General features: G+C 43.7%; 1 protein-coding gene across 3 annotated transcripts; it reads left to right on the top strand.

The window, feature by feature from the left end:
* Positions 1-30,170: 30,170 nt before the first annotated feature.
* LOC128901975 (AN1-type zinc finger protein 5-like) lies at positions 30,171-53,263 on the top strand. 3 transcript variants are annotated; one of them, XM_054184192.1, is made up of 6 exons: positions 30,171-30,603; positions 37,084-37,247; positions 37,644-37,755; positions 38,573-38,670; positions 48,814-48,939; positions 49,238-53,263. In XM_054184192.1, the coding sequence occupies exons 2-6, from the start codon at positions 37,091-37,093 to the stop codon at positions 49,384-49,386; spliced, it is 642 nt and encodes a 213-aa protein (XP_054040167.1). In that variant the 5' UTR covers positions 30,171-30,603; positions 37,084-37,090; the 3' UTR covers positions 49,387-53,263. The 3 variants fall into 3 exon arrangements, with proteins under 3 accessions (XP_054040167.1, XP_054040170.1, XP_054040168.1); XM_054184195.1 differs by having other exon boundaries at positions 30,175-30,603; positions 37,084-37,241; XM_054184193.1 differs by lacking the exon at positions 30,171-30,603 and adding an exon at positions 35,897-36,337.
* Positions 53,264-72,089: the final 18,826 nt, after the last annotated feature.

Below are 72,089 nucleotides of genomic sequence, written 5' to 3'. Positions count from 1 at the left end.
GAAAACAACAACAATAACACGGACAGAGGAACGTACAAACACGATTATGGAACCACTGCTCGCTGACTGGACCTGGGATGCCCCAGCCCGCTCCAAGCCTCGACTTCCCGCCCCCTCTCCACCCCCCCACAATTCAGACTGGGCATGGCTCACATGGGATGGAATACCTGTGTCCCTGCTGGACCCTGGGGAGAACTAACCCTATCCCCACCGGAAGCAGGACATTATCCACCCCTTATTCCATACCATCTATGTCATGCCCAGATCTTACAGGTTCCAATTAACTGCCACCACTTTCCCCTGTCTTTTATATATATATACACATATATACACACACACATATATATTCATACAGATATAATGCCCTTAGTCTATGGGCCATCCCTCTAAAATGTCCGTTGAGTTCATTTAATCCATGGCTTTGGGCTCCATCTGTTAGAACAGTCTCTCGGGGCAGGTGAGATGCTGTGTGGTGCTGGACTGTTGCATGCTGTATTTCCGGAGCTCGTGACTGGTGCACCCGGTGTGGCTCATGCACACAGTCCACGGGCTGAAGATGTAGATCTTGAGGAAGTTGCTGGGCACCAGCTATTGAGGTCAGATCTGATTCCATCACCGCTGCGCTTTACTCGGTTTTTCACCAACGTCCATCTGTCCTTAATTTGGGTGATACTTACTGTAGTAGAACTGATAGCAGTTATAGTAAATAGGACATACAGTGGCAGGGTTACTTAGCAATTGACATCATACAATTTGATTCATTGGCTATTCTCACACAAAATCAGATCCCCATGAGGTACACATTGGACCTCCCCATCCTTCCGCATCACCCACCAAGTGCACCCAGGTCCTTGGGCAAAAGCAATCCCACGGATGGGTTTGCCTTTGCCTGAGGCAGGACTAACCCAGACTGTCTTCCCTAACGTATTCTTCATGTGCACTATGGGGACTTTATCCCCTTCTACGGTACGTGGAAGTTTTGATTGGGCAGGGCCAGCCCGATTGTTAGATCCCCTGGTGTTAACTAGCCAGGTAGCCTTTGCTAAATGTGCATCCCAATGTTTGAAAGTCCCACCACCCATTGCTCTCAGTGTAGTTTTTAACAGTCCATTGTATCGTTCTATCTTCCCAGAGGCCGGTGCGTGACAGGGGATGTGATACACCCACTCGATGCCATGCTCTTTGGCCCAGGTGTCTATGAGGCTGTTTCAGAAATGAGTCCCGTTGTCCGACTCAATTCTCTCTGGGGTGCCATGTCGCCACAGGACTTGCTTTTCAAGGCCCAGGATAGTGTTCCGGGCAGTGGCATGGGGCACAGGGTATGTTTCCAGCCACCCGGTGGTTGCTTCCACCATTGTGAGCACACGGCGCTTGCCTTGACGGGTTTGTAGCAGTGTGACATAATCAATCTGCCAGGCCTCCCCATATTTATATTTCAGCCATCGCCCTCCATACCAAAGAGGCTTCAAATGCTTGGCTTGCTTGATTGCAGCGCATGTCTCACATTCATGGATGACCTGTGCAATAGTGTCCATGGTCAAGTCCACCCCTCGGTCACGAGCCCATCTATATGTCGCATCTCTTCCTTGATGGCCTGAGGTGTCCTGGGCCCACCGAGCTATGAAGAGTTCACCCTTATGTTGCCAGTCCAGATCCACCTGACCCACTTCAATCCTAGCAGCCTGGTCCACCTGCTGGTTGTTCTGATGTTCCTCCGTGGCCCGATTCTTCGGTACGTGGGCATCTACGTGACGTACTTTCACAACCAGATTCTCTATCTGGGCAGCAATATCTTGCCATAGTTCAGCAGCCCAGATGGGTTTGCCTCTGCGCTGCCAGTTGCCCTGCTTCCACTGCTGTAACCACCCCCACAGAGCATTGGCCACCACCCGTGAGTCAGTGTAGAGATAAAGCACTGGCCATTTTTCTCGCTCAGCAATGTCCAAAGCCAGCTGAATGGCTTTCACCTCTGCAAACTGGCTCGATTCACCCTGTCCTTCACTGGCTTCTGCAACTTGTCGTGTAGGACTCCACACAGCAGCCTTCCACTTTCGATGCTTTCCCACAATCCGGCAGGACCCATCAGTGAACAGGGCATATTTCCTCTCATTTTCTGGCAGTTCATTATACGGTGGGGCCTCTTCCACACGCGTCACCTCCTCCTCTGGTGACATTCCGAAATCCTTGCCTTCTGGCCAGTCCATGATCACTTCCAGAATTCCTGGGCGACTGGGGCTTCCCATTCGCGTTCGCTGTGTGATCAGTGCAATCCACTTACTCCATGTAGCATCAGTTGCATGATGTGTGGTGGGGACCCTTTCTTTGAACATCCAGCCCAGCACCGGCAGTCGAGGTGCTAAGAGGAGCTGTGCTTCTGTACCAACCACTTCCGAAGCAGCTCGAACCCCTTCATATGCTGCCGATATCTCTTTTTCTGTTGGAGTGTAGCGGGCTTCGGATCCTCTGTATCCCCGACTCCAAAACCCTAGGGGTCGACCTCGATTCTCTTGCCAGAGGCTCCAGGTAGGGCTGTTCTCCCTGGCTGTGGTGTAGAGCACGTTTTTAACATCTTGCCCTGCCCGACTGGCCCCAGGGCCACTGCATGGACTATTTCCTGTTTGATTTGTTCGAAAGCTTGTCGTTGCTCAGGACCCCGTTTAAAATCGTCCTTCTTCCGGGTTACTTGATACAGAGGGCTTACAATGAGACTGTAATCTGGGATATGCATCCTCCAAAAACCCACAATGCCTAAGAAAGTTTCCTTTTTACTGGTTGGTGGAGACATAGCTGCTGTTTTGTTGATCGCATCCATTGGGATCTGACGGCGTCCATCTTGCCATTTTATTCCTAAAACCTGGATCTCCTGCGCAGGTCCCTTGACCTTGCTTCGTATTATGGCAAAACCAGCGTTCAGAAGGATTTGGACTATTTTACTCCCTTTCTCAAAAGCTTCTTCTGCTGTGTTGCCCCATACGATGATGTCATCAATGTATTGCAGGTGTTCTGGAGCTTCACCCTGTTCCAGTGCAGTCTGGATCAGTCCATGGCAAATGGTGGGGCTGTGTTTCCACCCCTGGGGCAGTCGATTCCAGGTGTACTGGACGCCCCTCCAAGCAAAAGCAAACTGTGGCCTGCACTCTGCTGCCAAAGGGATTGAGAAGAATGCATTCGCTATATCAATCGTGGCATACCACTTGGCTGCCTTGGACTCCAGTTTGTACTGGAGTTCTAGCATGTCCGGCACGGCAGCACTCAGCGGTGGCGTGACTTCGTTCAGGCCACGATAGTCTACAGTTAGCCTCCACTCTCCATTAGACTTTCGCACCGGCCATATGGGACTGTTAAAGGGTGAGCGAGTCTTGCTGATCACTCCTTGAACCTCTAGTTGACGAATCAGCTTATGGATGGGAATCAGAGAGTCTCGGTTAGTGTGATATTGCCGCCGATGCACCGTTGTGGTAGCGATCGGCACCTGTTGTTCTTCGATCCTCAACAACCCCACAACAGAAGGGTTCTCCGAGAGACCTGGCAAGGTAAACAACTTGAGCTTCTCGACCACCAACACCCCAACACACCAACACCCAAGTCCTTCTTCTCAGGGCTGCTCTCAAGCCATTCTCCGCCCAGTCCGTATTTGTGCTTAGGTTTGCCATGACCCAGGTGCAGGACCTTGCACTTGGCCTGGTTGAACTTCATGAGGTTCGCACAGGCCCTCCTCTCAAGCCTGTCCAGGTCCCTCTGGACGGCATCCCTTCCCTCCGGTGAGTCAACCGCGCCACACAGCTTGGTGTCATCGGCAAACTTGCTGAGGGTGCAGTCAGTCCCGCTGTCCATGTCGCCGACAAAGATGTTAAACAGCACCAGTCCCAGTACCGACCCCTGAGGAACGCCACTCGTCACTGGTTGCCACTTGGACATCGAGCTGTTGACAACAACCCTTTGAGTGCGGCCATCCAGCCAGTTCCTTATCCACCGAGTGGTCAAATCCATGACTCTCCAATTTAGATACCAGGATGTCATGCGGGACAGTGTCAAACGCTTTGCACAAGTCCAGGTAGATGACGTCGGTTGCTCTCCCCTTATCCACCAATGCTGTAACCCCGTCATAGAAGGCCACCAAATTTGTCAGGCACGACTTGCCCTTGGTGAAGCCATGTTGGCTGTCACCAATCACCTCCTTATTTTCCATGTGCCTTAGCAGAGATTCCAGGAGGATCTGCTCCATGATCTTGCCGGGCACAGAGGTGAGACTGACCGGCCTGTAGTTCCCCGGGTCTTCCTTTTTCCCCCTTTTTGAAAATGGGGGTTATGTTTCCCCTTCTTCCAGTCAGCGGGAACTTCACCAGACTGCCACGACTTCTCAAATATAATGGAAAGCGGCTTAGCGACTTCATCCGCCAGCTCCCTCAGGACCCGTGGATGGATTTCATAAGGTCCCATGGGCTTGTGTACCTTCACGTTCCTTAGATGTTCTCGAACCTGATCTTCTCCTATAGATAGTGGGCGGTTCTTCATTCTCACAGCCCCTGTTTTTGCCTTCTGGAACTTGGGCGGTATGGCTAGAGCCCTTGCCGGTGAAGACCGAGGTGAAAAAGTCCTTGAGTACCTCAGCCTTCTCCATATTCTGGGTGACCAGGTCTCCTGTTTCCTTCCGGAGAGGGCCCACGTCTTCCCTAGTCTTCCCTTTATCTCTGACATACTTATAGAAGGTTTTCTTCTTGTCCTTGTTGTCCCTGGACAGATTTAATTCTATCTGGGCTTTAGCTTGCCTAATCTGGTTCCTGGCCACTCGGACAGTTTCTCTGTATTCCTCCCAGTCTACCTGTCCTTGCTTCCGCCCTCTGTAGGCTTTTATCGCTTTTATTTATCTTGCTTTTATTTCAATAGTGCCATCTTATCAGTTTTACACCTCTATTTTCATTTCATTTAAATTACAGGCTGCTGATGTTCTGCTCTTTTACATCCCACATGCCAACACTTGCTTCTTCCCCTGCATTAAATTCTTTATGAGAGTGAGAAATCTGGTCCTCAGTTTTGTTTCCTCGTGCTGATGTGCCCCTTTGATACATTTGCTCTCAACATAAAGCAGAAATGGTCTCAGTATTTTCTTCAATCAGACATAGGAAATAAACATAAAACCTGTTTCTTCTTTAGCTACCAGTAATGACTTTCCCAAATTTATGGCATATCATATCAGCACACAACACATAATTACACATCAAAAACTTAGTCCATTTGTAGTACTTTGTACCATCAAGCAACAAGAATGTAGACTTTGAAGCAAGGATCCTATAGTATTAATAAAGGCGATGTACTTTAAGAAGGTAGAATGTACTTTTAAAAAGGTGAAATGTATTTTAGAAGGTAGAATCTCTCACTAAGAATAAAGAGCTGTAAAAAGGTCACAAGGCCCTGTGAAATCAGACACTTGGTATAAACAATAAATGCCTTGCTAATGAACATACCCTTGAAGAAGAACAGAAGGCTGATAATAAGGAACATCCCACCACAGGAGGCGCCGAAACCGGCTGAAAACCAGACAGCTGCTGGATAAGGCATAAAGTCAACAAAAATTTGCAGTAACTGGGGGAAAGGTAAAGGTGGCAGCAGGAGATCACGACCACCAACTCAATTGGAGACTGAATTGGACTACCCCCCCCCCCCAGTGCTGGAGCACACGCACATCAATTAAAGGACCTTGTAACTTTAAATGAAAGCGAGAGACTGTACTAACCAATAGAAATTGTTAAGATAAGGTACTAACCAATAATTATAATCAAGGGCGTGTATTTCTGTGTTTTGAACCGTATAAATATTCCTAAGAGCTTTTAGGCTGGTGTGCTAGCTTTGTGGATTACCACCTTAGCACCCATCTCTGCAGAAATGAAATAAATAGATAATACCTCTACTCTGCGTGTATATTGGCGTCTGCACACCGGGTAAACGACCCCGCTTTGGGACAACAAAGGTATCTTAAAAGGGCAAATTTCAGCTCGAACAGGATCCAAAGATAAAGTTAAAGCCTGATCAAGTTTGGATCATTACATCGTACCGAGCTGCTAAGTCACGCTACAGGTACTTATTCTCAGAATTTGGAAATGCTCAGTCTGGATGGTCTGCTTTGGGTCAACTTTCCAAATAGAGAAATGAGTGTCCCTTGATCTTGGATTTTAAATTCTACAATATGATCACTTGCCCCAGTAAACAGTCATAAACATTAAGTCCAGCATGAGCAGTCGAACGTAAGACACATTGCGTTACCCACATTATGTGTCATTAAAAATGAAAATGTGTAGCTAAAAGGATGAAAATGTTGACACTGCACTGAAAGGTTGGCATATGGCCTCATACCAGACAAACCTACACAGCCCATTTCAGTAAAACCCCATCGGTATGTTTGGGAATCTTCCTGTAGAGATTAATTTGGATCACTGGTGACCTAATCACACCAGTAAACACTGGAAATGCTTCTGTTTTCTCATAGGAATTAAAATATCCTACTTCCTGGGAGAGGAGAAGAAAAACGGGCATTTCGGTTTTGACGTGGCAGTCAACTTGAAATGAGACCTAACTACTTTGACAACAAACTTATTTCAGCAGTCCCCTGCACAAATACCATAGAATTCAGTCAGACGAGCACTACTAAAAATTGGTTTTAAAGGGCTGTGGTAGGTTGACCTTGGCTAGCTGCCAGACACCCCCCCCACCCAGTCCCTCTCTCACTCTCCCTCCTCAACATGACAGGGGGAGAAAATAAAATGGACAAGCTCGTGAGTTGAGATAAAGGCAGTTTAATGAGAAAAGCAAAGGCTGTGCACGGAAGCAAGGCGAAAAAGGGATTTATTCTCTACTTCCCATCAGCCGGCAATGTCTGGCCACTTCCTGGGAAGCAGGGCCTCAGTAAGCGTAGCAGTTGCTTTGGAAGACAAATGCCTGACTATCAATTTGGCACCTGACATTGGGGTCTTGAAGAATTTGAGATAAGGACAGTAACTGGGAGAGGTAACAGGCAAAACTTGGACCAGATATTGCCAGAAAGCAGAAGAATTGTGGAGAATTTTTGTTGCTGTAATGTTGTAAAGTGACAAGGGGTGGAGTGTGTGTAAACTGTTGATCTCTGTCGGTGTTGTAATGATGGTACTTTGATTTTGGTGTGGTGATTTTTTTTCAGAATTGAATAGTTCAGTTGGAAGGGATCTACAACGATCATCCAGTCCAATTGCTGGACCCCTTCAGGGCTGACCAAAACTTAAAGCATGTTATTAAGGGTATTGTCCAAAAGCTTCTTAAACACTGACAGGCAGGGGGCATCGACCTCCCTCTAGGAAGCCTGTTCCAGCATTTGACTACCGTCTCGGTAAAGAAATGTTTCCTAATGTCAAGTCTGAACCTCCCCTGATACAGCTTTGAAACATGCCCACGTGTCCTGTCACTGGATACCAGGGAGAAGAGGTCAGCACCTCCCTCTCCACTTCCCCTCCTCAGGAAGCTGTAGAAAGTAATGAGGTCGCCCCTCAGCCTCCTTTTCTCCAAACTGCGTCCAGCAAGTTTTGTTGATGTCCATGAAGACTGTGTGATGAATGTATATTTTGATGATAATTCTTAAATATACGATTCACATAGGTGAAGGGTAGGATGTATTGAGTTTACATGGCAAGGTTCTGGTAGTGTGTGTGATTGGGGGGGGGGGGGGGGGGGTATGCAGGGATGGCTTCTGTGAGAAGATGCTAGAAGCTGCCCCATGTCAGAGTCAGTTCCAGCCAGATCCAAAACGGACCCACCACAGGCCAAAGCTGAGCCAATCAACAATGGTGGTAGCACCTCTGTGATACCATATTTAAGAAAGGGTAAAAAACATGATGCAGCAGCGGTGAGGGAGAAGAGGGAGAAAAATCTGAAAGAAGCAACTATGCGGACACCAAGGTCAGCGAAGAAGGAAGGGGAGCAGGTGCTCCACGTGTCAGAGTAGATTCCCCTGCAGCCTGTGGAGACCACCATGGACAACCATATGGATGGGAATCAGTCTGTCTCGGTTAGTGTGATATTGCCACCGATGCACTGTTGTGGTAGCAATCGGCACCTGTTGTTCTTCGACCCTCAACAACCCCACAGCAGAAGGGTTCTCCGAGAGACCAGGCAAGGTAGACAACTGTTTAGCTTCCTCCGTCTCCAAGGCAGCTATGCCAAAGGCCCACCGGTACCCTTTCGGGTCCTTAAAATACCCTCTCCTGAGGTAGTCTATACCAAGGAGACGGCCAGCCACCTCATCCACCATTGGTCCCTATTCGCCTTTCCGTGCCATTACTGCCAATGAATTGGCATATGACGATGGTGCGCTCCGTACAAACTTCCGCCATGTGGGCCTTGTGCATTAGACCTCATCGGGGTCTGTGGGTAACTGTGCATTGTCCAGGTCATAATAAATCATCTCCCGCACGGCTAATTCTCTCAGGTACTGGATACCTCTTTCCATGGTGGTCCGCTTGCTTGGGTGACATACAACATCTTCACTGAAGGGGTACCTCTCCCTCACGCCTGACAGGAGTCGCCTCCAGAGGCTGAGGGCTTGGGTCTTCTTCCCAATCGCCTTGTCAATGCCGCCTTCCCTAAACAGGGATCCCAGCTGCCTGGCTTTCCCACCCTCTAATTCCAGGCTACTGGCCCCGTTATCCCAGCACCGGAGCAGCCAGGTGACAATATGCTCGCCTGAAAGTCGGATGAAATCTTTTCGCATATCCCGCAGCTCACTCAGGGATAGGGATCGGGTGATTATCTCTGGTTCTGCCTCTTCCTCCTGTTCTCGTGATGGCCCTGGCTCATCGTCATCCCTTACTAAGCGAACTGATTTCTTCGTATACTACTTCTTTTGTATAGGGGCAACTGATACTGGCACGGGTTGGTTCCCTGGTTCAGCTGCAGTGGCTGCCACCAGGGCTGGAGAAGCCGCAGCGGCTGTCGCAGGGGTTGCAGAAGCCGCAGTGTCTGTCGGTCGGTCTGGTTTCCATCTCTTCCCCCTGAGGGTGCTGTGTAACACTGAGCAGTGCTTGGTAGATACTGGCCAGGGCCCAGCACAGCGCGGCGAGTTGTGCCTCTCTGGAATAGCCACAGCATTTTCCCTTCAGATATTCTACCACTTTATCAGGGTCCTGCAATTGTTCAGGGGTGAAGTCCCAGACCATTGGAGGTGAGAAGTTCTCTAGGTACCTGCCCACGTTCTCCCACATGCCATGCCACCCATGGCTATCCAGCCTCGGGGCAGATCTCTGGGTGGTAGTCTTAAATAGCTGTTTAACCTTAAACAAGACCTGGAATGCATTCAGGAGACATAAAACTAGGACGAGGCTGGTTTGAGCATCCCACGGATATTCAAAATTCTCAAAAGCTGTCATACCTGGCCCGAAGGAGAAAACGGAGGCAAAAGAGCTGGGAAAAGTGTGTGTGTGTCGTGTGTCCCCCCCCCCCCCCCCCTTCACGGAATCTTCAGAGTTAGAAGGGACCTCTAGAGATCATCTAGTCCAACTCCCCTGCTAGAGCAGGATTGCCTAAAGCACATCCCTCAGGGCTGCATCCAGGCGGGTCTTGAAAATCTCCAGAGACAGAGACTCCACAACCTCCCTGGGCAGCCTGTTCCAGTGCTCTGTCACCCTCACCGTAAAGAAGTTTTTCCGTGTATTTGAACGGAACTTCCTATGTTCTAGCTTGTGCCCATTGCCCCTTGTCCTGTCGCTGGGAACCATTGAAAAGAGCCTGGCTCCGTCCTCCTTCAACCCACCCTTTAGATACTTGTAAACATTAATCAGGTCCCCCCTCAACCTTCTCTTCTCCAGGCTAAAGAGTCCCAGCTCTTTCAGCCTTTCCTCATAAGGGAGGTGCTCCAGTCCCATAATCATCTTGGTTGCCCTTCGCTGGACTCGCTCCAGTAGTTCCCTGTCCCTCTTGAACTGGGGAGCCCAGAACTGGACACAGTACTCCAGTTGTGGCCTCACCAGTGCAGAGTAGAGGGGGAGAATGACCTCCCTCGACCTACTGGCCACAGTCTTCCCTATGCAGCCCAGGATGCCATTGGCCTTCTTGGCGACAAGGGCACACTGCTGGCTCATGGATAATTTGCTGTCTACTAGGACCCCCAGGTCCTTCTCCTCAGAGCTGCTTCCCAGCATGTCCGCCCCTAACCTATACTGGTGCTTAGCATTCTTCCTTCCCAGGTGCAGGACCTTACACTTGCTTTTGTTGAACCTCATTAGGTTCTTCTCTGCCCAGCTCTCCAGCCTGTCCAGGTCACGCTGGATGGCAGCACGGCCCTCTGGAGTGTCGGCCACCCCTCCCAGCTTGGTATCATCAGCAAACTTGCTGAGGATACACTCTGTCCCCTCATCTAGGTCATTAATGAATATATTGAACAAAATTGGACCAAGTATTGACCCCTGAGGGACACCACTGGTTACAGGCCTCCAACTGGACTCTGTGCCACTGATCACAACCCTCTGAGTTCTGTCACTCAGCCAGCTCTCGATCCACCTCACTGTCACCTCGTCTAGCCCATACTTCCTCAGCTTCCTAATGAGAATGTTATGGGAGACAGTGTCAAAAGCCTTGCTAAGGTCAAGGTAGATGACATCTACGGCTCTCCCCTCATCCAGCCAACCCGTTATAACATCATAGAAAGCTATCAGATTGGTCAGGCATGATTTGCCCTTGGTAAATCCATGCTGACCACTTCCAATAACTTCCTGTTCCTCTACGTGTTTGGAGACGACATCCAGAATGAGTCGCTCCATTACCTTCCCAGGGACAGAGGTGAGACTAACCGGTCTGTAGTTCCCTGGGTCCTCCTTCTTGCCTTTTTTGAAGATTGGAGTGATGTCAGCCTTCCTCCAGTCCTCGGGCACCTCTCCTGTTCCCCACCATAGACTGGGTGTGATTATTAATAAATTCCGAGAGACGGTGCCCAAGGTACGGGCAATACCACATAAACACCCCAAAATAACTGTCTGAACTCAAATATCCAGTTCCAAGGTGCATTCACAAAACAAAAAAAAACCCAAACCAAACCAAAAAACCCCAAACTGAACAAGCTTTTTTATGGTGCAGTTGAGTTGATTTTACTTTAATACAAAAAGGTGGACAAATGATAATTTTGATGCTTTAAAACAGTTCCACAATTAAAAAAATAAAATTCATCCTGGCACATGAAGGCCCAGAACATGCTCTCGTTCCCTTATCAGAAGTAGACATAGTGGCAGCAGTAATAACATATCCCTTGACTGTTAGTACTACTAGATGGGATGCTGTCGTGATTTGGGCCGGATTGGCCACTGAGACGAACGACAGATGCTCTCCCCCACCTCTCTCTCTCTCCACAGTTCTGATATAAACAATTTTTATGTATTACTCAGCACTGAAGATAGCTTCTTCCAAGTCATGTGCTGTGTGCTCTGTATTTTTGTTTCTCCTTGGGAAGGGTAAGTCTGGCATATGTGACATCCATATTCGGATACACATCCTGACAACTCTGCCCAGGCCTGCTGGCGAAGATTTGAACAAAACAATGTAGTCAGTATACCGGCTGTATTAAAACAGATCCACTGGAAATAACTTTTGTAGCCAAAAGGAAGAAAAAACCAACCAACACACACACCAAATAAAAAACCCACAACAAATGACAAGCATTTAAAGTTCACTGCTAATATTTCCTTCATTCCCCTTAAGGACATTGTTGTTTGCGGACATCTTTGTCTGGTCATCAAGGAGTTACCCGTATTCCAGCTGTTCATGCTTCTCAGACCTCAACAAGCTATCTTAAACAAGTCAGTATGTCAAAGTAAGAAATAAGGAGGTTAGACAGACAGGTTTAAGCAAAAAAACCCAACCAACCAACCAAACAAAAAAAACCCTATACAAATCTAGTACTAGCTTTGTATCCCAACCTCCACAGGGCCACTTTCAAGTTACAGCAATAATTAAAACCAATGAACTATTACAAAAAGTATTCCCTTCTGTACATGATTTTTATTACTTACATAACACAACAGAGCATAGATCCTGGATAGTGTGATTATGTGCAATACCTAAGTATTGAACTATCTGTACACGTTTGCACATCTGATAACTAAACTGAAAGAACAGAAAGTTAAAGCAAAAGCCTGATGCTTTTAATAGTGAACTAAAAAACTGACTGAACACTGCAATAAAAATCAGAAGTAGTATCTTGTGTACATACACAACTATTTACAGATGAGAAGAGGCATTACTACAATACTAGTCTACACTATACTTGATTATATAAAAAATCCACGTTTCATCCATCACAGAAACCCCTTCCATTATAACACAGAAGTGATATTACCAGACAAGCATCAATGAACTATCCTGCCCTTTCTAGTTATTATACAAAGCTGTAGATAATGGAGCCCATGCAATACACCCAAGAACACTACAGTCCTACACCCAAGTACAATTAAAAATGATGAAGCAGCCCTCCAAGAGCAGTTCCAGCTCCCACTAAAGTCTACAGGAGTCATGTTGGGTATGGTTTTCCATACCCAACAATTGTTGCATGTACAATTGATACATTTAAAACTTTTTTTTTTTTAATTTAAAAAAGCTTCTAATATTCTTTTGAACCCAGAACACACTGAATTTAAGAAGTACATGAATAATAACCTGCTCAAATACTTCTGCAACTTACACAGATGCACATGTCACTTGATAGAGCTGCTGTGGTATGTCTAAAAAACCCACACATATGGCTTTTGTAAGCCAATCTTAGCAATCCAGGTGCAACCCATCACAACCCCCACTGACAGTTATGGCTTGAGTAGGAGCCAGGGGGGTGGTGTGAGGATGTGTGAGCACACCGCCACAAAACCACAACAGCCCTCCCTATTTGATTGGAAAGACAGAATGGTGACATGGAAGCTCATAGATGTGGGGGCAGGGGGGCAATATTTTAGAGAATTGGCTATTCAACAAGGTACTTGCAACCCTGCCTTCACAAGCCCTGACTCAAAGGTTATTTACCTCAGGAACGCAATCCAGACTGTTAGTCAGGGCACCTTTTTGTCTTAAAGGGAACATCATATCGGTCCTAGGAGGTGCCCAGGGGACAGCAGTTGGTGATGCAATTCTAGCACTGGGGCAGTTAAGAGAATAGCAAGCCGAAATGGAAGAGAGGAGATTACCCTTTGCGGATAAACCACAAAAGAAAGAAGTTACCCGAAAGGAGATGTTATTATTATTAGGTTACTTTAGTTACACATTATTATTAGGATACTTCATCCACAAATGTTGTAATATATTGATAGATTTCCTCTTACTGATTAGGCTATTAAAAAAAAAAAAAAAAAAAAGAGTTTTCACTGTGAAATTGCCTCCATTTTTGTGAAAATAAATAAGTCCACATTATTATATGTGCAATCCAGCAAATTTGGGCGCCCACTATGGAAACTTCAATTAAGCCAGTGGAGATATACTCAAGATGTCTCAGGCATGTCAGATGAGTTAAAATGGTTGCAATTATATTAGTTTTGATTAACCCATTATGGCCCAGTGTCTTTCTGTTATCCATGAAGGTCTTATATGAGCTTCATTCTATTAAACTAAATTATTATCTGAGAGATGTTATTTGTAGGTTTTGACCTAAGACCTAGACTATGTCAGTTTTCTCGTTTCCACTCCATGCTTTGATATTTTTTCTATCAGAATGATATAATAAATTCAAAGGATGAAGAGTTACATCCTGTGGATGTTATCCAAAGGATAACAGTTACAGTTACATTACAGCAACTACTTGCATCAACCGATATTTTCTCCAAAATGGGAATCATCCACTGCCTGGTGTACCACAGTGGTTCCCACTCGATTAAAACTTCTGTTGAGATTATTACTACTCTACTAGTCTATAGGATATTCACGGCAGCTCTGCTGTATCTATTTAATGAAGATTTTCGCTCTTAATATTTCAGTTCATACTATCAGATACACAGCAAAGTGGATCTATTAATTGTCTCAACTCTGTGGCTTATAGCCTAACCCTCCAAGGTGCCGATTTCAGTAGGAAGTAGTTGCAGCTAATATGACTTTCCATTCTGGAACGCTCTCCTGTCAGATGTCTGAGCCAACCTGTCTCTCAATTTTTTTTATCTTTTAATGTCTTCGAGACATCGAGAAACGCATAACAGCAAATCTCTCATAAGAGCAAACTGACTTATGCATGGATGAACAATTTGCTTTCCTTAATCTAAGGACTAGGGGAGGATGGAAGCGGGCTAAGAGAGTAGTATAGCATTGATCAGGCAACATGGAAATGTGACTGTAAACCAACTTTACTGAATTTAAGAAAGCATGGCCATTATTCTATCTGCAGCAACAGATCAAAATCCAAAAGAATTTTTATGGTAACTATTTTCTTCATGTTTACAGACACATGGCATCAGACTAGTAAAAAATAAGGTTCTTCATTAAGGTACCGTGAAAAGACTTTAGCTATATAGCTATGTAAGCTCAATAAGGTATAGCACCTATTTTACAACTGGCTATTTTTTTAGTTCCTTTAACATAAAGATTAAAACAATTAAGAATAATTTGGTGGTGCATATCATAGCATTATGGGTAACAAGATAAATGAACGCATGTAGGAGTCTGAAACAAGAAAATTATATTCTAGAATATCTGAAATCAAAACCTGAAGTCCCTTCCTGTTCACGGGAGTTTTTTTTTCTATTTCTATTACACATAAAAAAGATTAAGCAATTAATGAATTTTAGTTATTTAGGCCATTGTATGAGAGGATTTAACTATGATATTTTAGCATAAGTAGGAATCTTGGGGTGGAAAATCCATACCCGCCAGCTTCTTATTTTTCCTTCAGTGATCCTGAATGGTCCTGGCTGACAGTGGGATAGTGTAAGTTGTGAATGTTTAACATCTCCAGTGGGAAAAAAAAAACCTTGATTTAATTTATTTTATTCCTAACTTTTAAACACTATTTCCACAACAAATTTCCTTTTCGCATTGTCTCTATCTAAGCCAGCATCATTGTCATTTCTCATAGTCAAACAAATGACCAATAACTGAAAAATTAAATCTTTATATATGAAACAAACTCACATTGTCATAAGAAACAGTATCAAACATTTCCTTAATCTGCCCTTGAAGATATTGGATGGGGTGAGTTCATAGAGCTTCTCCCCATTGCTGCAAAGCAGGTATCTAACAAATAATCACTCTGGGGAAAATTTAAAAGCAATATTTATAGACTTAGTTCAAGAAAAGCATCTTGATTTTAAAAATTCAAGAGATTAAAAAAATCTGTCATACCAACCGCTTGCAACTGAGGATAAGCATCATCAACAAATAAGAATTTCATGCATCTTGCAAACCGCTCGTTCAGCCAGATAGTGCATATCATGATGGACAGTAATCAGAGTTCTTTGTCCATTTTCTTGTGCCTCTTTCAACAGTCGCTTCAATTCATCGTGTTGTAGCAACTTCTTCACCAGTGAGAGATTCATTCCGATAGGGGTAGGCAGCAAATCTCGAATCAATGTGTAATTAGATTGTAGCAATTGAAAAGACGTAACAGGAGCGGAATAACTGAAGTCACATCCAATGATGTTAGTAAAGTTACAAACACAAAGATTTGAGTTATTACTTATATCTACTGCTATGTCATCTACGAATACAAGACTACAGGGAGACCTCATGCAAACACACCCTTTCCCAATATATACAAGCACAGTTTCTGGGGTTTCATCAGGTTGTATCTCAAAATGACAAACATTCTGGTTGGTGTCAAGACAAATGTCTTGTGCCTTGAGAGTATTACTCTCACAAATGAATCCTTGTTGATCTCGTGAAATGCATGCGTCAACATCAACAGTTTGCCATTTATTCTCATTTTGTTGTGCCCACACTCTGTGCTCTACCGGATGGAGTATAGCTCCATGGTGATTCAACCCCAGTGCGATGATTGGGTATATGGTGTATACTGAGGCATTGCGTATCGTTAAGACAAAAGCTGTGGCTTTGCTCTCAGTGGGATCATAGGTGAAATTAACCAGATACCACCAGGACTGAAATTTTCTCTCAAACTCAATTGCATTATCCCATATTACTTTTCGAATTTCGGTGGGCAAGGTGCCTTCTTCACCTTCCCTTATGATTGCGGCTGTCATAGATTGCATCCGCAGTTGGGCTTGGATACAACTAAGGGCCAAGGAAACATTGTTTTGGGTTGTACCAAGCGCATTTGTGATCAGCTGATGGTCTTTTTCACCTGTTTCTTCCCACTGAGGCAATATATTCGATAAAAGCCATTGGTGATTTCCCAATGCTGATAGAGAGGACTGTAGGGGATGTCTTAATTTGTCCAGATCAGTAGTGGTTGTGACTAGTTTGTTGGCAAGTATCTCAGCATCTATACTATTTAAGACTCCCAGGCCTGTTCCTAAGATACCAGTCACATCCCTCTTCAGTCATTGTGAAGTGGCAAGAGTTTGTCGGCCTAACCATGCTGACCATCCTGCATAAGATGTACTCAGGAATGGTGAGCAGGTGGGTTTGATCGCAGAGATTTTAATCTGCATTGACAATTCTACTCGTTTGAGGGAATATGTTGGGTTAAACAGTATCTGTTGTTGACCTGTGTGTTTAATGGCATAAGGGCCAATGTTAAAGGTGTAAGGAGTTAGACTAATGGAGGGCTGAGTAGCTACACCCTTGAGAGTTTGTGGGGGTGTAGGTTCTGGATTCATTTCATCAGGTTCAGATGTATTTGAGTCAATCATAAATTCAAATAACAATTCTGTGCCTTTGTAGCCCCAAATACAATACACTACGATAGGTTTGATAAAGGTGAAATTGTGCCAGCAATCTGAGTTTGGCTCTATAATTTTGTAACAATCAGTGTTGTATTTGTCCGGTTTAGTAGAGTCTACATGGATGGTTTCAATTACAGTTGGTCTCTGGTGAGCAGACCCATTGATTACTCGGCAACCAATTTGTATTTTCTTTCCTGGGGCAGCTTCAAGCTTAGCCATTTGGAGTGAGTCTTTCCAACTCCATTTATCTCTGGAATATACTTCACTTCCTTGTATAACCAGAGTGGAGAGATTTAAATCCCTTATGTTTTCTAGTGTCTCAGTGCTTGCAGTGTATCGTGACAGTGCGTTATCCCAAAGCTCATCATCAAGGGGCAGATTCTTAAGTCCGCTCAATAAGGTGTCATTGTCGGGGGTTTCAGATAGTGGCAGTGGAACCAGACTAGTCTGTGGAGTTGGGTCAGGTTCGACTATATCTATGTTTTGATCTATCTCATGTTTTAAAAACACCTCATCTTCATGTAGGACTAGAGTGGCCAGGCTCAATTTTCCTTTTCCTGTTCCTGCCATCGCATTGTGTTTAACATAAGCTTGAGACCATGGCCATTCTGGGTCTCTTTGACTACAAACAACAGGGAGTAAAAAGGTAAAACTGAATAGCATCAATTCCATCTGCCAATTCGTCATTTTAAAATTTAGGCCTCCAGATGGCCATACATAACAAAAATAATATTATTGCCAGGATCAATGTCAGGATTCCCTGGAGATGCTCGAGTTAGCATAGGCCAATGCGTCTGTCCACGTACAGTTCATCCAAGGTTCCTGTAAGACACAAAGGAAAAGAAAATCTGCTCGGTCTTATTCGACCGACGGGGTTAAAAAGAGGGCGAGATCCACCGGGTGCTGATCCGGTGTATCTTCCCTGAACAGTCTTTGGCTTCCCATGCATGGGGGTTTTTGGGAGTAGCTAGCACCATTGGTACTGTGCCAATTTGAGGCATTTTCACTAACACAGGTTGCCCAGGGTGAAATTGTCCTAGGTATTTTTGTGGTTCATTGGGAACTTTTGGAGTGATGATATCGGCAGATACACAGAAAGCTTTCATTTTAGGACAGCCATCTCCACTCCATCTGTTATTTAATTGATAGATGGCATCATCCAATCGCAAGTGCCAACCAGGTTCATGAGTTTTTGCAAAACGCTTAACCAATCCATTGGTGCGTTCAACAATGCCATTAGCCTGAGGATAATAGGGAGTATGAAATACCCATCGAATCCCTTCTTCTTTGGCCCAATCTTGTACCACCGAAGCGGTAAAGTGTGAACCGTTATCACTTTGGATTTCTTCAGGAAGGGGAAGTGTGCTGAACCACCCTTTTAGGCCTTTCACTGTGTTGTCCCCAGTAGCTGATTTGAAACTGCTGGCCATAGTGAGGCCAGAGATAATCTCCACTCCGACTAGGACGTATCTTTTCTCACCTAATGATCTCAAGGGCCCAATATAATCAATCTGCCATGAATGCCACAATGTTTTCTTGTCCCGAATGTGTAAAGGAGGCGCCTTACTCGGATGATCTTTATTGAGTCGTAGGCGACATTGTGAACAGGCAGTTACTACTTGTTCGCACAGCTTAACCGACACAGGCCACCCCCGGGCTAGACCTTCCTGATACAGGTCAGCATGGCCTGTGTGGCCACGCTTAATATGTAACCATTCGAGTAAGCATTCCCATTCCCGACCATCATCTACAATGTCAATTTGCTGCAGCCGCGTGAGGCTATCTACCTGTTGGTTGAACTGAGCAGTGATCGAGTTCGAACGATCATGGCCTTTTACCCAACCAATGTGCAATGCTCTCTGTCCTCCTGTTTCCAGCAGTTGCTTCCAACTATCTGTCTCCCAGATTGGGACTCTATTCACCTGCCAATTGTTGGCTGCCCAGTGTCCTATCCATTCAGTGGCTCCTTTAAAAACAGCATATGAGTCAGTGTAAATGGAGGTGGCCCCATGTTGTGCAGCTAGTAGGACAGCTCTGAGTTCCCCTACTTGTGCGCTACCTTCTCCTGTTTCAATTGCTCTTTCCCCCGTTGCTACTTCCAGTGCTACGGCCTTGTATTTCCACTTATTGTTCTCACGGTGAGATGACGCATCAGTAAACCACACTCCTGTAAGATCACTGCCTTCTTTCAGAGGAGGTGCTTCTTGGATCGGAGATGGTCTGTTTGGTGGGGATTGGAACAATAGGGCACCATCTATATCCTTCTGGAGCTTGGATACTTTGATACTACCTTCAGAGATTGGCATGATTTCATTAATGCCTTCTAAATAAGCATACCACTTTCGAACTGTGGGTTTCTGGGCAATGCCGGCTGGTGGTGCTGTCCCTTTACGGACCACATCTAGGAGGCGAAATGGGCCCCGAATGATCACACTCTGTTCTCTTCTTATCTGCTATGTTCGTTGCAATGCTCGCACCAGGGACAGTAAACCCTTCTCAAGGTCTGAATATCTGCTCTCAGTATCATTGAAGGAGTGAGAGCTAAATTCTAATGGTCTCTCCGGTCCTGCTGGTCCCTTTTGCCATAAGTTACAATGAGAACCATGTTCGCTGAACCCCCATTCTACATAGACAGGGTCAGCTGGATGTATGGGGCCAAGTTGTTGGAATAACCTTAGCTCCTTTATTAGCAATTCTAGTGCATTAGTGTGTTGTTCAGTCCACTCCCAGGATTTACCTTTTTTGAGCAAACAATAAAGGGGGCGAGCAATGATGGAAAAGCCAGGGATGTGTTTACGCCAATAACTTAAAGTTCCCAGAACTTGCTGTAACTCCTTCGTGCTGGAAGGATTCTGTCCATGTTCTATTTTTTTCAGGGTATCCTGAGGGACAGAAGCAGCTCCCTTAATCCACCAGACCCCCAGGAATTTAACTTCCTGTGTGGGTCCCTGACACTTTGAGTCTGGAATTTCCAATCCCAAATCCGATAATGTTTTTCGGATGTTTTGCATCATGTCTTGTACACTTTCTTGGTTCTCTCCCCCTATTAAGATGTCGTCAATATATTGGTATACTGTACATCCCTGTGAAACAGGAATCTCTGATAGCACTTTAGCTAAAGCATTATGAGCAATGGTGGGGGAATGTTTGTATCCTTGTGGAAGTCGGTTAAAGGTATATTGGACTCCTTTCCACGTGAATGCAAACTGCGCTTTGTCTTGCTCAAGGAGGGGAATCATAAAAAACATGTCTTTTACATCTAAGGCAGCCATCCAAGGATGGGCAGCTCCTTGTATCATTGTCACAATTTCCGTGATATTCGGAACCGCAGCTGTCAGGTGTGCAGTGTTGGCGTTTAACTTTCGGTAATCTACTGTGAAACACCATTGCCCGTTTGGTTTCTTTACTGGCCACACCGGTGAATTATAAGCTGAGTGAGTCCTCTTAATGATGTTTCTTTTTTCTAAATCTGATACCACCCCGTCTGCTCCTGCAAGTGCAGTTGCAGGCAGTGGATACTGCCGGACGTTGGTAATTTTAGAGGGAGGCAAAGGTATAGATGTTTGTAATAGGCCCAATTTAACTGTGTCTAATCCTTTTTTGCGTCCTGCAAAACTCCATACAGTTCCATCTGGGAATTTCCACATTCGCCCACGCAGCACGTCAAATCCTAGGAGGTTAGTACGTGAGGCACCCACTAACACTTCTGCCCTAGTCATTCGCTGCTCTTCCGGCAACCAGAGGTTAATTTTTGCAACGGGGCATGTTTTTACCACACCATCAATTCCTGTGAAGTTGACTCTGCGTCGGGTGGGATTTATACCTAGAAGTTGTGCTGTTTCGTTAGTGATTGCAGACATTTGGGCTCCGGTATCAATAATAAAATTTATCAATATCTTCCGGGGTCCAACAGGAATGACAATAACAGGTTCGGAGTCTTTATGAGAGAGCCATTGGATTGCTAGTACCTGCCGGACAGGGTGGCTCACTGCCCTCCCCGGGGATAGGAGTTTTTTGGCTGGGACTCTATCAAATCAATCAAGTTACGTTCCGGTGCAGAAGGCACAATTTTCTCACAGCTTGGGGATTCTCTGGTTAGACTTTTCTCCCCAGCCGAATTATTCTTTCTAGTTAGAGATTGGACCAGTGTACAGAGATCTCCCGTAGGGACACCATGCAAGAATTGTCGGGGCACCCCTAATTGTAGGGCTTTACGCCACAACTCATTCCGGTCCTTATCAGGCTTAAACCTTTCCTCCGATTTAGGGTTTTGAGTGTGAGTTCGGACTTGGCGAACCTTTCGGGGGTGTTCGGAGGATTTTTCACTAGTTAGGCTGGCCCAGCCCATTCGGCGCCCATATTGGTCTATTTCCTGTACATATTCATTCCAGGTGGGCATGTAGTGACGACGGCCCCGCCCATGAGCACCCCGAGCATCCCGTATACGATCTTGAGTGAGAACAAGGAATGGTTTCAGGCAATCGGGAAGACCACGGATGAGAGGGGCTAATCGATCGGGGTCAATAGGGGCTGACATTGGGGATTTCCGAAATTCCTCTCTGTCATACATGGCTTGCAGACAAGCTGCTTTCCGTACAGCCGCAAACAGATCAGAGTAGCCTGTAGCTCTAATCTCTAATGGCTCCCCCCTCTCTCGCGGATCCATACCCCCTGCCCAATAGGCTGCTCGAGCAGTTAGGGAATAATTATGATCCCCAGGCATAGTGGTTAAAAACACTCCTGGTCCCCAAGAGTCTCCTGCTTCTTCCTCACTCAGCATAATTCTGTCCCCCCCTTCAAAAGAAACTCGCCACACGTACTCAACAGATGACTCTTCTGGTCGCCTTGAATATTTCTCCCTTATTTTTGTTAACTCGGTTGGTGTCCATGGAACGGTACGCACAGTGGTGTGAATTTCATCATCGTCATCAACCGCAGTTTCAGTTTTAACCAGAGGACGTAAAGGAAAAACTTGGGATTTCAAAGTAAAAGTCCTTTCCTCCTCATCTTCTTCGTCATCCTCACTATTAGACAAAAAATCTCCGGTCTGGGTTCCGGAATTTGGATAACACATTAACTTACGAATCTGTTGGACCTGGGTCGAGGGCTGCATTTTATCTAAGAGCCCAGTCACCCTTTCCAATAACATTTTAAGTTGAGCATTCTGGTTTCCTAAACATTCATTCTCACTCACAAGCTTATCAACTTGAGTTCTTAATTTTTCTCCTGTCTCCTTTTGCAAGGCTAATGATGACTTCAGCACCTCATTCTCCAATTTCAGGGTTGCATATTCTACAGCTGAAATCAGATTAGGAGCAGGGGTTTCTCTAGCTTCTTGTTGTGCACAAGATAAACAGGCGCCTAACACAGCACAAATCACACCCTTGCTTTTCCCCGCTCTGAGCTTCTGTGAAGCCCGACACTCTTCAATACGTTCCACCACTTTCTCTTCATTCTTCCAAAATTTTTTGGGCCCACTCCTTCCCGGCCTGGGAAGGGGCACAATCATATTTTTGCAGCAGTTTATCCATGGCAATCCTGCCGACTATGCCAAAATTCTGTTGCGTGAAATGGGGCCAAGCGGTTTTGGCAGAAAATAAACCCCCTTGTGTTCTAACACTCCTCACCGAGGTGGGAGGCTAGGTGCAGCTGGGTTTAAATTCTGAGTGATGCCCAATTCACCACTATCAGTCCAATCGCGTTTAATATGTATTAAACTGTTACGATTTGGATACACTAATAGTGGGCTGCACCTTCAGTCTAGTCGTGCTCCTGAACTAGCACGGCCACTCTCAAGTTTTGGTCGCGTTCAGTGAGAAAGCGAAACGACTAGCTACTGAAACAGTGCAGTGTATTTAAACAACAGATATACAGGTTCTTTAGGATTGCCGGTGATAAATACACTGTCTGCAAAGCACGTGCAAACAAAGATATTGTTAAGTATACAAATGCGCGACAAAATTATAAACGATACAGCCTGGTTATAAATGTAGGGTTGAGATTCTCTAGAGAAATTTCTAAGTCCCCGAGAAAGCACTCGGTGTAATCGAAGTCTTACCCACAGGCGTCCCTATGGCGGGGGGGAAGAAAGGCTCAGCCCGTCGACTGATCCCAGAAATCAGCGGTGGAATTCTTCGTGATGGTGTCTTCCCTGACATCCCCTCTCTCTTGGGCTATTTTTATATTATTTTTTATCTTCAAAGTGGAGTTTGAGTGACTTTAGTCATACGTACTTTTATTATGATTAATGTATTCAAGGAGGAGTGTTCACACCTCGGGGGCGGATAGCCTCCGGGATGGAGGTGTGTTTTGGTACATTGTGGTGAGCAAAGTTCGCACAAAAGGACAGCATTTCATCAACATTTGACGAAATGTTGGCTCGGGTAGCGTGTAGGCCGCTTATCAGTTCCGTAGTACCATCTCGTCCCCATATCTGCTATTCGTCACAAGGGAAGGCCACGGAACAAGCGTGTTCCGTTCCATCCCTCGTGTAGTTTCGCAAACAACCTTGTACAGGGAATTGCAGATGTTGCATTCTTCGTGTGCTAGCTGCGGCTGTATTCTACCTCAGAAGCCTCTTGATTTTATGACTTTCCTTAATGTGTGAACAATGCTGTATTTTTGTATTCTTGGCCAATTTAGTAATTATTCCACAGCTGCGCCACTAGGGATTTATGAATCTGAGTCACTTACTCCCCCTCCTTACTGAGTGGGACGTGATACATAGCTGGCTAGAAAGTAAATATTTTCACAAATTCAGACACTAGAGTCTTCTAAAAGTGCAGTTTTCCCAAGCATTAGAAGAGAAATTAGTCCTGTGTTGCTCAAACCAGGACAGAGGTGGTGAGAGGTCCCACTTGTACTTTCAAGTTATCCAGGCATGGTACAGTATGCACAGATCCTTCTATTCCTACTGTCCTTTCATCACCAATTATTTTTGCTTGTTTAGGCTTTACATTTAAAGTAGAAAAGGTTGCCCCTGTATCTATCAGACAGGGATAATTATGTCTATCAACTGAAAGGTTTAAGACCAGATCCTCATAAGAAGAGGGGGAAAATATTTCATATTCAGAAGCTTCTGTAGTATCTGCACAATAGGTCCCCACTAACCATCAATCCTGTGCAAAATCAAATTTACCCATGTCGCTCAGCAGGGAAAGATTGCACCTTAGGACTGAGTGGTCTTTTTGGGAAGCCCTTTGGAAGTACTAGGCATTCCTGTGTTAGAATCATAGAATCATAGAATGTGTTGGGTTGGAAGGGACCTTTAAAGGTCATCTAGTCCAACCCCCCTGCAGTAAGCAGGGACATCTTCAACTACATCAGGTTGCTCAGAGCCTCATCAAGCCTGGCCTTGAATGTCTCCAGGGATGGGGCCTCCACCACCTCTCTGGACAACCTGTTCCAGTGCCTCACCACCCTCATTGTAAAGAACTTCTTCCTAATGTCTCATCTAAACCTACCCTGCTCTAGTTTAAAACCATTGCCCCTCGTCCTATCGCTACATGCCCTTGCAAACAGCCCCTCCCCAGCTTTCTTGTAGGCCCCCTTCAGGTACTGGAAGGCCGCTATAAGGTCTCCCCGGAGCCTTCTCTTCTCCGGGCTGAACAACCTCAGCTCTCTCAGCCTGTCTTCATAGCATAGGTGCTCCAGCCCTGTTTTCAATGACCCTGTTGTCCACAATAATTACAATAGTTTCCTGTTCCTCAAGGCCCATTGTTCCTAAAATGTCTCCCTCTGCTTCTGCCTTGGAGACCTCTGTATCCCTGCCCCCTTATAGTCTAGGATTGCTATTCAATGCTGCTGCAAATAGACTAGCTTTTTGTTCCTGTTCTTTCTTTTTTTGTTTTAGCTGTCTTTCATCTCTTCCATTAAGTACAAATGTAGTGATGCTGACTATTTCATCCAATCCTTTGCCCTGCCATCCTGGCATGTGTTTAGAAAAATATTTCCTAATATCTGGGGCTGACTGATCTACAAAGAAAGATACCGTTAGAGTCCATTTTCAGGGTTGATCCCTCCAAACATTCTCACTTGTTTAACCAATCAGGCATAATATTCAGATGGGTGTTCAGTATTACCTAGCTGGCATTCTTGGACCTTATCCCAATTTACAGTCTGTCTTTCTGACAGTTCTAAGGATTCTAACAGTCCCCCTCTCGCTCTTTGCAGCATATCTCTATTGGCTGGTAAACTGGGGTCCCATGCTGGGTCATTAGCTGGCCATGGGGTTCCTCCTGATGCTTCCCTAGCCCATCTACGATTTGTTTCCCAAATTTTAATTTTCTCATCCAGAGTAAAGACTGCCTCAAATAGTTGCTGCACATCAGCCCATGTAGGGTCATAAATGCGGAAAATGGTGCATATAGTTTGTACCACCTTCTCCGGATCATCCCGCAATCTGGGCATCTGCTGTTGCCACAACACCAAATCACTGGGTGGGTGCAAATGGCACATGGATTTTACCTGCAGCAAGCTGACCAGGTTCCCAGCCCTATAATTTTTTGTCAGAGAGGCGCTTGAAGGCTGTGAGCAGTAGCAATATCTGGTGCAGAAGCCAAACCTGAGGCATGAGAAGGGGTAGTAGGATAAGCAGGTGGAGCTGCTAGCTGAGGGTAAATTCTGGAATGCAGAGAGTTCTTTTTTTCCCCCGTTTGTTTGGAGATTTTTATTTATCTTCCGCTCCGGAGGGGAAAATTTTCTTTGATACCTGTAATTATCACAGACATACCAATAATCCATTTATGATGGGAACTGCTCTTCTAATTGCTGGTGTAAATAGCTCAGCTTAATATTATCAAAACAATCAGACCATGACCATGTTTGGTCCGCATCACCAAAGGTAGTCACTTCTGGCCAATTTTCCTGACATAGTTCTATAGCTTGGGCTTTTGGCAACCCAGGTGTCCCATCAATAGATTTCCAGTGTTGCAACAATTCATCTTCTGGTGACTTCTTCACTATGCTTTGTCCTCCTTCCATTATTACAAAAAAAACACTTCCTTACCACCAAATAAGATCCATGCTCCACTACCCCTGTGCCTGAGTATCTCAAGGTGAACTCACCCACAGGCCAGCAGGGCAGATCGTCAGGGTTCGGGCAGTAGTGAGACATTGGATCAGGCCAGTTGGCTAAGTCCCACCTGGGTTGCCAAACTGTCATGAAAATTTCACAACTGTCCCATGCTGACTGAGGAGAGAGGCTAGGACACAAAGTATAGAATTGCAAGAGTAATTCTTTATTCATGCACACGAGGTGTCCCATTCAAATTGGGAAACCCAAATGCAGTTTTACACATGGCTAGGATACTGGCATTATCTCAGTAGTCCAGGAGTATCCTTTCTTCTTCATGGATGGCTTTAAGATTACAAGAAACAAAAGGTCCTTATCTTCAAAGTGGGGGCTGTCCTTCTCCTTGCAGTGAGATGGGGCCCTTTAGTTACGCTGACTTAACCATGTTTCTGCAGTATACAATGTAAAATATATATCACTTAAAAAGGTAATATAAGTTCGTACTATTAGGAAAGTTCATACAATTTCATACTATAAAGACTAATTGGTACAATCGTTAGGGAATGCAATTTTCCTAACAAAGCTCCTCCTTTTGCTCTTGACATTCCTTGCAAGTCTCAACTCCCACTGAGCTTTAACTTTCCTGATACCATCCCTATATGCCTAGGCAACGTTTCTCAATTCCTCCTCTGCAGCCTGTCTCTGCTTTCATCCTCTACATGCTGCCTTTATGTGTCAGTGTCCTGGTTTGGGGTGGAGCAGAGCCAACTTTCTGTTCAGTGAAGGAGGCTCTTGCTTACACTTGTTGCTGTGGCAACCAGGGTCAGCTGACTTGGTTGTTTACCCCATGGAGGGGTTGCACCTGTGGGGAGGAGTGGACAGGTCAGGTGACCCCAAACTGACCAATAGAATATTCCATCCCATCTGCCCATGCTCAGTATAAAAGCTGAGGGATCAAAAAGAGTCAGGTTGGCTTTTTGTCTTTGGTTCTTTTGTGTTGGCTTGTTTTCTTTGGCTGTTCTCTAAGGGACCGCTTCTCTGATGGCTCTCTTTCTTCAATGACTGGTGTTTGAGGAGGACCCTGTCAGCTCATTTGCCTTTTGTTCCTGGTCAGTGTGTTCCAGTTCTTATTTGTCACTGAGTCCAGTCTGGAACTTTCACAGTGCCTGCCAGTGATATCTCCCTGGGAGCTTGATATGGTTTTGTGTGTATTTGTATATATGGCATCTATTTCATTATTTCCTTTTTGATTTTAATATTAATTTTTCATTAAAGTGGTTTAGTTTTTTCTAAACTCATTCCTCTTCTTTCTCTCCTTGGAACGAGAGGTGGGGGAGAGCATCTGTTGTCTTGTCACTGGCCAAGCTGGCCCAAACCATGACAGTTGGAGCTCCATTATTAGTGTCCTGTACTGCAGAGCTTGCTGTCCTTCAGCATGGTATAATTCCATTTACCTGACAGTTTTATCTATCTCTGATAGAAGCTTTTGGGTCTCAGGAGACATCCCTCTGACAAACAAGGAAAGAGATCAGCTCTAGAAGGTATGTCAGGCAAAAAGTGTCTTTTCTAATGATTTCAGTGGTGTACTTCCCATAAAGCTATACCTTCTAATTCTAGTTATTTTCTTCAGATTAAATGGTTTAAAGAGGCCCATAAATACATATATTCTCCAATATACTATAGCCTCAGAAAATCAATAGAATATGGTAAAACTGCATTTAAGCAAAGTTGAATTATCTAGATCACTTATCTAAAGCAGCTTTAAATTTTACAGATGATCTTCTATTCCTAAGATACATGTATTCATGTATGCATGGTATGTTTATCTTCCATTTCCTATAAATACTACCTTACAAATATTTTAATTGCCTTTAATTTACTATGACAAAGTAATCACTCTCCTATACCTACTAATAGTGTTTTGAAACTATAAGCTACTCTGTGTTGCTCCCACAGTGAGCAAGAAGTCTGAAATGACAAGCTTTATTCTTTCCTTTGGTTTCTTTTTCTTCTTCCAGTGCTCTCTAGGCTTGCATGCCCTTTTAACTTCCTCTCTCCACAGTGGTGTAACCTTTCTGTCTCATCTATCTAGGTCAGTGTTACATCCTCTGAACACATAGTTTTATCAACATCCAATAGATACAAAGTCTGATCTAAAGTTTGAACATGCAAAAATATAGAAATATTTCATCTAATATTTCAGTGACCTACAAATTTGCAAATCTGAATGCAAGTCAAAGTTTGGATATCAAGTTCACCCTATGTTTATAGGTGGTCACAACCAATGAAGTATGTGAGAAAGACAGCAAACCTTCAGGTAGACCATAGAACAAAGATTTTTATCCCATATACAACAACTCCCTTACTTTCTCAAATGTCTGGAAAACATGTTTCAATCTGATATCTTTATATACCGTAGAGATTCATTTGCTTTTAATAAATACAGTTTATAAACACTCAAAATTTAAGAATTTTTAATCAGTAAAACTCACAAGAAATAGAATTTCTTTATACTATAATCTCATAGAAAAAATCCACCATCAAGTGCAGAATTATCCCATTTCTTTTAAAACTGACTTATCACTGCAGCCAATTCATTAAGTCAGATAACCTACCTAAAAAAGTAGCCAACTAGTGCCTTAATAGTTGTTTAGGTATAAAAGTATAAGTAGACAATAGCCAATGAATCCAGAAGATAGCTAAAAAGGGAGTGTGAGGTTAAAAAAAACCAAACAGCTGCTTGTGACAGATGCACCCACTCTGAGTGAACAGTGTTCTGGTTCAGGCATCGCCAACAAGTAGGCCTGGCTGAAATCAGCCTTGATGTGCAAACCTTGAGAATTGTGCTAGGCCAGATCTTCTCAGGAACTAAGGAGTCTAGGCCATGCCTTATCAGGAGCTAACAGTACCAGCCTGAGTGATGCAGTAGCCTTGAACAGCTCAAAATGCTGGGGTGGAAGGCTCCTCAGGCCTTACTGATACCGAGTTAAAAAGAACATATGGTTCCCTCCTTACTGGAATAATATGGCTAAGTTTGAAATACTTTGTAAGCAGATGGGTTAAACATCTGCTAGGTTTAGCTTGATAAAAGGAAGCCTTGAGACATTATATCCTTGAGTAGAATAGATAGGGAGAGATGCTAGAATAAGCTAGTTTTGTGAAAACAAGAGTTGCAAACTAGGCCAAAAGACAAACTGAGTATGCACGAAGACCGAGTTCAATTATCAGACAGGGTGAGGAAGACTATCAATGGCCACCAGAGGACCCTGGAAGACCACCAATGGACATGGATATGCATGTGTCAAGGGCATTTACATATATTAATGAGTTCTAGGTGATAATATGAATATGTTAATCATTTCTGTGAAATGTAATGAATATGTATATTCTGATTGCTTATAACCTTTGTAGTTGAGCAACTTGGCGCGTGCACTATGCGGAGTGATCCCCTGTGTGCCCAGCACTGCAATAAATGCCTGCTTTCTAACACTCCAAAATTGAGTCTTAGAGAGTCCTTAATTGCTGCCTTAAGGTAACATGAGCTGGGACTAGACAAAACTAAAACTGCTACAGCTGCACTCCTGCACATACACCAAAGGGGTGTTTGACTACAAGTCAATCACTTTACACTATAAATATCTGTAGCCCCTCTGAGCCCATTGAGCTCTCCTGTGTGGCAGTGATCTCCCCCTTGAGCAGGGATGCCTCTTAAGGTTACTCCTTGAGGCTGAGACCCCTTACCCAGCATCTGATATCTATAACAAAGTAAGCAACGTTCTACATTAATCCTAAAAGTATATTGTATGCTAGCAACGTTTATATAGCCAGCTATAGCTTAATTATTGGAAGTGTAGTTAGTAGTAGAGTATTTGACCACTGTCTGAATCATTGTCTAACCTCTGTCGAAATTATTGTTTAAATCATTATTTAAATAATTGTCAAATCAGTTTAATTACCATTCAATTATTGCTTAATCACCGTTTGATTACCTTTTAATTCAATCATCGATTAACTATCATTTGATCATTAATAAAACCCTTTTAGTTAACCCCACAACGATGACTTCTCTTGATAATTCACCTGTGACACCGCTGCACGTGCAAGTTTAAACAGAATCGTTAATTAGGGGCGGAGGTATCTGTTATTAGAGCAAGTGAATGGGGGAAGGCTTTGTTTTCTCTATCTCCTTGTACATAGCCCCGTTTCATTCCCGTGGGCGGGGTGAAGTCGCGGGAGACAATTGTCTCTGTTCTGGACACGGTTCCTTCCGCTTCCCCACCTCCCTGGAGGGCAGACAACGTTCTCTGACTACGCGCGGAGTCTCTATCTATTCCTGTATGGTTCGAGGAGGGGGAGGTTGGTGACTCCGCAGGCGATGGCGGCGGTACCGTGAGCCACCTCGCGTGTGCCTCGTTCTCTCTTCCCCCTCCCTAGCCGCCTCCGCGTGGGAGCGCGCGGGCGTGCAGGCCTCAGCAGCAGCCAGGAGGAGGCGGAGCTGACGCGAGCGGACTGCCGGGTTCGGGTCTCTCCTTCTACCCTTCCTTAATTCTTTCTCTTTCTTGTGCCTTCCTTTCGTTCTTTACCTGCGCGTTGCGCGTCTCGTTCCGCGCTGCTGCCGCAGAAGGGAAGCGGTGGTGGCGCTGCCAGCTTCGTGCCCCACACCCTGTCGCCCTTCGCTCTCCCAGAAACAGTCCGGAGCCACCTGCAGCGCCTCCGACATCGGCCGTGGGATTTCTCGCTCCACCCCACCACCCCCCTTCCCAGGAGCAGGTACGCGGGCGCTGAGGGGGGGGGGGGGGGGGGGGGGGGGTGCGGTCTCAGTTTCTGAGAGCTGTTAGCGTGGTGGCGGTGTACGTAGAGGAGCGTCGCGGGGGGCTCTTGGGCCTCCCCGCGGTGTTTCTGTTGCCTTCTGCGAGGCGAGGGGTGGCGGGGCGTGTGTCACCTCCCCTGGTAGTCTCCTTCCTCTCACTCTCTGATGCGGCGGGTGCTGCGGAGGGAGGCCGCGAGCCAGGCTGGCGCACATCCTACTCCCCTTTAGTGGGGCAGACAAAGGGAGCTAGACGTTGAGGCTTCCTCGGCCCTCGCTGGGAGAGGAGGGGTGAGGGGAGCCGCGCAGCAGCCGGTGCCAAGCATGATTCAGGGGTTTGTGAGAGGCCCTGGCGCGGCATGCCCTGGACTCCCACATTTCCGGCTTGGCACCTCCTCCTTCTCCCCTTCTTCTCTCCCTTCTCTCCCCCCCCCCCTTAGCCCGGCAGCCTACGGGTCTTTTATGTTCCGGTGTCCGGGGAGGGGAGACGACTGAAACGAACCATGCTTTGAGCACTTGGCGTTGCCTTCCCTTTTGTCTGACTCATTGAGCTGGATTTAATTGTCATTGGGAAATTCATGGGTTTGATCTGTGTTCTTCGCATTTACTTCTTTTTGCTTCACCTAGAAAACTGTTAGAGAGGTGTATACCTGAAATATCATAGAATTGTCTAGGTTGGAAGGGACCTTTAAGATCAAGTCCAACCATCAACCTAACACTACCAAAACCACCACTAAACCATGTCCCTAAGCACCACATCTACCCATCTTTTAAATACCTCCAGGGATGGTGATTCTACCACTTCACTGAGCAGCCTGTTCCAATGTTTGACAACCCTTTCAGTGAAGAAATTTTTCCTAAGATCCATCTTAAACCTCCCCTGGCACATCTTGAGGCTGTTTCCTCTTGTCTTATCACTTGGTACTTGGGAGAAGAGACCACCCCCCACCTCTCTACAACCTCCTTTCAGGTAGTTGTAGAGAGTGATAAAGTCTCCCCTCAGGCTCTTTTTTTCTTCAGGCTAAACAACCCCAGTTCCCTCAGCTGCTCCTCATGAGACTTGTTCTCCAGACCCCTCACCAGCTTCGTTGCCCTTCTCTGGACATGCTCCACAATCTCAGTGTCTTTCTTGTAGTGAGGGGCCCAAAACTGGACACAGTATTCGAGGTGCGGCCTCACCAGTGCCGAGTACAGGGGGACAATTACTTCCCTAGTCACATTTACCACGCTATTCCTGATACAAGCCAGGATGCTGTTGGCCTTCTTGGGCACGCTGCTGGCTTGTATTCAGCCAGCTGTCGACCAGCAACCCCAGATCCTTTTCCACCAGGCAGCTCTCCAGCCACTCTTCCCCAAGCCTGTAGTGTTGCATGGGGTTGTTGTGACCCAAGTGCAGGACCCGGCACTTGGCCTTGTTTAATCTCATGCCTTTGGCCCATCGATCCAGCCTGTCCAGGTCCCTCTGTAGAGCCTTCCTACGCTCGAGCAGTTGACACTCCTGCCCAACTTGGTGTCATCTGCAAACTTACTGAGAGTGTGCTCAATCCCCTTGTCCAGATCATTGATAAGGATATAAACAGAACTGGCCCCAATACTGAGCCCTGGGGAACACCACTTGTGACCAACTGCAAACTGGATTTAACTCCATTCACCATCATTCTTTGGGCCTGGCCTTCCATCCAATTTTTTTACCCAGCAAAGAGTATGCCCGTCCAAGCCATGAGCAGACAGTTTCTCCAAGAGAATGCTGTGGGAAATGGTGTCAAAGGCTTTACTAAAGTCCAGGTAGACAATATCCACAGCCTTTCCCTCATCTACTAAGTGGGTTGCCTTGTCATAGAAGGATATCAGGTTAGTCAAGCAGGACCTGCCTTTCATAAACCTATGCTGACTTGGCCTGATCACCCGGTTGTCCTGTATGTGCCGCGTAATGGCACTCAAGATGATCTGCTCCATAACCTTCCCTGGCACTAAGGTCAGAGTGACAGGCCTGTAGTTACCCAAATCCCCCTTCCAGCCCTTTTTGTGGATGGGCATCACATTTTCTATCTTCCAGTCAACTGGGACCTCCCTGGTTACCAGGACTGCTGGTAAATGGTGGAAAGTGGCTTGGTGAGCACTTCCGCCAACTCCTTCAGTACCCTTGGGTGGATCCCATCTGTCCCCTTGTGGTTTGTTTGGGTTTTGGATTTTTGTGGTCCATTTTCTAGCTGAGAATATTCAGATAAATAAGTATTTATTTAACCAGCCAGTTTATCCCCATGTCTGACTCAATTCCAAGGTTTTAGTATTGATTTAAAGTTAGTTTGTATTTGTATTCCCTTTATTATATTAAATTAAGTGTTAGGATAACTTTAAGTGCATTTATTATGCGCTTCACACAGTGCATAAGTGTTAGGATTCAGCTGTAGTTTATTGGAAGCGCACTCGGTGTGCAAGAAAGCTTAGTTATATTGATCATTCAAATAATCTAAATATTTGCCCTTATTAAACTTTGCTATGCCTCAGCTTAGCTGTAATTTGGAACTAAAAAGACGTCTTAGTTATGAGACTGTTAACTTTAATAATAATAAAGTATTTACATTCACTTTTTAGTTTAGCTGGGTAAATTTGCAAGTAACTGTGAAGGTCAGTGACGTAAACTACTGTGAGTTAACACGCTGAATAAGATAGCTCATTTTTATGTTGGGAGGTTAGGGTTAACAGGGACATCTCTGAGGGTTGACTTTCTCCTTTTGGAGGCAGAAGAGATCTTTATATGTTTTTGCAAAGGTTTGGTTGTAACCACCCAACCAAAAGCTTGGCTAATGTATTTGTAAGGCTGTGAGAGAGTAATCATCTCTTAGGTCTCTGATCATAGCCAGTTGTTTTCTGCTCTTGCTGTGAAATAAGAGATGAAAATGTCTGTTTGAGATGCCTACCTCATGATGCTGCATTTTCTTGATTGAAGTATCTGCGCTCCCTTTTCCTCTAGAAAAGAAGCTGTAGTCATGTTAATCGAATTTAATGTTTTCCTCTTACAATTGGGGTATGCTCAGCCGCTTCAGTTCTGTGGGTTGTTGGAGTTGGCAGCCTTCAGAGATATAAACAGAAGCTGATTTCAGAGGCCCCTGTTGACAAGGTTTTGTGTCTGAGACTTTAGCTTAGCCTGTCACACTGCAGCCTTTTGACAGGCGGAAGCTAATGTGCTCATCCATGTGACCCAAGTTTCTGAGAAAAGTTCAGGTGAGCAGATATGTGATGGTATTAGGTAGTTTTCCAGTGGAATAGAACTGAATTTGTAAGGCCTTAGCTAGTTACTGATCTTGGTAGAAAAGCTTGTAGGGAAGAGCTGGAGAAGTCTGTAATCTGTCTCTTCCGAAAACTTCACTTTCACTGTTGGTTCAAAAGATTAAATGACATATTTTAGTGTCCTGGTTTGTAGATTAAGTTTTGGAAGTGTATTATAGCCTAGTCAGGTGATACCTGGACCGTAAAAAGTGTGAAAAAGCACAATTTCTTAAGCATTGGATAACAACTTGGTCTTTCAATTAGGGGCATGTATTTCAAGTAGTGAAAGACTGTGCTGACAAAGGAGCCACGAAGACTCTTGTTTGTAATATGTTAATACCAGCATTAATACCTAAAGCTAAGCTTAGTAAGTGGTGAAACATGCTAATTTGAAATCGGAGCAAATCAATTTAAATTGATGGTGGTAGCGTATGTGGTAGCACTTTGATCGTACCTGCATAATAAGGGGCTGAAATACAGTCTTTATTTGTATTATAATAACATAGAGCTACAATAAAGATTAGAATGTGTTTCGTTTTTATTAGGTCCTAGATTTTCTGTTGTGTCCATTGACTGGTGTATGGCTGTAAAACTGCAATTTGTTGAGAGGCATATCAGAATAAGCGTGAGTTTGCTTTGTACTATTGAAACAAAGGTATAAATCGAAGTCCCATGAACACCAGCAGGCAAGCAGATTTTACTCTTTTCTCCTGCTATTGATTTACTTTGATCCCAGAAGTTTAGATTAACTAGACAAATGCTGCTGTCAATTACAGTTGTCATACTGTTGAGATACATGGTTACGGCTTGTAGTTTGGGGTGGGTTTTTTTAAGTTTTAAAAATGATTTCTTTATACACTAGAGTTAATTAGCATTTGGTATGCTTGAGTTCTCATGAGCATCAGCAGACAAATATCCCTTATTGTGGCTGCCCTTAAAGGCAGGCAATAATCTAGCCTTTTCACTAAAACGTCTCCAAGTGCCATAGGCAGTACTTCCACTAAATCTAAATTTTTGGAGGACAAGCGCGATATTCTTGTGTCCTCAATTTGTAGTAGATCGCTTGATATTCCGGTTTTATTGCCATTGAGAACTAAGGATTTGGTTACTATATCAGTTTTTCTACTAGCCTTGTTTTGCAGAGATTAACTACTGGTGAAGGTGAAGTATTTTTGTTCTTAACTTTTGCAGTTGATGTCAGAGATGAGGGTTAGCGTTATCTACCTTTGGGAGGTGCAGGAGTTTGCCTGTATCTTTAAGACAAAAGATTTAACTGGCTTTTTTGAAATGCATAGGCTGTGTAAATGAATGTATTCAACAGTCTAAAATTGTTTTATTTTTCTTGGAGGAGTAAGGTCTGGTCTAAGCTTATTTCAGAAATGCTTTTTGATCATCTGTTTTGAGGGCTTGTTGTATGCATGTTGTTGCCAGTTAATATTCAGTATTGGGCTTCGTATGCAATTTAAGCAGAGTTAAAGGTCTTGTTATGGAAACTTCTCCTAAAGATACAATATACAGTTTTAAAATGACTGTTGCCCATACTTCAGTGATATTATTTTTTTTGTTCTGTTTACCAAATGTGTTGTGAAAGTAGGAACTAATAATAGGATTAGCATCAAAATGACACAAGATCAACATTACTGAAAAAGTGGGGTGGTTCTTTTGGAGTCTGCAAAGATAAGCTATGCTAATTACCAGAATTGTTTAGTAGACCCAAACTTGGTCTTGCTTATTCTACCTATCTAGCTGTGTGTGGGTTGTTTTCTACCCTGTAAGTGCTCAGAGGTTGGTAATAAAGTTTTTGTTGGCTGTGGAATTCAATTTGGTCATAACACACAGCTCATTGTCTGACAAGTATATTACTTCTCAGTATTACTATGTGTATTGGGTTTGCGTGGCAAGGTTGGGGGAGGGGGCAGGGCAGGGCTGCAGGGGTAGCTTCTGTGAGAAGCTGCTAGAAGCTTCCCCTATGTCCAATAGAGCCAATACCAGCTGGCTCCAAGACAGACCTGCCACTGGTCAAGGCTGAGCCAATCAGCACTGGTGGTAGCGCCTCTGCGATAGATAACGTATTTAAGAAGGGGGACAAAAAACCCTGCGCAACAGAAATTGGGAGAGAGGAGTGAGAATATGTGAGAGAAGCAACTCTGCAGACACCAAGGTCAGTGAAGAAGGAGGGGGAGGAAGTGCTCCAGGCACCAGAGCAGAGATTTCCCTGCAACCCATGGTGAAGCCTGTGGGTGAGGCAGGCTGTCCCTCTGCAGCCCGTGGAGGTTAACAGTGGAGCAGACATCTGTGTGCAGCCCATGGAGGACCCCATGCTGGAGCAGGTGGATGTGCCTGAAGGAGGCTGGGACCCTGCAGAGACTCTGGACTGGAACAAGCTCCTGGCGGGATCTGTGGAGAGAGGATCCCACACAGGAACAGGTTTGCTGGCAGGACTTGTGGATGATCCTTGCTGAAGCAATCTGTTCCTGAAGGACTGTACTCCATGGAAAGGACCCATGCTGGAGCAGTTAGTGGAGGATTGCCTCCTGTGGGTGGGACCCCATGCTGGAGTAGGGGAAGAGAGTGAGGAGGAAGGAGGGGCAGAGATCATGTGTGATGAACTGACTGCAACCTCTGTTCCCTGCCCTGCTCAGGGAAGGGGGGGAGGTAGAGAAATTAGGAGTGAAGTTGAGCCCAGGAATAATGGAGGGATGGGGGAAAGGTGTTTTAAGATTTGTTTTTGTTTCTCGTCATCCTACTCTGATTTTATTTGCAATAAATTAAATTAATTTCCCTGAGTCGAGTCTGTTTTGTCTGTGATGGTAATTGGTGAGTGCTTTCTTCCTGTCCTTATCTTGACCCATGAGCCTTTTGTTGTACTTTTCTCTCCATGTCCAGTTGAGGAGGGGGAATAATAGAGTGGCTTGGTGGGCACCTGGCATCCAGTCGAGGTCAACCCACTACACTATGATAACGCTTTTTACCTCTCTTAGAGGTTAATAACGATGTTACTTATCAATACAATTGAAGTATTGAATTATATATTAACATCCATATAGCCATCTTTAAAAATGCTGATATCACTTTTTGTGGGCAAGGTAAGCAGACCTACTTTAATTCTATAACCCTGTAATCAGTTTTGGTGAAATGTCAGTTCCTAATGCAGTTCTTGGCTTTATTTACAGCATTGAAATGGCTCAAGAGACAAACCAGACCCCAGGGCCCATGCTGTGTAGTACAGGATGTGGATTTTATGGAAATCCTAGGACAAACGGGATGTGTTCTGTTTGCTACAAAGAGCATCTTCAGCGACAGCAGAATAGTGGTAGAATCAGCCCAATGGGTAAAGGTTTGAGGTTTTTGTGTGTGTGTCTTGAAAATGTAATGTATTGGTGATGAGAGGAAATGCAGAATGCATTTCAGGAGTTCTTCCAATAGCTACGTACTAAAACTATGTATATCAAAGGGAATAATACTTCACAGTAAAAATAAAAATGCATTTTTGTGTAATACATTCTCACCCACTTGGTGTTGAGCCTTAATTTCCTTTTCTGCTTACCCTCTGCTGTGTGTTCTTATACAATCCCTGTATTTTGGTCTTTAACAATATAATTTGTCTTTAATTAAGAAGATGCAGTTGAATGAGTAATGATTGGAAATGGTTCATAACTGTATGCAAAACTACTTGACTAACTTGTATTCTATACTTTGCTTATAATTAACTTCTTAAATTTCTGTTATATAGGGACAGCTAGTGGTTCAAACAGTCCTACCTCAGACTCTGCATCTGTACAGAGAGCAGACACCAGCTTAAACAACTGTGAAGGTACTGCTAGTAGCACATCTGAAAAATCCAGGTAAGATTACAGACTCATTTAGGTTGGAAAAGACCTTTAAGATCATTGAGTCCAACTGTAAACCTAACACTAAGTCTGCCATCCATAAGCATCACGTCTACACAGTCTTTTAAATGCCTCCAGGGATGGTGACTCAACCACTTCCCTGGGCAGCCTGTTCCAATGTTTGATAACTTTCAGTGGAGAAATTTTTCCTAATATCCAATCTAAACCTCCCCTGATGCAACTTGATGCCATTTCCTCTTGTCCTATCACTTCTTACTTGGGAGAAGAGACCAACACCCACCTTGTTACAACCTCCTTTCAGGTAGTTATAGAAAGCAATAAAAGCCTCCTTTTCTCAAGACTAAACAACCCCATATCCCTCAGCTTCTCCTCATAAGACTTGTTCTCCAGACCCTTCACCAGATGAAAGTATTATTTTTTGAGGTTTGAAAGAACTGTGAGTGTATAGCAAGTTAAAGTAACGTTGCAGTAACTTTGCCCTATTACAGTGAGCTTCTGCAGAGGAAAAAGGGACAGTGCACCTAACAGTGCTTTATGACTCTTTATAAATGAGAACTAATTATAGTGTTTGGTGTTTGACTGCTGCATTTACAAGGACGTTTCTGGTTTATCTGAGGAAATATTTGCTACAGATTGCCTAGTTTCTTCTAGGAAAGAGATAGAAGTACAGGTCAGGAACGTGTATCAATAATAACTGATCAGGTGTATCAATAATAACTGATCAGGTAATCTGTTGATGGATTTTGACAGTTTAAGCTCTTATTATGAACTCAAAACTAATGTAACTACCCATTTCACTGTACATAAACAGAAATGTGCCTGTTGCCGCTTTGCCTGTAATGCAGCAAATGACAGAAATGAGCATTTCGAGAGAGGAAAAAGTATCACTGAAAACAGAGACTGAGCCAGGTAAGTTTGCAGAGTAGCACTGGGTAAAACTGACTTAACAGAAGCTGACAATTTATTTACTTTCTCTTAAGTAGGCATATCCCTTTGTGGTGATGGTCTTGAGTAATTATGGATGCTTCTTGAGTATTAGTACCCTCAGAATCAAGGAAAATTACTAGTGTCGGAATATAATTTTCAGACATATGTTCAATTTTAGTAGATTATTTGACACTTGAGGAGCATTTTGGCTATCAAACCTTAATTTTTAAAAGTAAGACACTTAAATTGTATTTGGGCGCAAGATATTCAATTTTGAAGTCAGTGTTGATTTCTGTATAAAATCTAGCAGTACGGTTCCTGCTGACTCGTGGCAATCTAAATGGTTTGTTGCATTTGAAGAACAGAGTTCTTAATAAATTCTATTCTACAGAAGGATGAGAGTGGGGGAGAAGGGAATACTTGATTTAAGGTACTAGCAAAGATTGCTAAAGGCTTTTGGACTAATTGAGTAATCAGTAGATATAACCAAAACATTGTTCTGTGGATATAGAATACTTATGGTATTAATTGCTTAGTGAGAATGTTCAATTTAAAAGTTTTACTCCTGTTCAGGAAGGTTGTAACTGTAGTAGTTAATCTTCGAAGTGTAAAGTATTTCTTGGTGGGGAGGGACTGCTTCCCTACCTACTAGTGAGTGACTGAATTCGTGTTTTATTGTACAGCAGTTTATTCAAATGGGTATCTTAATGTACTTGTTTGATATCTATAGGTATTGACACTTGTTAATTTTAAGTTCTGAAACAGTCTTAAAACATTAAAAGCTGATGTTTAATAGGAAAATCTGTTCGCTACAGCTGAAGATGAAATGTCTCTTTTTTTGTTGTTGTTTTGAAAATCTGAGTTGAAAATTCCAGAAGGTACCACTCAGTGCTATATAGATGCATCTTTGTCAATAAGACTGCTGTTACAGTTGATAGTTAATAGCTCAGTGTTTGTATACAGGTTTTTACTATTTTAATTAAGTCATGTTAAGTTAAAATTGTGACATGAGCTAAATTACAATTGCTTTTACTATATTCCTTTTTGGCTATGTACAGACTGAGGATATTTTAACATGTTTCAGCTTCTTGTAACTTATGTTATCTGAAGAGGTTTATTGTATGTAACTTAGAAATGTATACTTTGTTACAATATTTATAAACCCATATTTTCTTGTTATGAATTTCTACCTGAAAAAGTGACAGGCAGGAAAGAAATACATAAAGTGGTAGCAGTGGTCAAGTAATAGCTGAATTTTGACTTATTAAAACTGCCAATAGGGATTTGTCACTTTGCCAACTGTAAAAGGCAATCTTCTGTTTCTGTTGACTCAATATCCGTTTTCTCATAACAAGGCAACTAAATGGTACTGTTGCACAGCACTCTTTATTGATTAGAATAGGGGAAGAAATCCCTAAAAGCAGCTCAATATAATAATCTTGCAGCTTGAAACTCAGTTTAAACCAGTCAAAGTTCTGTTAAAGCTTGTGTAGAGATCACTGGGAAAAACTACCATCAAATTTAAATGTTTGGAAAAAACTTCTACAACAAAATTGTCTTCCTTAATACATATCCATAAATTCTTGAAACAGTCTTCAGCTGCTCTAAAAGTAGAAGTTGATCAAGTTGGGGGCAAATTTTAGATAGCACAGAATAGTGTCATTAAACATGTCCTTATATACTATTGTTAGATTACAAAGGATTTATCAGAAATTTAAGCTATACCAAATGCTTGCTGTATTCACTAGTACATTGTACTGTAAGTGTCTTGCAGCCAAGAAAAGCTGGCCTCAACTTTTTATAAATCCCTATTGTGTTTGGGCTAGTTCTGTGTTTGGTTGTGTTTTTGTTTTTTTTCCCCCCTTTCTCTTTTCCAGCAGCATCTAATATGCATTGGTCTCTCTTGAGGAGGAGCTGAAACAATAGTAGAGTAGATAATTCATGTCACCTCATAACAAAGTTAATACTTTCTATGAGATGTAATTCTTTAAGATAATGCCTGTCATGATGCTGCTAATGAAAAGACTGTTTACTTTCATCTCTAGTCTCACCCTGGCAATTGAATTTCATAACTGTCTATCAGATGGTAAGTCAGGAACAAACAATGTAGTCTTCAAGCAAAGTAGGTCTCTCTCCTTTTTTTTCTAAATAATTAGTTCTGGACAATTGTCTTTAAGTCTGTGGACTAAAAGTATACTTTCTTGCTGTTGGGATTTAAGCATCTGATTCTAGAAGGTTCTGAAGTTGACAAAAATGAAGCTTAACAGGCTTGTCTCTTCTTTTGTTTTTCCCAGGTTGAGGTTGTAACCTGGATTCTCATTCAGAACAAATCAGGTCTGAAGGCAATTAATTGTATCTTAGCATTTGAAGGAAGAAAGGCATGACAGATATAACTGGCCTAGTTGGTTGTAATTTAGATGTCTAACATGGTATATTTTGTTGTAACTTGTAGTTTCTTAGTTCAATTTTCTTGCTTGTTGTAGTTTTGCAATTGAATTGTGGCATGTGTTCAGTCCAGTTGCTTATCTAATGAACTGTTCACAAGTCAGTGAAATATAGAGACCTTTATATCAAAACTCCAATCCATAATTGGGCATTAGTTATATCATGCATTTTATAGGCTTTTGATATGCTTCCATACTTTTTAATTAAGGATTGAATTCCAGTCCAGTCTTGACCAAAGTCAGAATATACCTGAAGCATTCTAGAGATATTGTTCATATTTGTGGGTTTTTCCATGCTAACTTACAGGAATTAAATGCAAAAAAAATCCTTATCTAACTCCTTTGCTTTCCTTGTGTTGATAATTACATCAGAGAAATACCATTACCAAGTTGGTGAGGTTTTTAAGTGGCAATAAAAGATCCATACAAGAGAGCTGACTTACATATTGAGCACTAAACCCAAACTGTTCTGAAAACAAGTATATTTAAATAATCATATTGTATCAAGTCATAGCATATTTCTAGCATTTTTTGGCTTTTGTTGGTCACTACCTTTCTGAATGAGTCTCATGTCAGGTCTGTCAGTGTTTCCAGACTTAATTAGTATCAGCGTGCATATCAAAAACTTTATTTTTCCTAACCCAGTAATAGTTTTGTTTTAGGGAGCAGTGTGGTGAGTTATCACTCTGAAGCCACAGCTGTGGAATAGTGCTGCCTGTAAAGAAAGTGAACTGGAAGTTGAAATGCATATGGTCTTGTGTAAAATCAGTGTTAAAAAATCTTCCCCAAATATTGTTAACTTGCAGTCTTATTCAATCCACGTTGTAGGTTACCCTTTCCATTCCTGAAAATTGACATTTAATGAAATTCACGAGATGATGGTTAGCTCACTTGTCTTTTGGCTCTGTACCAAGCCAATATGATGAGTTATTTTGATGTTAAATGTCACAGCTGTCCTACATGCAGGTTGAGACCCTCTTATGGGTTGCCCTCACTTTATGTTATATCATAGCTACTGGTTTTATCTATATACAGATGATATTCTGAGTAAGATGCTGAATAGACAGCTATCTTATGAGATATTAAAGGTTCAAGATGATAAATAGATTATATTGCTTGGTTCTTGTTTTAATAACTGATTCTTATTTGTTTTCAAACGTGGCTATAGTAATTAACTGTGGGTGTTATTTGTAGACAGTTCCTTTGTGGCTGTCAATAAAATCATCAGATATATCAACTTTTTCTTGTGTTCAAAATTATCTTCCCATTTCCCATGTCTGTTGTAGCTTGAGTAGATGTCCCCAATTGAAACAATTCTGAAATGGAACTAATAATATCTTTTAAGTCTTGAAGCTGTCTACCTTGAAAAATAAGACTGAGGGCCCAACTGCTGGTCCTGTGCTTGTTGCCAATAGGATACTCTTGTATCTTTTTTGAGATGTGCAACAGATATCAAGTCTTGTTGGTAACCAAAACAAGCCGTGTTTCAGTGTGATACTTAAACAGGGGTATCTGTTATATTGATGTAAGAGTAAAGATACTCAGTGTGCCTGTTAGAGTTGGGCATGTGGGAGATTAGTTACGTGCTGCAGAATAGTTTTATCCCAGTTCTGTGGCATCAAATTAAAAATGCAGTTTATTCTTTATTCTTTTATCATGGGCACCTAGATCAGCATAGCAATTGCAGTCTCTGAAGACTAAAATGTTTATTCTCAAGCTTGATAAAGCATAATAAATACTGTCCATCTTATTTTCAATGACTCAAACTTTATATACAAGTCAGTTGTGTTAATGTGCAGCATAAGGATTATGTAATCTGTAGTATAGTTTTCAGTTCTGGTACTGCACTTCTGCAGTACGTCTTTCTGATGACTTTAGGGTTCTCTTTATCTATTACCTTTATTCCTTCTTTTGTTTTAATTTTCCCAGTTCTTCCATGGTGGGAGTTGGGGATTACTTTCATGTAAAAGTAGTTAGAATGCTTAAAACTATTTTTTTTTTTTATGCCCTCAAGCATTTCACTCCTCACTGGCATGCTTACTGCTTCCTAGTACTGTGGAAGTCAATGCAGTTTGTTAAACTGCTAGGGTTCTATTTTGGATAATTTGCTTGAGTATAGAGGAAGCCTTCTAAAAAATCTCCTTGGTATTACTTTGGTAGCCCTTTCTGGTTGCTTTAAATGTGGGGAGGTATAGTGGGTTGACTGTGTCTGACTGCCAGATGCCCATCCAGCTGTTCTCTCATTCCTCAGCAGGACAGGGGAAGAAAATAAAATGGAAAAGCTTGTGGGTCGAGATAAGGACAGTGAGATTGCTGATCAATTACAGTCACAGGCAAAACAGACTCAAGTGGAGGAAAATTAATTTAATTTATTGCCAATTGAAAAAAATAATAGAGTAGGATGGTAAGAAATTAAGACAAAACTAAAAATGCCTTCCCTTACCCCCTTCTTCCCAGGCTCAACTTTACTCCTTTATTCCAGACTCTTCTACTTCCTCCCTCTATTCTGAGTGACACAGGGGGAATGGAGGGTTGCAGTCAGTTCATAATAGTTCCTCTCTGCTGTTCCTTCCTCCTTGCACCTCTTCCCTGCTCCAGCATGGGTCCCGCCCACAGGATACAGTCCTTAATGAACTGTTCCAGCTGTATTGGTTTATGTAAGGAAAACCACTGTGAGTTCTGAAAGTCTAGTTATTACAGTGGTTATTACTTTTTTGGAAGAAGTCTCACAGAGTCACTGTGGCTTTAATACTTTAGGTTCAGAGTAGCATTGTTCTTTCTGTTTGTAAGACCTTTCTGTGTATAGGTTGAACAGCTGTCGTGCTGTGGCTTGCGGCTTAAGTCCAGTCATCAGTGACCTTCCTGTTCCCCCTCTGTCTGCTTTAAAGATGCATCTTATTTTCAGACTGAGTGAAGTAAATTTTTCCAAATTTACAATGCAACACAGGAGGAAGTAAGTTTGTAGTAGTTGGTAACATTGTCCCTTAGATGGATTTGTTTTTAATCTTTGTATTGTGACACAGAATGATCTACTAGGCTGTCTCTGCCTTGATGGCTCAGTGAACTCAGATTGGGTTACTGCTGCACGTGCACTGCTTCTTGTGAGGTTCATCCTCCGTTGGTTCGTGTGGTTCCTGATATAGTACTTCCTATAACATGCAACTCAAATCACAGGTTACAACAGTTTAAAGTTATATCTGTTACAATCTCTACCCTTGGTCTCTTTGGACCAGGCCATAGGGTTTAACGTTGCAATGAACTCCTCCCCTTGCCCCTGCTCTGACTTGGATTTATCCACAGACTGCAGTCACTTAGGGGTGTACCTGCTCCAAGTGGAGCCTTATCTATGAGCCACAGTCTCTTCAGGGGTATACCTGCTGCAGCATGGCCTTACCCATAGCCACAGTCCCTTCAGGAGTGTACCTGCTGTGTTGTGGACTTATCCATAGCCACAGATGCTTCAAGGTGTACCTTCTCCAGTGTGGGCTTATCTTCGGGCCTCAATATCTTCAGGAGTGTACCTGCTGTGTTGTGGACTTATCCATAGCCACAGATGCTTCAAGGTGTACCTTCTCCAGTGTGGGCTTATCTTTGGGCCTCAATATCTTCAGAAGTATACCTGCTGTGGCGCAGACATATCCATGGCCACAGATGCTTCCAGAGTATCATGCTCCCATGTGGACTCATCCACAGGTCACAGTCCCTTTGACTTGACTTCACATGGAGTTCCAGCCTGTCCAGTACAGCAGCAATGCCCTGGCCATCTGCCAGCCCATGTGCATCACCATTGCTGTTATCAAAATGTTCCCAGGCACAGCAGAGTAAGATGATAACTTACTTAACTTAAGCAAGCAGCAAAAGCAAAACACAGCCACTAATGAGCACTAGACTCTTATATACAGTGAGGCAAGCAAGCCCCATGGCAAGCACAGGAGCCTGACGATTAATAGCTAAACAGCAATAACAACTATAAATTTGATCTAGCATTTTCCAATCAAACCTGTCATTATCTCAACCCATCAAGCCCCACGTTGGGCACCAAAAAGGCCTGTTGTGGTTTAATCCTGGTAGGCAGCTAAGCAGCATGCAGCTGCTCGCTCGCTCCCCCAGAATGAGATGGGGAGAGAATTGGAATGTTCCCTTTTTCCCATCTGCCATGGTTTACAACTAGCATTTCATTTTAAACAAACTGGAAAAATAAAAAAATCTAAAAGGAGCTTGATCATGCTTCTTGGTTTGGGAGTTTAGTCAATTTCTTTGCCATAGCTAATGCCTGTCAGCTAAGGTGTGTGGTATCCAACAGGCTTACACTGTGGTGTTGCTGTTTTTTAACGTGATTTTTTTTTTTTTTTTGCTCACAGGCTCTCAACTAGATTATCTGATACTGAACACTGCTTTCCTTGGGGTTTAAAGAGAAGTTTAAAGAATTATATCTGTTAATCTGGAAAATATTAATTGTCAAGACAAAGGAATTGTTTTCTTTAATTAAAAAAAAAAAAGCAGCTGCAGAAACTACTTTGAAAAGCATTAATAGCAGTAATGATTGTAGTGCCGTACCTTTGCTTTTTATCGATAGCATGCTTAAATATGGAAAAAATATTATATATCCAAGACTGGATGGTATTGTTATCCTCAAACTTGCCAAAACAGTGTTGATGCTTAACTCTTCACATTTTCTAGAAAAATCTATAGAATATGTCAAAAATAAAGTTAGTAAAGAGTTTGAGTTGCTCCTTAGGACTGTTACAGTTATAATATTGTATAAGAAAATACTGTTTCCCTGTATAAACCTTTTTGCGTACGAGCACTGAAAGTTCCTTGTTATCTCTGAAAGTTGATCACTTCTGAATCTTGTTTGCAATCTGGAATATGAACTACTGACTGGAGGCTCTCTTTGTTAACTCCTACAGTGAAATGTGAAATGGGGCTTGGATCTGTGAGGTTTTGTGTTAGTAGTAATAGGCATATGAACATGGACGCTCAGGACATGGACGGGGTTGAGTACCACTCAGTGACTTCTTTTGCCTCGGTCTTCACTGGCAAGAGCTCTTTCCACACCACCCGAGTCACAGAAGGCAAAGCCAGGGTCTATTAGAATGAAGAACCACCCACTATCTATAGGAGAAGATCAGGTTTGAGAACATCTAAGGAACGTGAAGGTACACAAGCCCATGGGACCTTATGAAATCCATCCACGGGTCCTGAGGGAGCTGGCGGATGAAGTTGCTAAGCCGCTTTCCATTATATTTGAGAAGTCGTGGCAGTCTGGTGAAGTTCCCGCTGACTGGAAGAAGGGGAAACATAACCCCCATTTTCAAAAAGGGGGAAAAAGGAAGACCCGGGGAACTACAGGCCGGTCAGTCTCACCTCTGTGCCCGGCAAGATCATGGAGCAGATCCTCCTGGAATCTCTGCTAAGGCACATGGAAAATAAGGAGGTGATTGGTGACAGCCAACATGGCTTCACCAAGGGCAAGTCGTGCCTGACAAATTTGGTGGCCTTCTATGACGGGGTTACAGCATTGGTGGATAAGGGGAGAGCAACCGACGTCATCTACCTGGACTTGTGCAAAGCGTTTGACACTGTCCCGCATGACATCCTGGTATCTAAATTGGAGAGTCATGGATTTGACCACTCGGTGGATAAGGAACTGGCTGGATGGCCGCACTCAAAGGGTTGTTGTCAACAGCTCGATGTCCAAGTGGCAACCAGTGACGAGTGGCGTTCCTCAGGGGTCGGTACTGGGACTGGTGCTGTTTAACATCTTTGTCGGCGACATGGACAGCGGGACTGACTGCACCCTCAGCAAGTTTGCCGATGACACCAAGCTGTGTGGCGCGCTCGACAACGCTGGAAGGAGGGGATGCTATCCAGAGGGACCTTGAGAGGAGGGCCTGTGCGAACCTCATGAAGTTCAACCAGGCCAAGTGCAAGGTCCTGCACCTGGGTCATGGCAAACCTAAGCACAAATACAGACTGGGCGGAGAATGGCTTGAGAGCAGCCCTGAGGAGAAGGACTTGGGGGTGTTGGTGGATGAGAAGCTCAACATGACCAGGCAATGCGTGCTTGTAGCCCAGAAAGCCAACCGCATCCTGGGCCGCATCAAAAGAAGCGTGGCCAGCAGGTCGAGGGAGGTCATTCTGCCCCTCTACTCTTCTCTGGTGAGACCCCACCTGGAGCACTGTGTCCAGCTCTAGCATCCCCAGGGTAAGAAGGACCTGGACCTGTTGGAAGGAGACCAGAGGAGGGCCGTGAAAATGCTCAGAGGGCTGGAGCACCTCTCCTATGAAGACAAACTGAGAGAGTTGGGGTTGTTCAGCCTGGAGAAGAGAAGGCTCCGGAGAGACCTTATAGTGGCCTTCCAGGGCCTACAGGAAGGATGGGGAGGGACTCTTTATAAGGGAGTGGAGTGACAGGACGAGGGGTAATGGTTTTACACTGAAAGAGGGGAGATTTAGATCAGATATTAGGAAGAAATTCTTTACTGTGAGGGTGGTGAGGCACTGGAAGAGGTTGCCCAGGGAAGTTGTGGATGCCCCTTCCCTGGAAGTGTTCAAGGCCAGGCTGGATGGGGCTTTGAGCAACCTGGTCTAGTGGGAGGTGTCCCTGCCCACGGCAGGGGGGTTGAAACTAGATGATCTTTAAGGTCCCTTCTAACTCTAACCATGCTATGATCATACAACTGAGTGTTCAGGAAAACTGAACAGGAACAGACTCCTTGGGTTGTACATGTTAAAGTGTGTATACAAACGCACCTCCCTTGTCTTTCCTCTGCACTAATTTGAGTATAAAAAGGATTTCAAAACCAACTGATTAAAAAATTAATTTTTCAAATAAAACTTAACAGATCCACAGAAGTTCACAGAAGGACCCATTTTTATCCTACAGAGAACTTGAGTAAAATGTGACAAATTTGACCAGAAGTGTTCATGACAAAGGCAATTGAAAAATAAGTCATTTTGACTCTACCTGCTTGATTGTTAAGGTTGAATATAGTACAAGGATACAGATATCCAATGTAAATATGTACTCTTTTTTTTTCTTTAAATTACTGAAAAAGTGTCTGAAACAAGGGCTCTTTTGAGCTGTGTGGTTTGTAGTAGTATGCTTGGTATATCACAGAATCAGCGGTTTGAAGCTCAAGAATGTTAGCTGTTCTGGTTGACTGAGGTTTTAGATCATCTGACTTGACAGGTATAGTGTCAGAGTAACTTGGTACTATGACAAAAAAGCATTACTCTAAATGTCATTTGTTTCTAAGATATGTTCCTGTTGACTGTTTTCCGCGAGTATCTCCTCTATTCAACAACTTTAACTGTGACAATATTGTTATTGTTTTGGATTAATTTAAACTAAATCATATGACTCTTAATGTTGTGTGTACATGGAACTTCTGGAGTGCTTTCCAAGCCTTTACACTTATATAGGTGTATACAGGTGATAACACTAGGTATCCTGTATTTTCTAGATGATGTAACAGTGGGGAAAACTTGATTGTTTTCTGTAGAGATAAAAGGGAAGTTAATAGAATACCTATTCTACTTAGTACTTCAGACAATAAACTTCAGGGTCTTCGTAGAGGGTAATTAACTGTTAATAAACGTGAGCATGCTACTGAGTAGCTAGTGAAATCAAGAAAAGGAAGAAATTAACCTTTATTTCTTTTGCTTGCTTTAACAGTTGTTACTCAACCAAGCCCATCGGTATCTCAACCTAGTACTTCACAGAGTGAAGAGAAAGCTTCTGAACTGCCTAAACCAAAGAAGAACAGATGTTTCATGTGCAGAAAGAAGGTTGGCCTTACGGGTATGAGAGCACTTGGTCAATATTGAACAGATCTATATGATTAGTTGCCTCTTACTAGATTAAATTTGTCGAAATATCTGTAGCCATTAAACTTGCTTGCTGTTTCAAAATCCGTAACGTTAGATCCCTTAACAGGTTAGATCCCTTAATAGAGATGATATTTGGAAATATTCATTTCACTTACTCTGTTTATTGAAGTAGATGCACATACCCCCTTTATATTGACTAAGCCCTTAATTTATAGCTTGTTTAAGTCTGAAGCTTCCTAGTGATGTTGCTTTTCCATTTCTTTGTACAGGATTTGATTGCCGATGTGGAAACTTATTTTGTGGACTTCACCGTTATTCTGACAAGCATAACTGCCCATATGATTACAAAGCAGAAGCTGCAGCAAAAATCAGGAAAGAGAATCCAGTTGTGGTGGCTGAAAAAATCCAGAGAATATAGCCTACTTGTGAAAATACTGACTTTTATTTGTTTTATTTTAATATACCCTAGGAAAGCATTAAAGAGCAGATGCATGGCCGTCTTCCTTTGTTCTCTAAAGTTTTAATTTTAGCCTTGTCTGTCTTAATGATATTTCAGAATGTTTGGGTGTTTGTTACAGGCAGAATTGGATAGATACAGCCCTTGAAAATGTATATGCTCTCCTCAGAACATGACTGGATGATCAGAACCTGTACGAGAATACACATGCTCTAGTTCACATGTGCCAAACAGATGTATACTATCTGCACGTTTGCAGCAGATCTGCCTTTTGAGATGTTCAAGGTGTATAGCCCTAGACAAAGACGATATGCCTGTTTGGGAGAAGGATATGTCAGAAAGATTGGTGGTCTACTTATCTCATTTAAAATCTTGTTCTACTTTAAATTTCTGCACTCCATTGTTTTCCAGCAGAATTTAAGCCAAGTGGAGGGCTTTACCTTCTGGCAAGATGAGTGTTAGTGACATATTTAATACAAAGTCATTTAATGATTGCAGTGGAAAATGGAAAAAATCAGGTATGTATGAGAAGAAAACTATTTGGGAACAGATTACATTAACTTTAGAATCATGAAAAGAGTTTCCTAAAAGAAATGTCCTGTTAGAAACTTAAGAACTGGCCTGCAACAGTTGTCTGCTTTTCCTTGCATAGCTAAAAATGTTGTGTAGCACAATATTGTGCTAAGATTGGCTTACAAAAGCCATATGTGTGTAGTAGTAGTGTGTAGGTAGTCCTTATAAAGAGATTTGCTGTTATGCGTTTCTCGATGTCTCGAAGACATTAAAAGATAAAAAAAATTGAGAGACAGGTTGGCTCAGACATCTGACAGGAGAGCGTTCCAGAATGGAAAGTCATATTAGCTGCAACTACTTCCTACTGAAATCGGCACCTTGGAGGGTTAGGCTATAAGCCACAGAGTTGAGACAATTAATAGATCCACTTTGCTGTGTATCTGATAGTATGAACTGAAATATTAAGAGCGAAAATCTTCATTAAATAGATACAGCAGAGCTGCCGTGAATATCCTATAGACTAGTAGAGTAGTAATAATCTCAACAGAAGTTTTAATCGAGTGGGAACCACTGTGGTACACCAGGCAGTGGATGATTCCCATTTTGGAGAAAATATCGGTTGATGCAAGTAGTTGCTGTAATGTAACTGTAACTGTTATCCTTTGGATAACATCCACAGGATGTAACTCTTCATCCTTTGAATTTATTATATCATTCTGCTAGAAAAAATATCAAAGCATGGAGTGGAAACGAGAAAACTGACATAGTCTAGGTCTTAGGTCAAAACCTACAAATAACATCTCTCAGATAATAATTTAGTTTAATAGAATGAAGCTCATATAAGACCTTCATGGATAACAGAAAGACACTGGGCCATAATGGGTTAATCAAAACTAATATAATTGCAACCATTTTAACTCATCTGACATGCCTGAGACATCTTGAGTATATCTCCACTGGCTTAATTGAAGTTTCCATAGTGGGCGCCCAAATTTGCTGGATTGCACATATAATAATGTGGACTTATTTATTTTCACAAAAATGGAGGCAATTTCACAGTGAAAACTCTTTTTTTTTTTTTTTTTTTTAATAGCCTAATCAGTAAGAGGAAATCTATCAATATATTACAACATTTGTGGATGAAGTATCCTAATAATAATGTGTAACTAAAGTAACCTAATAATAATAACATCTCCTTTCGGGTAACTTCTTTCTTTTGTGGTTTATCCGCAAAGGGTAATCTCCTCTCTTCCATTTCGGCTTGCTATTCTCTTAACTGCCCCAGTGCTAGAATTGCATCACCAACTGCTGTCCCCTGGGCACCTCCTAGGACCGATATGATGTTCCCTTTAAGACAAAAAGGTGCCCTGACTAACAGTCTGGATTGCGTTCCTGAGGTAAATAACCTTTGAGTCAGGGCTTGTGAAGGCAGGGTTGCAAGTACCTTGTTGAATAGCCAATTCTCTAAAATATTGCCCCCCTGCCCCCACATCTATGAGCTTCCATGTCACCATTCTGTCTTTCCAATCAAATAGGGAGGGCTGTTGTGGTTTTGTGGCGGTGTGCTCACACATCCTCACACCACCCCCCTGGCTCCTACTCAAGCCATAACTGTCAGTGGGGGTTGTGATGGGTTGCACCTGGATTGCTAAGATTGGCTTACAAAAGCCATATGTGTGGGTTTTTTAGACATACCACAGCAGCTCTATCAAGTGACATGTGCATCTGTGTAAGTTGCAGAAGTATTTGAGCAGGTTATTATTCATGTACTTCTTAAATTCAGTGTGTTCTGGGTTCAAAAGAATATTAGAAGCTTTTTTAAATTAAAAAAAAAAAGTTTTAAATGTATCAATTGTACATGCAACAATTGTTGGGTATGGAAAACCATACCCAACATGACTCCTGTAGACTTTAGTGGGAGCTGGAACTGCTCTTGGAGGGCTGCTTCATCATTTTTAATTGTACTTGGGTGTAGGACTGTAGTGTTCTTGGGTGTATTGCATGGGCTCCATTATCTACAGCTTTGTATAATAACTAGAAAGGGCAGGATAGTTCATTGATGCTTGTCTGGTAATATCACTTCTGTGTTATAATGGAAGGGGTTTCTGTGATGGATGAAACGTGGATTTTTTATATAATCAAGTATAGTGTAGACTAGTATTGTAGTAATGCCTCTTCTCATCTGTAAATAGTTGTGTATGTACACAAGATACTACTTCTGATTTTTATTGCAGTGTTCAGTCAGTTTTTTAGTTCACTATTAAAAGCATCAGGCTTTTGCTTTAACTTTCTGTTCTTTCAGTTTAGTTATCAGATGTGCAAACGTGTACAGATAGTTCAATACTTAGGTATTGCACATAATCACACTATCCAGGATCTATGCTCTGTTGTGTTATGTAAGTAATAAAAATCATGTACAGAAGGGAATACTTTTTGTAATAGTTCATTGGTTTTAATTATTGCTGTAACTTGAAAGTGGCCCTGTGGAGGTTGGGATACAAAGCTAGTACTAGATTTGTATAGGGTTTTTTTTGTTTGGTTGGTTGGTTGGGTTTTTTTGCTTAAACCTGTCTGTCTAACCTCCTTATTTCTTACTTTGACATACTGACTTGTTTAAGATAGCTTGTTGAGGTCTGAGAAGCATGAACAGCTGGAATACGGGTAACTCCTTGATGACCAGACAAAGATGTCCGCAAACAACAATGTCCTTAAGGGGAATGAAGGAAATATTAGCAGTGAACTTTAAATGCTTGTCATTTGTTGTGGGTTTTTTATTTGGTGTGTGTGTTGGTTGGTTTTTTCTTCCTTTTGGCTACAAAAGTTATTTCCAGTGGATCTGTTTTAATACAGCCGGTATACTGACTACATTGTTTTGTTCAAATCTTCGCCAGCAGGCCTGGGCAGAGTTGTCAGGATGTGTATCCGAATATGGATGTCACATATGCCAGACTTACCCTTCCCAAGGAGAAACAAAAATACAGAGCACACAGCACATGACTTGGAAGAAGCTATCTTCAGTGCTGAGTAATACATAAAAATTGTTTATATCAGAACTGTGGAGAGAGAGAGAGGTGGGGGAGAGCATCTGTCGTTCGTCTCAGTGGCCAATCCGGCCCAAATCACGACAGCATCCCATCTAGTAGTACTAACAGTCAAGGGATATGTTATTACTGCTGCCACTATGTCTACTTCTGATAAGGGAACGAGAGCATGTTCTGGGCCTTCATGTGCCAGGATGAATTTTATTTTTTTAATTGTGGAACTGTTTTAAAGCATCAAAATTATCATTTGTCCACCTTTTTGTATTAAAGTAAAATCAACTCAACTGCACCATAAAAAAGCTTGTTCAGTTTGGGGTTTTTTGGTTTGGTTTGGGTTTTTTTTTGTTTTGTGAATGCACCTTGGAACTGGATATTTGAGTTCAGACAGTTATTTTGGGGTGTTTATGTGGTATTGCCCGTACCTTGGGCACCGTCTCTCGGAATTTATTAATAATCACACCCAGTCTATGGTGGGGAACAGGAGAGGTGCCCGAGGACTGGAGGAAGGCTGACATCACTCCAATCTTCAAAAAAGGCAAGAAGGAGGACCCAGGGAACTACAGACCGGTTAGTCTCACCTCTGTCCCTGGGAAGGTAATGGAGCGACTCATTCTGGATGTCGTCTCCAAACACGTAGAGGAACAGGAAGTTATTGGAAGTGGTCAGCATGGATTTACCAAGGGCAAATCATGCCTGACCAATCTGATAGCTTTCTATGATGTTATAACGGGTTGGCTGGATGAGGGGAGAGCCGTAGATGTCATCTACCTTGACCTTAGCAAGGCTTTTGACACTGTCTCCCATAACATTCTCATTAGGAAGCTGAGGAAGTATGGGCTAGACGAGGTGACAGTGAGGTGGATCGAGAGCTGGCTGAGTGACAGAACTCAGAGGGTTGTGATCAGTGGCACAGAGTCCAGTTGGAGGCCTGTAACCAGTGGTGTCCCTCAGGGGTCAATACTTGGTCCAATTTTGTTCAATATATTCATTAATGACCTAGATGAGGGGACAGAGTGTATCCTCAGCAAGTTTGCTGATGATACCAAGCTGGGAGGGGTGGCCGACACTCCAGAGGGCCGTGCTGCCATCCAGCGTGACCTGGACAGGCTGGAGAGCTGGGCAGAGAAGAACCTAATGAGGTTCAACAAAAGCAAGTGTAAGGTCCTGCACCTGGGAAGGAAGAATGCTAAGCACCAGTATAGGTTAGGGGCGGACATGCTGGGAAGCAGCTCTGAGGAGAAGGACCTGGGGGTCCTGGTAGACAGCAAATTATCCATGAGCCAGCAGTGTGCCCTTGTCGCCAAGAAGGCCAATGGCATCCTGGGCTGCATAGGGAAGACTGTGGCCAGTAGGTCGAGGGAGGTCATTCTCCCCCTCTACTCTGCACTGGTGAGGCCACAACTGGAGTACTGTGTCCAGTTCTGGGCTCCCCAGTTCAAGAGGGACAGGGAACTACTGGAGCGAGTCCAGCGAAGGGCAACCAAGATGATTATGGGACTGGAGCACCTCCCTTATGAGGAAAGGCTGAAAGAGCTGGGACTCTTTAGCCTGGAGAAGAGAAGGTTGAGGGGGGACCTGATTAATGTTTACAAGTACCTAAAGGGTGGGTTGAAGGAGGACGGAGCCAGGCTCTTTTCAATGGTTCCCAGCGACAGGACAAGGGGCAATGGGCACAAGCTAGAACATAGGAAGTTCCGTTCAAATACACGGAAAAACTTCTTTACGGTGAGGGTGACAGAGCACTGGAACAGGCTGCCCAGGGAGGTTGTGGAGTCTCTGTCTCTGGAGATTTTCAAGACCCGCCTGGATGCAGCCCTGAGGGATGTGCTTTAGGCAATCCTGCTCTAGCAGGGGAGTTGGACTAGATGATCTCTAGAGGTCCCTTCTAACTCTGAAGATTCCGTGAAAGGGGGGGGGGGGGGGGGGGACACGACACACACACACTTTTCCCAGCTTTTTTGCCTCCGTTTTCTCCTTCGGGCCAGGTATGACAGCTTTTGAGAATTTTGAATATCCGTGGGATGCTCAAACCAGCCTCGTCCTAGTTTTATGTCTCCTGAATGCATTCCAGGTCTTGTTTAAGGTTAAACAGCTATTTAAGACTACCACCCAGAGATCTGCCCCGAGGCTGGATAGCCATGGGTGGCATGGCATGTGGGAGAACGTGGGCAGGTACCTAGAGAACTTCTCACCTCCAATGGTCTGGGACTTCACCCCTGAACAATTGCAGGACCCTGATAAAGTGGTAGAATATCTGAAGGGAAAATGCTGTGGCTATTCCAGAGAGGCACAACTCGCCGCGCTGTGCTGGGCCCTGGCCAGTATCTACCAAGCACTGCTCAGTGTTACACAGCACCCTCAGGGGGAAGAGATGGAAACCAGACCGACCGACAGACACTGCGGCTTCTGCAACCCCTGCGACAGCCGCTGCGGCTTCTCCAGCCCTGGTGGCAGCCACTGCAGCTGAACCAGGGAACCAACCCGTGCCAGTATCAGTTGCCCCTATACAAAAGAAGTAGTATACGAAGAAATCAGTTCGCTTAGTAAGGGATGACGATGAGCCAGGGCCATCACGAGAACAGGAGGAAGAGGCAGAACCAGAGATAATCACCCGATCCCTATCCCTGAGCGAGCTGCGGGATATGCGAAAAGATTTCATCCGACTTTCAGGCGAGCATATTGTCACCTGGCTGCTCCGGTGCTGGGATAATGGGGCCAGTAGCCTGGAATTAGAGGGTGGGAAAGCCAGGCAGCTGGGATCCCTGTTTAGGGAAGGCGGCATTGACAAGGCGATTGGGAAGAAGACCCAAGCCCTCAGCCTCTGGAGGCGACTCCTGTCAGGCGTGAGGGAGAGGTACCCCTTCAGTGAAGATGTTGTATGTCACCCAAGCAAGCGGACCACCATGGAAAGAGGTATCCAGTACCTGAGAGAATTAGCCGTGCGGGAGATGATTTATTATGACCTGGACAATGCACAGTTACCCACAGACCCCCGATGAGGTCTAATGCACAAGGCCCACATGGCGGAAGTTTGTACGGAGCGCACCATCGTCATATGCCAATTCATTGGCAGTAATGGCACGGAAAGGCGAATAGGGACCAATGGTGGATGAGGTGGCTGGCCGGCTCCTTGGTATAGACTACCTCAGGAGAGGGTATTTTAAGGACCCGAAAGGGTACCGGTGGGCCTTTGGCATAGCTGCCTTGGAGACGGAGGAAGCTAAACAGTTGTCTACCTTGCCTGGTCTCTCGGAGAACCCTTCTGCTGTGGGGTTGTTGAGGGTCGAAGAACAACAGGTGCCGATTGCTACCACAACAGTGCATCGGTGGCAATATCACACTAACCGAGACAGACTGATTCCCATCCATATGGTTGTCCATGGTGGTCTCCACAGGCTGCAGGGGAATCTCCTCTGACACGTGGAGCACCTGCTCCCCTTCCTTCTTCGCTGACCTTGGTGTCCGCATAGTTGCTTCTTTCAGATTTTTCTCCCTCTTCTCCCTCACCGCTGCTGCATCATGTTTTTTACCCTTTCTTAAATATGGTATCACAGAGGTGCTACCACCATTGTTGATTGGCTCAGCTTTGGCCTGTGGTGGGTCCGTTTTGGATCTGGCTGGAACTGACTCTGACATGGGGCAGCTTCTAGCATCTTCTCACAGAAGCCATCCCTGCATACCCCCCCCCCCCCCCCCCCCCAATCACACACACTACCAGAACCTTGCCATGTAAACTCAATACATCCTACCCTTCACCTATGTGAATCGTATATTTAAGAATTATCATCAAAATATACATTCATCACACAGTCTTCATGGACATCAACAAAACTTGCTGGACGCAGTTTGGAGAAAAGGAGGCTGAGGGGCGACCTCATTACTTTCTACAGCTTCCTGAGGAGGGGAAGTGGAGAGGGAGGTGCTGACCTCTTCTCCCTGGTATCCAGTGACAGGACACGTGGGCATGTTTCAAAGCTGTATCAGGGGAGGTTCAGACTTGACATTAGGAAACATTTCTTTACCGAGACGGTAGTCAAATGCTGGAACAGGCTTCCTAGAGGGAGGTCGATGCCCCCTGCCTGTCAGTGTTTAAGAAGCTTTTGGACAATACCCTTAATAACATGCTTTAAGTTTTGGTCAGCCCTGAAGGGGTCCAGCAATTGGACTGGATGATCGTTGTAGATCCCTTCCAACTGAACTATTCAATTCTGAAAAAAAATCACCACACCAAAATCAAAGTACCATCATTACAACACCGACAGAGATCAACAGTTTACACACACTCCACCCCTTGTCACTTTACAACATTACAGCAACAAAAATTCTCCACAATTCTTCTGCTTTCTGGCAATATCTGGTCCAAGTTTTGCCTGTTACCTCTCCCAGTTACTGTCCTTATCTCAAATTCTTCAAGACCCCAATGTCAGGTGCCAAATTGATAGTCAGGCATTTGTCTTCCAAAGCAACTGCTACGCTTACTGAGGCCCTGCTTCCCAGGAAGTGGCCAGACATTGCCGGCTGATGGGAAGTAGAGAATAAATCCCTTTTTCGCCTTGCTTCCGTGCACAGCCTTTGCTTTTCTCATTAAACTGCCTTTATCTCAACTCACGAGCTTGTCCATTTTATTTTCTCCCCCTGTCATGTTGAGGAGGGAGAGTGAGAGAGGGACTGGGTGGGGGGGGTGTCTGGCAGCTAGCCAAGGTCAACCTACCACAGCCCTTTAAAACCAATTTTTAGTAGTGCTCGTCTGACTGAATTCTATGGTATTTGTGCAGGGGACTGCTGAAATAAGTTTGTTGTCAAAGTAGTTAGGTCTCATTTCAAGTTGACTGCCACGTCAAAACCGAAATGCCCGTTTTTCTTCTCCTCTCCCAGGAAGTAGGATATTTTAATTCCTATGAGAAAACAGAAGCATTTCCAGTGTTTACTGGTGTGATTAGGTCACCAGTGATCCAAATTAATCTCTACAGGAAGATTCCCAAACATACCGATGGGGTTTTACTGAAATGGGCTGTGTAGGTTTGTCTGGTATGAGGCCATATGCCAACCTTTCAGTGCAGTGTCAACATTTTCATCCTTTTAGCTACACATTTTCATTTTTAATGACACATAATGTGGGTAACGCAATGTGTCTTACGTTCGACTGCTCATGCTGGACTTAATGTTTATGACTGTTTACTGGGGCAAGTGATCATATTGTAGAATTTAAAATCCAAGATCAAGGGACACTCATTTCTCTATTTGGAAAGTTGACCCAAAGCAGACCATCCAGACTGAGCATTTCCAAATTCTGAGAATAAGTACCTGTAGCGTGACTTAGCAGCTCGGTACGATGTAATGATCCAAACTTGATCAGGCTTTAACTTTATCTTTGGATCCTGTTCGAGCTGAAATTTGCCCTTTTAAGATACCTTTGTTGTCCCAAAGCGGGGTCGTTTACCCGGTGTGCAGACGCCAATATACACGCAGAGTAGAGGTATTATCTATTTATTTCATTTCTGCAGAGATGGGTGCTAAGGTGGTAATCCACAAAGCTAGCACACCAGCCTAAAAGCTCTTAGGAATATTTATACGGTTCAAAACACAGAAATACACGCCCTTGATTATAATTATTGGTTAGTACCTTATCTTAACAATTTCTATTGGTTAGTACAGTCTCTCGCTTTCATTTAAAGTTACAAGGTCCTTTAATTGATGTGCGTGTGCTCCAGCACTGGGGGGGGGGGGTAGTCCAATTCAGTCTCCAATTGAGTTGGTGGTCGTGATCTCCTGCTGCCACCTTTACCTTTCCCCCAGTTACTGCAAATTTTTGTTGACTTTATGCCTTATCCAGCAGCTGTCTGGTTTTCAGCCGGTTTCGGCGCCTCCTGTGGTGGGATGTTCCTTATTATCAGCCTTCTGTTCTTCTTCAAGGGTATGTTCATTAGCAAGGCATTTATTGTTTATACCAAGTGTCTGATTTCACAGGGCCTTGTGACCTTTTTACAGCTCTTTATTCTTAGTGAGAGATTCTACCTTCTAAAATACATTTCACCTTTTTAAAAGTACATTCTACCTTCTTAAAGTACATCGCCTTTATTAATACTATAGGATCCTTGCTTCAAAGTCTACATTCTTGTTGCTTGATGGTACAAAGTACTACAAATGGACTAAGTTTTTGATGTGTAATTATGTGTTGTGTGCTGATATGATATGCCATAAATTTGGGAAAGTCATTACTGGTAGCTAAAGAAGAAACAGGTTTTATGTTTATTTCCTATGTCTGATTGAAGAAAATACTGAGACCATTTCTGCTTTATGTTGAGAGCAAATGTATCAAAGGGGCACATCAGCACGAGGAAACAAAACTGAGGACCAGATTTCTCACTCTCATAAAGAATTTAATGCAGGGGAAGAAGCAAGTGTTGGCATGTGGGATGTAAAAGAGCAGAACATCAGCAGCCTGTAATTTAAATGAAATGAAAATAGAGGTGTAAAACTGATAAGATGGCACTATTGAAATAAAAGCAAGATAAATAAAAGCGATAAAAGCCTACAGAGGGCGGAAGCAAGGACAGGTAGACTGGGAGGAATACAGAGAAACTGTCCGAGTGGCCAGGAACCAGATTAGGCAAGCTAAAGCCCAGATAGAATTAAATCTGTCCAGGGACAACAAGGACAAGAAGAAAACCTTCTATAAGTATGTCAGAGATAAAGGGAAGACTAGGGAAGACGTGGGCCCTCTCCGGAAGGAAACAGGAGACCTGGTCACCCAGAATATGGAGAAGGCTGAGGTACTCAAGGACTTTTTCACCTCGGTCTTCACCGGCAAGGGCTCTAGCCATACCGCCCAAGTTCCAGAAGGCAAAAACAGGGGCTGTGAGAATGAAGAACCGCCCACTATCTATAGGAGAAGATCAGGTTCGAGAACATCTAAGGAACGTGAAGGTACACAAGCCCATGGGACCTTATGAAATCCATCCACGGGTCCTGAGGGAGCTGGCGGATGAAGTCGCTAAGCCGCTTTCCATTATATTTGAGAAGTCGTGGCAGTCTGGTGAAGTTCCCGCTGACTGGAAGAAGGGGAAACATAACCCCCATTTTCAAAAAGGGGGAAAAAGGAAGACCCGGGGAACTACAGGCCGGTCAGTCTCACCTCTGTGCCCGGCAAGATCATGGAGCAGATCCTCCTGGAATCTCTGCTAAGGCACATGGAAAATAAGGAGGTGATTGGTGACAGCCAACATGGCTTCACCAAGGGCAAGTCGTGCCTGACAAATTTGGTGGCCTTCTATGACGGGGTTACAGCATTGGTGGATAAGGGGAGAGCAACCGACGTCATCTACCTGGACTTGTGCAAAGCGTTTGACACTGTCCCGCATGACATCCTGGTATCTAAATTGGAGAGTCATGGATTTGACCACTCGGTGGATAAGGAACTGGCTGGATGGCCGCACTCAAAGGGTTGTTGTCAACAGCTCGATGTCCAAGTGGCAACCAGTGACGAGTGGCGTTCCTCAGGGGTCGGTACTGGGACTGGTGCTGTTTAACATCTTTGTCGGCGACATGGACAGCGGGACTGACTGCACCCTCAGCAAGTTTGCCGATGACACCAAGCTGTGTGGCGCGGTTGACTCACCGGAGGGAAGGGATGCCGTCCAGAGGGACCTGGACAGGCTTGAGAGGAGGGCCTGTGCGAACCTCATGAAGTTCAACCAGGCCAAGTGCAAGGTCCTGCACCTGGGTCATGGCAAACCTAAGCACAAATACGGACTGGGCGGAGAATGGCTTGAGAGCAGCCCTGAGAAGAAGGACTTGGGTGTTGGTGTGTTGGGGTGTTGGTGGTCGAGAAGCTCAAGTTGTTTACCTTGCCAGGTCTCTCGGAGAACCCTTCTGTTTTGGGGTTGTTGAGGATCGAAGAACAACAGGTGCCGATCGCTACCACAACGGTGCATCGGCGGCAATATCACACTAACCGAGACTCTCTGATTCCCATCCATAAGCTGATTCGTCAACTAGAGGTTCAAGGAGTGATCAGCAAGACTCGCTCACCCTTTAACAGTCCCATATGGCCGGTGCGAAAATCTAATGGAGAGTGGAGGCTAACTGTAGACTATCGTGGCCTGAACGAAGTCACGCCACCGCTGAGTGCTGCCGTGCCGGACATGCTAGAACTCCAGTACGAACTGGAGTCCAAGGCAGCCAAGTGGTATGCCACGATTGATATAGCGAATGCTTTCTTCTCAATCCCTTTGGCAGCAGAGTGCAGGCCACAGTTTGCTTTTGCTTGGAGGGGCGTCCAGTACACCTGGAATCGACTGCCCCAGGGGTGGAAACACAGCCCCACCATTTGCCATGGACTGATCCAGACTGCACTGGAACAGGGTGAAGCTCCAGAACACCTGCAATACATTGATGACATCATCGTATGGGGCAACACAGCAGAAGAAGCTTTTGAGAAAGGGAGTAAAATAGTCCAAATCCTTCTGAACGCTGGTTTTGCCATAATACGAAGCAAGGTCAAGGGACCTGCGCAGGAGATCCAGGTTTTAGGAATAAAATGGCAAGATGGACGCCGTCAGATCCCAATGGATGCGATCAACAAAACAGCAGCTATGTCTCCACCAACCAGTAAAAAGGAAACTTTCTTAGGCATTGTGGGTTTTTGGAGGATGCATATCCCAGATTACAGTCTCATTGTAAGCCCTCTGTATCAAGTAACCCGGAAGAAGGACGATTTTAAACGGGGTCCTGAGCAACGACAAGCTTTCAAACAAATCAAACAGGAAATAGTCCATGCAGTGGCCCTGGGGCCAGTCGGGCAGGGCAAGATGTTAAAAACGTGCTCTACACCACAGCCAGGGAGAACAGCCCTACCTGGAGCCTCTGGCAAGAGAATCGAGGTCGACCCCTAGGGTTTTGGAGTCGGGGATACAGAGGATCCGAAGCCCGCTACACTCCAACAGAAAAAGAGATATCGGCAGCATATGAAGGGGTTCGAGCTGCTTCGGAAGTGGTTGGTACAGAAGCACAGCTCCTCTTAGCACCTCGACTGCCGGTGCTGGGCTGGATGTTCAAAGAAAGGGTCCCCACCACACATCATGCAACTGATGCTACATGGAGTAAGTGGATTGCACTGATCACACAGCGAACGCGAATGGGAAACCCCAGTCGCCCAGGAATTCTGGAAGTGATCATGGACTGGCCAGAAGGCAAGGATTTCGGAATGTCACCAGAGGAGGAGGTGACGCGTGTGGAAGAGGCCCCACCGTATAATGAACTGCCAGAAAATGAGAGGAAATATGCCCTGTTCACTGATGGGTCCTGCCGGATTGTGGGAAAGCATCGAAAGTGGAAGGCTGCTGTGTGGAGTCCTACACGACAAGTTGCAGAAGCCAGTGAAGGACAGGGTGAATCGAGCCAGTTTGCAGAGGTGAAAGCCATTCAGCTGGCTTTGGACATTGCTGAGCGAGAAAAATGGCCAGTGCTTTATCTCTACACTGACTCACGGGTGGTGGCCAATGCTCTGTGGGGGTGGTTACAGCAGTGGAAGCAGGGCAACTGGCAGCGCAGAGGCAAACCCATCTGGGCTGCTGAACTATGGCAAGATATTGCTGCCCAGATAGAGAATCTGGTTGTGAAAGTACGTCACGTAGATGCCCACGTACCGAAGAATCGGGCCACGGAGGAACATCAGAACAACCAGCAGGTGGACCAGGCTGCTAGGATTGAAGTGGGTCAGGTGGATCTGGACTGGCAACATAAGGGTGAACTCTTCATAGCTCGGTGGGCCCAGGACACCTCAGGCCATCAAGGAAGAGATGCGACATATAGATGGGCTCGTGACCGAGGGGTGGACTTGACCATGGACACTATTGCACAGGTCATCCATGAATGTGAGACATGCGCTGCAATCAAGCAAGCCAAGCATTTGAAGCCTCTTTGGTATGGAGGGCGATGGCTGAAATATAAATATGGGGAGGCCTGGCAGATTGATTATGTCACACTGCTACAAACCCGTCAAGGCAAGCGCCGTGTGCTCACAATGGTGGAAGCAACCACCGGGTGGCTGGAAACATACCCTGTGCCCCATGCCACTGCCCGGAACACTATCCTGGGCCTTGAAAAGCAAGTCCTGTGGCGACACGGCACCCCAGAGAGAATTGAGTCGGACAACGGGACTCATTTCTGAAACAGCCTCATAGACACCTGGGCCAAAGAGCATGGCATCGAGTGGGTGTATCACATCCCCTGTCACGCACCGGCCTCTGGGAAGATAGAACGATACAATGGACTGTTAAAAACTACACTGAGAGCAATGGGTGGTGGGACTTTCAAACACTGGGATACGCATTTAGCAAAGGCTACCTGGCTAGTTAACACCAGGGGATCTAACAATCGGGCTGGCCCTGCCCAATCAAAACTTCCACGTACCGTAGAAGGGGATAAAGTCCCCATAGTGCACATGAAGAATACGTTAGGGAAGACAGTCTGGGTTAGTCCTGCCTCAGGCAAAGGCAAACCCATCCGTGGGATTGCTTTTGCCCAAGGACCTGGGTGCACTTGGTGGGTGATGCGGAAGGATGGGGAGGTCCAATGTGTACCTCATGGGGATCTGATTTTGTGTGAGAATAGCCAATGAATCAAATTGTATGATGTCAATTGCTAAGTAACCCTGCCACTGTATGTCCTATTTACTATAACTGCTATCAGTTCTACTACAGTAAGTATCACCCAAATTAAGGACAGATGGACGTTGGTGAAAAACCGAGTAAAGCGCAGCGGTGATGGAATCAGATCTGACCTCAATAGCTGGTGCCCAGCAACTTCCTCAAGATCTACATCTTCAGCCCGTGGACTGTGTGCATGAGCCACACCGGGTGCACCAGTCACGAGCTCCGGAAATACAGCATGCAACAGTCCAGCACCACACAGCATCTCACCTGCCCCGAGAGACTGTTCTAACAGATGGAGCCCAAAGCCATGGATTAAATGAACTCAACGGACATTTTAGAGGGATGGCCCATAGACTAAGGGCATTATATCTGTATGAATATATATGTGTGTGTGTATATATGTGTATATATATATAAAAGACAGGGGAAAGTGGTGGCAGTTAATTGGAACCTGTAAGATCTGGGCATGACATAGATGGTATGGAATAAGGGGTGGATAATGTCCTGCTTCCGGTGGGGATAGGGTTAGTTCTCCCCAGGGTCCAGCAGGGACACAGGTATTCCATCCCATGTGAGCCATGCCCAGTCTGAATTGTGGGGGGGTGGAGAGGGGGCGGGAAGTCGAGGCTTGGAGCGGGCTGGGGCATCCCAGGTCCAGTCAGCGAGCAGTGGTTCCATAATCGTGTTTGTACGTTCCTCTGTCCGTGTTATTGTTGTTGTTTTCTTGTTCCCTTTGCTGTTCTGTTAAACTGCCTTTGTCTCAACCCCCGAGTTTTGCCTTTTTCTTCTGATTCTTCCCTGTATTGGGGAAGCTCAAGAGAGCGGCCACGTGGTTCTTTGTTGCCATCTGAGGCCAAACCACGACACAGTTAAAGCTGATATACCACCCTGTTCAAGTAATAGGTTCCATTCAAACAGTGTTTTTTGAGATAACCCACTTGCACTTCAATGTGTTCACACTTTATCAAGTGTTTTCAGGCACAATCTGTGATTAAGATCAATATTATATTTACTACAATGAGGAAATGAGGCTTCGTACCACCTAGAAACTAATATATCCATCAAACCACCTTTAGGTTAGATGTTTGTTTTAAGATCTCTGGATTTCAGCAGCCTATGTCAAGTCCAAAGCTTAATACCAGGATGATGATGATTATGATTATTATTATTATGTTGCTATTTAGACTGAAACAGCTTTATGCTTAAACAAAAAACACCCCAGGGTAGGTGAATGACAACTGATTTTAACTCATTTTTATACCATTTGTCTCTTCCTAAACTTCCTACACCTCAGTTTATGCTTATATTCAGGAAGTGTGGGATAGCTGCAAGTTTTTCTACACGTCACTCAAATTATGGGAAGAAGTTCTTGTCCACTCATTTGTTAATATATGCGATTATGTCTAATGTTTTCACTTTTTTTGTTGTTTGGTTGTTGATTTGTTTTGGGAAAAGTAGAAGAGAGTTTGCTAGTTGATCACAGAACACGCACAGTACCTAAGCATGAAGAACCTTAACACAAATAGGCTGTTCAGTTTGATTTGTGAAGAAATTTACACTTAAGTATTTAGCATGACTTCTGCTCTATAACCTTTCTATACAAGGACAACTTCTATTTAAGGCCATTTCATGATTATTCTAAGTGATCTGGAAAGAAAGCTGATATGTGTCTAACAGAAAGGATAAGAGTTCATCTGATGCCTTGAGATTCTGTATGCATGTAAACAAACAGACCACCTCTTTAATATCTGTTAAATAGAGTTAAAAGCAAAGATTGCAACAAAGCTCTACTTCTGGATCCAAATTATATCTCTCCATTAAATTCAGGCTTTGTTTCATCAGGCAAGTAAAAGCATTTTATTTTTAAAATTATTTTTCATTGTCAAAAATGTTTTTTCTTGCAATTTTGATGAAGAGTGATCACAGTATGGGTTACCTAACGGAAGTTCACTTGGCTATGCATACAGAAATACTCAAGATAAGATAAGCCACATTTTTTTGACCATCGGGTAAACCCCCCCAATGGGGATGCAGAAGTGACATGAAAAGAGTTTTCAAATAAATAATTTGTTTTTAACTCCCCATTCTCATTTCTGCTTAAAATATGCTTATTTTAATGCATATTTTTAATTTGCTTTTTCTGCTTAAAATATTTTACTCTATAGAAATGTCCTGCGGAAACAGTTAATATTTAGATATTTAATATTTGATATTATTTAATTATAATAAACTGGTTTCATTTCTGTGTATTTTTTAAATACCAGAATGTTACAAACCTATCGGCAGCAGCAATTTGCAAGCTCATAAGAAAACACTAGGAAAGCAAGCTATTAGGTGCCAGCCACATGCCACATAGAGCTGCTAAGTTCAGCTAGGGTTTGTGTCACTTGGTCTCGAGCATTACCAAGGAACAGCATGCAAAGCTCTGCTTCAGGAGAACTGGAATATAAATGATAAATTACATAAGCACTGTGGTTTAACCCCAGATGGCAACTAAGCACCACACAGCCACTCACTCTCCCCTGGTGGGATGGGAGAGAGAATCCGAAGGGTAAAAGTGAGAAAACTCATGGGTTGAGATAAGAACAATTTAATAATTTAAATAATAATAATAATTATCATTATTATTTATTGGAATGAAAAGGAAAATAACAGAGAGAAAGAAATAAACACCAAGAAAGACAAAAGTGATGCAAATGAAAACAATTGCTCACCACCAACTGACTGATGCCTAGCCAGTCCCCAAGCAGCAGCCCCCTCCTGCCAACCTCCCCCCTAGTTTTGCTCCTGAGCATGATGGCATATGGTATAGAATATCGCTTTGGTCAGTTCGGGTCAGCTGTCCTGGCTGTGTCCTCTCCCAACTTCTTGTGCACCCCCAGCCTACTTGCTGGTGGGGTGGTGTGAGAAGCAGAAAAGGCCTTGACTTTTATTGACAGTAAGCACTGCTCAGAAATAACAAAAACATCCCTGTATTATCAACACTATTTTCAGCAGAAATCCAAAACGTAGCCCCATACTAGCTACTATGAAGAAAATTAACTCTATCCCAGCATAAACCAGCACAACTTCTTCTTTAAAGAGAGGTTTAAAAAGATAAAAATGTCATTTAAAAGAGGACTTAATCATGACTGATGGTTATGTTAGCTCAAGTTTATGAGCTTGATTATTTTTATTACAATAATCTAGTTAGGCAATAATCGTAACAGCCAGTTAGTAGTCACAAGAACTAGTGATAGATACTCTAAATCAGAAATTGGATTTTTTTATACCCAGTGCACAGAAGCAAAAGGATATTATTAATAAAGCGATATGAACCGATACATACACTGTCACAATGGTGTTTGTTACCAAATGAGTAGAAAAGAAGATAGGAGGATAAACAAAAACCACCAGATCAAGGCATTTCAATGGAACTTTGTTTTTAAAATAACATCTCAGGATAACACTGCATAACCTTCACTTTTTTCTTTTTTCTTTTATTTTTAAATAAAAAACATGCTTGTACTGGTTCTGGCTGGGATGGAGTTAATTTTCTTCATAGCAGTCTGTATGGTGCTGTGTTTTAGATTTGTGACCAAAACAGTGTTAATAATACACCAATGTTTTAGCTATTGCTGAACAGTGTTTGCCATCAAGGCCTTCTCCATTTCTCACTCTGCCCCACAAGGAGTAGGCTGGGGGTGGGCAAAAGGTTGGGAGGGGATACAGCTGGGACAGCTGACGCAAACTGACCAATGTGATATTCCATACCATATGACATCATGCTCAGCAATAAAACTGGGAGGACTTTGCCGGGGGTTGCCATTGCTCGGGGACTGGCTAGGCATCGGTCTTTTGGTGGTGAGTGATTGCTTTTGCATAACTTATTTTTCTTTGTTTTGGTTTGGTTTTAATTTTTTTTTAACTTATTAAACTGTCTTTATCTCAACCCATGAATTTTGTCACTTTTGCCCTTCCAGTTCTCTCCTCCCATCCCAATGGGAGAGGGGAATGAGTGAGCGGCTATATGATGTTTAGCTGCCTACCAGGGTTAATCCACAACAATGCTCAAATCATTTTAGAAAAACCTCAACAATTTTACCGTTACAACTTAAAAATGGATGGATTAAGGCATTTCTTTCAGCATCGGGTCTTAACTCTGGAACTCTCAAACTTGCTGCATAAGGGCATGCTCTGGTAGAATAAGCACATTATCATTTACTTCAAAGATACAAAATCTCCACCTTTTTGAGGCCTCATCATGCCTCACAGAGATTTCTTCCTGGGGACCAAAAATATTAGGTTTCTAGTAAGTTCAAGCATATTTCTACTAAGCAAGGCATATGAGTACGCACTGCAGATTTTTTTCTTCCAAAATCTATAGTTTTTGAGCCCTAAAGAGGTCAAGAGGGATTCACAAGGCCACAGACCTCTCCGCCTTCGTACTAGGTTTTTCCTTTTGCAGTAGAGAGTCTTCAGGAATTCCCAAGCCTCTATGAGTTCATTTTTTTCTAGCTCAGGAAAGCAACAGGAGCAGAAATATCAAATGAACATAGCACTAACTCCCAGAAAAAGGTGGTTCCTATACTTTCTGAGGAGAGGTTTGTTTCTCCTCTACCCATCCCCAGGACTCTGTGAGCCACTATCTTTACCTAGATTTGAAATTGGGAGTGTCCATTTAACATGCAAAGTTACAGAACTATCACTGTGAGAAAAGCTGGCCAAGGGACTCATATGCAAGATAAGTCATTATGAAACTCTAAGATCAGGATTGGAGTTTTCTGTTAGTCCCACGTACCTGGCATATGCAGTGGCTTCCTTAAATTATTTTTTTTAAAGCATTATTTTACACAAGAGGCTGACTGTAACAAATATCTTAGTCTAGAAAAGAAAGTAACTTATGTAGAAGAAATAATTATTCAGTATGTTTTATGTCAATTTTTATTTTAAAAAAATGAGCAAATAGTGAAAAAAGTAGTCGTCAAACAAGATCACAGATCAAGAACCAAAGAGAGGTCTCTGCAATATTCAGGAACCTTTGTGTTATTTGACATAGTTTTCACTTTCTCCAAAGGGGGAAAAGGGATGATACTGATACTGCCACTTCTCACATGGAGCTAGATCTTGTTTACTCAATTTGGTTTTGAACCAAATTGAAAACACTTATGATTATGGATCAGCAGTTTTATTTTACAGTAACTATACTCAAATAATGGCATAACCTAAGCAACACCTACCTATCTAAATTTCTACTACCACAGAAACAATAATAGACAATTTAATGAAAAGTATGATTTTTTGTTCCATGTGATTGTATGCATTTGATATTTTAACATCTTTTAGATATCATATATAATAAACTCTTCTTGTTAATATGGATACTGATATCTAAACGTGCTTCAACCGAGAAGTTGCTCTTACAGATTACCGCACTCTGACTATACAATATCCTGTATGTGCCATAGGCATACTGTTAGGAAAATCTCATTCCCTAACTATTGTACTAAGCTCTGTATTTGTATGTCAAAAAATTATATGGGTTTTTAAGGCAAGGAATGCTTAAGCTGATAGAAAAAAAAAATAATCCACCACACCCCACAAGCAAGCCTAAATGTAAATCTAAATTTAAAAATTATGCTCTTCCTTGTCCCTCTCCCCTTCAAGACTCCTCTTATGTCACATAAACCACTTTTTGTGTAACCTATAAAACATGTGCAGAAATGCATATAGACCAAGCATGATAAATACTTACACAGTTAGTATCCAAAAGACTGTTCCCAACATGTTAAAATAATGTTAAAAGCCATTCATGACACAGTTAGTTTTGGAGTGCTTCAAGCCTCCAGATAAGAGGATCACGTCAGAAGCACTGGAAGTCATCAGCTAGTGTTATTTCATCCCACAGAATTCCCATGAGAGAAAGAAAATGCGAATCAAATGAGAAATTAAATTAGCTTAAAGCAAGTAAGAATAGCTAACTTACTTGGTACACTTGAACTTTCTGTTTCCATCAAGAATGTTATGATAAGGCTATTTTTCTTTTTAGTGTCTGAATGGACTATGGTTTCAGTTTTCACAAAGTGCTGACCAAACCCTTTATTGCCCTTGATGAGACAGCCATACTGAGCAGAGTACTCCCTCCACCCAGGAGGCACAGTTGCTCCAATTCCGTAACAGTCTGCTGGTGTCTGATAAGAGTAAATTGAACTAAAGTACAGGAATGTAGACAGAGGCCAGGGGTACATCCCAGCGATTACTGGGGAAGATTGTGACAGGCTTTGTTGACATATGGGGGAATGACTCCAGAATTTTAATACTGAATTGGCAGCAAGTGCGTTTGTGGACCAAACCACCTCTGACATCCGCAACTATTTTAAGGTTCGCATGCCGGGATGGCAAGGAGAAAATTTGAAAGATATTATGTTACCTGAAGGTTCTAGACTTGTAAAATATGTAGATGATTTGTTACTTGCCAGTAAGACATATGAAGATTGCTTGAAAGACACTATTTGTCTATGTACTGCTTTAGCAGAAAAAGGTCACTGTGCATCTCTTTCTAAGCTTCAGCTGTGTCAGCAGGAAGTAAAATATGTAGGATTCATATTAAAAGAAGGACAAAGATTAGTAGACAAAGAACAGGTCCAGGCTACTGTAGAAATACCTCAACTGGTAACAAAGAAAACAATTTTTAGGCGCAGTAGGACACTGCAGACCAGGGCTAGGGGAGTGAAGTAAGCCATTGACAGAAGCTACCAAGGCAGAGGAAGTAGAAATTATATGTTGGGGTCCAGAGAAACAAAAGGCTTTCCAAGCTATAAAAGGAGCTTTAGCTTCTGCTCCGGCATTGGGATTGCCGGATTACTCCAAGCCCTTTGAACTATTTGTGCATGAGAACAAAGGAGTAGCTAGTGGAGTCCTTACTCAAAAGCAAGGTCCATACTGCTACCCTGTGGCTTATTACTCAACTCAACTGGATCCTGTAGCGGCAAGGAAAAATTCCTGTGTTAAAGCAATAGCAGCAACAGAGATTATCATAGAAAGAAGCAGACCCAACAACCGTGTATATCCCGCATGAAGCAGAACTGATTCTTAAGCAACATGCTACGCAAGCATTGTCCCCACAAAGAGCGCATCGCTATGAATTATCAATTTTAAATGCAGATAATATTACTTTAAAATGATGCAATGTTTTGAATCCAGCAACTTTGAATCCAGCCTGTTCCCTCCAATGGTGAGCCACATCATGATTGTAGTAGTGTTTCATTCCAGCTGCCCACAGGAAGATCTGCAGGACAGAATCATAGAATCATAGAATGTGTTGGGTTGGAAGGGACCTTTAAAGGTCATCTAGTCCAACCCCCCTGCAGTAAGCAGGGACATCTTCAACTACATCAGGTTGCTCAGAGCCTCATCAAGCCTGGCCTTGAATGTCTCCAGGGATGGGGCCTCCACCACCTCTCTGAGCAACCTCTTCCAGTGCCTCACCACCCTCATTGTAAAGAACTTCTTCCTAATGTCCAATCTAAACCTACCCTGCTCTAGTTTAAAACCATTGCCCCTCGTCCTATCGCTACATGCCCTTGCAAACAGCCCCTCCCCAGCTTTCTTGTAGGCCCCCTTCAGGTACTGGAAGGCCGCTATAAGGTCTCCCCGGAGCCTTCTCTTCTCCAGGCTGAACAACTCCAGCTCTCTCAGCCTGTCTTCATAGGAGAGGTGCTCCAGCCCTCTGATCATCTTCGTGGCCCTCCTCTGGACCTGCTCCGAAAGGTCCATGTCCTTCTTGTGCTGAGGGTTCCAGAGCTGGATACAGTACTCCAGGTGGGGTCTCACGAGAGCAGAGTAGAGGGGCAGAATCACCTCCCTTGCCCTGCTGTCCATACATCTTTTGATGCAGCCCAGGATGCGACTGTCCTTCTGGGCTGCAAGCGCACATTGCCGACTTATGTCCAACTTTTCATCCACCAGTACCCCCAAGTCCTTTTCCACAGGGCTGCTCTCTATCACATCATCCCCCAGCCTGTATTAATAATGAGGATTGTGTAACCAGTTCTTTTTAGAGAGATTCCAACATACAAACCAGAGCCCACACAAAGAAAAAAAAGTTAACTGCTTTATTGTGAAGCCTTGCTACAGAGAAAGAAGTTACTCAGCTTTATTGTGAAGCCTTGCTAAGCAGTTCCCAAATGTCCCAAAAGTTACTTCAGAGAGTCTTACCACCCCATAGATCGTAGTAGCACCACCGAGCAGCAGGATAACGAGGAGCCATATCCATACGGCTGAGGGAGGTAGGCACAGCGCCTTCAGGGCGTCCCCTGTATCTTCAAAGTGCACTCATGTCTCTCTCTCTCTCCGCCCCGAGACAGCCTCCTTATATTCTGCACCGGATTGAGCGGAAAAGTACAGGCTAGAGTCGCTGCACGCGTGGCCAGCGCATGCAACGAGCCCCACCAGGCTCATGATCTGGCTTTGCTAA

The sequence above is a fragment of the Rissa tridactyla genome, chromosome W (genome assembly GCF_028500815.1).
Source record: "Rissa tridactyla isolate bRisTri1 chromosome W, bRisTri1.patW.cur.20221130, whole genome shotgun sequence".
NCBI lineage: Eukaryota > Metazoa > Chordata > Aves > Charadriiformes > Laridae > Rissa > Rissa tridactyla.
Note: the sequence above shows the minus strand (reverse complement) of the source record. Positions and strands in the feature narration are given on the sequence as shown.

Bases quoted from the DNA above. Each gene is read 5' to 3' on its own strand.
- LOC128901975 (XM_054184192.1), top strand. From the start codon at position 37,091: ATGGCTCAAGAGACAAACCAGACCCCAGGGCCCATGCTGTGTAGTACA. The intron at 37,756-38,572 runs GTAAGATTACAG...GTACATAAACAG, and splicing joins AGCACATCTGAAAAATCCAG to AAATGTGCCTGTTGCCGCTT. The intron at 38,671-48,813 runs GTAAGTTTGCAG...TTGCTTTAACAG, and splicing joins GAAAACAGAGACTGAGCCAG to TTGTTACTCAACCAAGCCCA.